The 68348-nt window shown below is 50.0% G+C and overlaps 4 protein-coding genes and 1 long non-coding RNA gene across 9 annotated transcripts in view; 3 read left to right on the forward strand and 2 right to left on the reverse strand.

Moving 5' to 3' along the window:
- Window positions 1-10382, forward strand: part of ARF1 (ADP ribosylation factor 1) — a 15177-nt gene extending 4795 nt beyond the window's left edge. Inside the window, exons 2-5 of one of the 3 annotated variants that reach the window (XM_008494442.2) lie at window positions 5923-6102; window positions 6760-6870; window positions 7534-7658; window positions 8685-10382. In XM_008494442.2, coding sequence (XP_008492664.1) covers window positions 5955-6102; window positions 6760-6870; window positions 7534-7658; window positions 8685-8846 — 546 coding nt within the window. In that variant the 5' untranslated portion in view covers window positions 5923-5954 and the 3' untranslated portion in view covers window positions 8847-10382. The remainder of the gene's footprint in view (window positions 1-5922; window positions 6103-6759; window positions 6871-7533; window positions 7659-8684) is intronic. The other 2 variants (XR_003987290.1, XM_030446377.1) reach the window with 2 other exon arrangements.
- A 5542-nt stretch (window positions 10383-15924) lies between these two features.
- Window positions 15925-23364, reverse strand: C2H1orf35 (chromosome 2 C1orf35 homolog). The gene is made up of 9 exons (XM_030445368.1): window positions 23314-23364; window positions 21625-21766; window positions 21331-21484; window positions 19706-19751; window positions 19506-19588; window positions 19294-19366; window positions 18064-18143; window positions 17630-17770; window positions 15925-16790 (listed from the first exon to the last, which is right to left on the reverse strand). The coding sequence occupies exons 2-9, from the start codon at window positions 21716-21718 to the stop codon at window positions 16526-16528; spliced, it is 936 nt and encodes a 311-aa protein (XP_030301228.1). The 5' UTR covers window positions 21719-21766; window positions 23314-23364; the 3' UTR covers window positions 15925-16525.
- An 846-nt stretch (window positions 23365-24210) lies between these two features.
- Window positions 24211-27347, reverse strand: MRPL55 (mitochondrial ribosomal protein L55). Of its 3 annotated transcripts, none has more exons than XM_030445550.1 (4): window positions 27256-27347; window positions 25527-25626; window positions 25242-25404; window positions 24211-24391 (listed from the first exon to the last, which is right to left on the reverse strand). In XM_030445550.1, the coding sequence occupies exons 2-4, from the start codon at window positions 25550-25552 to the stop codon at window positions 24248-24250; spliced, it is 333 nt and encodes a 110-aa protein (XP_030301410.1). In that variant the 5' UTR covers window positions 25553-25626; window positions 27256-27347; the 3' UTR covers window positions 24211-24247. The 3 variants fall into 3 exon arrangements, with proteins under 3 accessions (XP_030301410.1, XP_030301412.1, XP_030301411.1); XM_030445552.1 differs by having other exon boundaries at window positions 25527-25595; window positions 27256-27345; XM_030445551.1 differs by having other exon boundaries at window positions 25527-25606; window positions 27256-27345.
- Window positions 27348-27452: 105 nt separating this feature from the next.
- On the forward strand, window positions 27453-45079 carry LOC115597961 (guanylate kinase-like). Its single transcript, XM_030446495.1, is given in 6 exon segments — window positions 27453-27562; window positions 36509-36626; window positions 38621-38659; window positions 39780-39856; window positions 39859-39877; window positions 44935-45079. Coding segments are annotated over 6 exon segments (441 nt in total). The 5' UTR covers window positions 27453-27519.
- A 1078-nt stretch (window positions 45080-46157) lies between these two features.
- LOC115597883 lies at window positions 46158-60124 on the forward strand. The gene is made up of 3 exons (XR_003987229.1): window positions 46158-46182; window positions 46954-47039; window positions 60113-60124. It is a non-coding gene; the product is annotated as an uncharacterized LOC115597883 (long non-coding RNA).
- The last annotated feature ends 8224 nt before the right edge of the window (window positions 60125-68348 follow it).

The raw sequence follows: 68348 nt of genomic DNA on the forward strand, positions 1-68348 counted from the left end.
ATGGTATATGATCTAAAGCCCTAGGTAACTTAAATCAGAATTATTAAAGCTAAATTCCACTGTCCTGAAGTCAAAAGGCCTGAGAGGATACCCAGTCATCTTAGCTTATCAGACACAGAAAGCCAGTAAACAACTTCCAAAAATAGGAATATAGCTCTACTGGAATACATAGGTATTGGGCCACCCTGGCTATCTATAAAGAAGAGCTTGGAGCAAGAGTATTTTTCAAAATTTGCTGTAAGAGAACACTCCAATCTGTAGATAAATCAGTTCAAGTTTGAAGGAACACAGCTTTTTTGTTTATACCTGCTGAGTGGTGGTGTGAAATACAGTGGCCCTAGATTACTCCTAAATTTTAGCAGTGTTCTATTCTTGTTGGATGACTTCTCACATTCTCTTAAGTCACATTTTATATTGTAAAGAACAAGCTGCCAAGTTTGGTTTGCACTTTAAATTATTTGCCAGTTGTTCTTGCATGTAGCACCAGGAGCAGCTGTTTCACTTTTTTTTTAAGGTTTCCCACCTCCTGTTTACAGATGGATTGGTTGTTTTTAATTAATATTTTGCTTCTCTTGCCATTTTAATTTGAAACCTTCTAGAAGGCTATATAGTAGAAATGTAATACAAGGTAGTTATTGATAACTGGACTTCAAATTAATATTTCTGTTGAGTAACAAAGAGATCAATTTTTATTCTCCTGTGGCTGATGTTAATACCTGGGTAGAAGTTGCAGGTTTGGGCTTTCCCTGTCTGTATAAAAAGTGGAGTTAATGCTTGGACCAATTTCAAGTAAGCTCTCCTTTAAATTAAAATGTGCTTGTGGTAGTAAATCAGTTGTCTTGATTTTACACCAGTTTTGCTTGCTGTAGGTGCCTAAGCCAATAAAACAAGGTACAGAAAGCTACTAAGAAAACAAGATCTGAAAGGCTTAGGAAGATACAATAGATTCCAGAAACAACAAACGTCCTCTGTGCCTCTATCTTGGTGTGATGGGCAGAGAATTACACTTTACTTGACTGATCCTGGTATTTTTCAGCTCTAGAGAACAGTTTGCCAAAATAATTCTTTGTGCCTGGCAACTTTTGTTATTGATCACTGTTGTTGTTTTTCACTATGGAAGCCGTGTGTGTGGCAAGTGCTGATACATCAGAGTGAGGGAAGTGTATTTCTGTAGTACAGGCATGATTTCACTGGTTAAATAATGCATCTGACTCCTCCTGTCCTAGCTTCTGATTTCATCTGCTGTGGTGTGTTTAAAAAATTGGCATAAACCTGAAAGAAATGGTGGCATTTGCCATGACACCTGGCATGAAGTTTAATTTCTGTATGTACAAAAAGGACTTTCCTAGAGATTCAGAATTAAGGTTATGAAGAGATTCCAAGATGTTGCTACATTTTCTTTAATGTACTTCATATCCTTCTGGCCACACTTCTGTGGGATGGCTTGATAACTAACAACTCATCCGAGCAGTTTGGAGGTCAAGAAGCATATTTGATTTCTTAAGCAGCCTGAATGAAATGACATTAAAACACATTAATGTACAGCTAAGTGCACAGTGCTGCAGAAGATTAAGTGTTGAATGATCTTTGGCTTTGAGATGCTCCCCAGAGCTTTTATTCTAACCACCTACAATTAATAAAAGCAAATTTTATTTCCTACTCAGGGGCCACATCACTTTAACAGACCCCAGCCTGCCTGATTATTGCAGACACTCATTCATTTTTAACTCATTATTCTGAGTCTTTAAATTAGACTGTTCTAATTGCTTCTCTGGAAGTACCACTAGAAAACAGACTGCTGAAAATACCTTGTTTCCTGAAACACCACTGCAGTCTTAACCCATCTTTCTCTCTGTTTACCAATGGTACATTAAACCTTACCTGAACCTGCCCAACAGGTTTTTTACTCCTGTGAGGATCTTGAGGTGGAGTTGACTCTAGGGTAAGGTGTGCTCCAGAGCTCCCAAGGGCAAGGGGGAACCAGAGTTGTACAGAGAGTTGGGTTTTGGGGTGATCTGGGTTTGGTGAGAGGTTGTGAGCTGCTGTTCCTAGAAGCTGAAGTCTGGTTGAGGGTAAAGGGTTTCACAGAGCCTGCAAAAAGATTCTGTGCTTCTTATTCATATTGTTCCTATTCATACATGACTCTTCCTACTTAGCCTGCTAGATACTTCTTTTGAAGATGTGCTCAAATACTATAAGTAGCTTGCAAGCCATGGTCTTTTATGTTTTCAAGGCATTTGATTGAACTCGGGCTTCTGAAATAATGGGTGTAGGAACTACTGACACCACTTGCAGGGAGGGAAAGACAAAGTTAAACTTCAGAACAGACAGCAGACAAAATACTGGCAAGCCTTGATAGACTGCAAATGTTAAAAATGTCTGAAAGGCAACAGGATTGTTTGTTTAACCTAAAAAGGTCTTAAACGTCCTCATATTTTCAGGCTGAATGTGTTGTTTTTCATGGGTTTCAACTAGGGGACTGAAATGAGAATGAAAGCAGCTTCACCTCTGAAGCACAGCAGCAGAAATCTCGTGACCCCTCAGCTGAGCTGTATTAAGGGGAAGCAGCCCTGAACTGTGGTGGCAGCTTCTGCTGTGGTCCTGTTTAAAAAAGCAGAGACCTGGGGGCTGCTCAGGGTTGTGATAAGGATTTGGTTGAGGATTTTAATGACATGGAAAGGGGTGGAACTCGAGGTGCTTTTGCTTAATAATAAAGTAATTAAATACTGGCAGGAACAGTGTAGGGAGGGGAGTGTGACACAGAGAAACGTGGGAGTGTGATTTCCTTTTTTGTGGCAATAGATGAGCATAATTGGAGCTGCTGATCAGAGGATGATCCCACTGACAGTGGAATCTTTTTTTGCTCTCTCTTTTGCTCCAGCAACATCTAACAAGTAACTGGGGGAGCCCACAGTGGTTTGTGGGAGTTCTGACGTCGGTTTCTCCTAATATTTTTCTTTTAGACAGCAAAGATATTGCTGCTTTCTAAAGGTGCTTGTCTTGCAGGGATGGGCTGTAAACTGCACTTCTCTGCCTGTAAAAAGGAATGGGACTTTCTGCAATGTCACCTACCTTGAAGTACCAAATAAATTCTAGAAATTGTTTGGATAGTAGGAATGTGGAAGAAACCAAATACTTAAATGTATTCTTTACTCTTCACAGAAAGAGTGGAATGGAATGGTATAAAAGCAGTGGAGGACAGACTTGACCTGGAAATAGATCCCAGGAAAACAAGGAGAGGAGAGGCTGAGGGAGCTGGGGGTGTTGAGGCTGGAGAAGAGGAGGCTCAGGGGAGACCTCATCACTCTCTCCAACTCCCTGAAAGGAGGTTGGAGCCAGGGGGGGGTTGGGCTCTTTTCCCAGGCAACTCTCAGCAAGACAAGAGGGCAGGGTCTCAAGTTGTGCCAGGGGAGGTTTAGGTTGGAGATTAGAAAGAATTTCTTTCTGGAGAGGGTGATCAGCCATTGGAATGGGCTGCCCAGGGAAGTAGTGGATTCTCTGTGTCTGGAGATATTTCAAAAGAGCCTGGATGTGGCACTCAGTGCCATGGGCTGGGAACTCCAGCAGTAGTGGATCAAGGATTGGACTTGATGATCTCTGAGGTCCCTTCCAACCCAGCCAATTCTATGATTCTATGATAAGGATCTAACGGGGTTCACTACTGTTAGTGCCACGTGTAAGCAGCTTGTTGAGCTGATTGTGACTTCCCCGGGGTGTGGTATGATGTCATGGTTGTAAACGCTCAGGTTTTGCTGTGTTACATGATTGCTGCCAGTAATTCAAGCACTAATAACACAGAATGCTTTTTAACATGCAGAAACAAAATAAATGCATTGTTTGGGAAGGCTTGCCTTGTTGCCAGAGTTCTTGGTCTCATTTTGGAGGGTTGTGTGAGCTCTGGTGAAAGGTAACAGTTCAACACTGACTATCACTTTTCAGATGAAGTGGAAGATACAGGTAGCAGGAGACCAAAGGAAAGTTTTACAGCCACAGAGCTGCTGTGGTGGGGTGGGGAGTGAGACTTCCTGCTGAGATGAGTGCTCTGGATAAATAAGAACTCCAGCAAAACTGTTTTCTCTACTTCTGAAATTAACTTTCCTGTTTATACAGCTTTCATATGTTGAAGTGGAAGCAGAATTTTTGTGATCGTGCTTCAGAAATAGAAGGAAAGTGGTGGCATAATAAAACTTCCAACCCTTCCATTTGGTTTTAATCCACAGGTTTCCTTGTTTGGCTTACAAGGGGGGGGTTTAGCTATAAAGTTTCAATTGCACTCAGCTTCAGTCATGGAAAATAAGTGAATCTTTGACTCCCAGTCAGTAGTTGAAGTGGTGATGTCATTCAGGAACTCTGGACTCTTGAGTTCCACTGTGGAGCTGCTTGTCTGGAGACACCTGACTTAAATATTACAGTGCTTAACTTTGGGGTTCAAAATTGAATCCAGAAGAGCTTCCTGAGAGGATCAGGACTGCCCAGACCCTTCCAGTGCTGGTAAGGAAGCTGGAGTCTGTACTCTCCTAGCCTAGAGCTCAAGAGAGGGAAGGACTTTGGCTCTTTGGTGCAGTTTTCAGTTCAGAGCTTGTTTGAATTGTCTGAAATAGACTTTACAGTGTCTGTTTCCAGTGAGAATTTGGCTTCAAGGACACAGCTTCATCATGAGTCTCTTCAAGAGATGATTCAGACTTCATGTAGTGCTTTCAATTGTGGCTTGGCTTACAGGAAGATCATCCTTTGAGTGTTACTTGTTCTGCCTGTATGTGCTCCTCTTGTTTTAAGCTTGTTTTTTGAGTTGGGCTCCATCTCTTCTTCTCAAACTGACATCTGAGAGCTTCTGGACACAGCAGCAGTAGAGGTGTGAGCTGTCATTGTGTAACAGCCTTGTCTACAGCCTGCTGGAAAGATTTCAGGCTGTTTTGGTTTCTTTTTTTTTTTTTTTAGTGTCTTATATGAGCAGAAGAGTAGTTCTGGTGATTTCAAACTCACTGTGTAGTAAAAAGTTGGGAAAGAGAGGGGAAATCTGTGGAAGAAAGGAAGAAGCAGAGATGTGGGTGCCATGGATTCCATCTCAAGGGCACAGAGAGTGTCTGTGAGGGTTGGAGAGGAGGAGGAGGGGCAGTTTGTGGAGAGGCAGTTCCTCCAGTTCCTGAGCAGGAAGCTCCTGGTGTTGTTAATCCCTTCAGAGTGTCCAAGCAGAAGTGTTTGCTCTGAAGGAAGAAATGTTCATTTCTAAACCCTCCTCTTTTAACCTGGTTCTTAATTTTCAAGATTTAAGTTTTAGTTAATGTGGGTTTGTTTCCTAGAGAAGGTTTCCTCTGATGTTAATGTAATAACTGCTTTGTGTTTACTCTTTTTTCACAGTCCATTTCCTCAGGGTTTCAGAGGAAGGAAACTCCTTTGAGTAGGAGAGAGTCTGAGCTGTGTTCTGAGTTTCCTTTGCAAAGGAAGGATCAGCACACTGAGCAACAAAGAGATGAGCACACATTTAGCACTTTTTTTTTACCTCCAGGTCAAGTAGAAAAAATGTGGTTTATTTTTTTATGGTGACATTTCAAGCTGCAGATAAATTATCCCAAAACAATGGGAGGACAGAGCACCTGGAATGGTCAGTTGAGTTGAAGGCAAACCATGAATTTTGCAAAGAAAACTCTGAGAACAGCATTTAATAGTTAAAAAAAATCTCTGAAATAATATTGGAAAGATACAAAGCACTCAGAGGAGTGTTTGTAACCGGCTTTGGTGTCTGTGCTGATCTTTGTGTTGCTTCAGTATGGAAAAAAATAATGTTCAGTGGTAGCTTGGGGGTATCTAAAGAATTCAGATTATCTGATAGTTTCTTTTTTTGTGTGTTTGTGGCTGTTTCCAGCCTGGTCTGACCACAGCTATTGGTAACTCATGAGTGATACTGTGATCTTTTTCCTCTAGACTTCACTGGCCAGTGAGAATAAATCTCAAGCATGGGAAATATTTTTGCTAACCTCTTCAAAGGCCTTTTTGGCAAAAAAGAAATGCGGATTCTAATGGTTGGTCTGGATGCTGCAGGAAAGACAACTATTTTGTACAAACTTAAACTTGGTGAAATAGTAACTACTATTCCTACTATAGGTAAGATTTTTTTTTTTTTTTTAATTTATAAAACTGCTGGCTTGGAGGTTTGGTTCTTATTGTTTGCAGCAGGATCTTATCTCAGCTGCCACTCTGGATTTAAATGACTTAGTGCTGCACCCTGACTTGACTGTCAGAACAAACACTTGCTAAATCCAGGGTATGAAGTTGGCACAGCTGAACTTTCCAGCATGGGGAGGAAATGACATGGCTGGTTTTTTTTACTTCATTCCCTCTCTTTAGTCACTTGTGGAACAACCCTTTATGGGCCACAGCAGAGCAGTCTGCCCTGCTGAGCAGCACCAAATAGATTAGGCTGAGGAACTGAGGGGTTTTTTTGGAGGGAGACAGTGAGAACTGTAGGATCAGAGATGTGCCTTGTTTGCTGTCCTTAAAGCCCTGCATTTATTTGATACAAAATAGTTTGCTCTGCATTTTCTACCTGCTTAGGTACCAATTAGAACTGTTTCTAATTTAAAGAGGGAGTTTGGGAAAACCCAGGTTTGTCTGAGGGCTTCAGTGTCAGATTCTTCTTCTTTTAACTAGTTGTAAATTTAATGTTTTTTGGTGATGCCATTCTGAGTGTCACTTGGTACATACAGTAGGCTCAGGGCTGACTACTTTTCACTGAGATTTTTGCCACAATTTCTGTTTTAGGTTTCAATGTGGAAACAGTAGAATACAAGAACATCAGCTTCACAGTCTGGGATGTAGGTGGTCAGGATAAGATCAGACCCCTCTGGCGCCATTATTTCCAGAACACACAAGGTGAGTCTTAACACTTCTGTTGGAGGTTTCTAAAATCTAAAGGTATTTTTTCTTTTTTTTAAATATCCTTACTGTGATAATCTTGCAAATTTCTTGAGGGGGGATCTTTATTATTATGAAAGGGTGTGTTTTGTGTGCTGCTCTGGCTCCTCTATTAAGTGCAATTTGAAAGGGGTGGGAGGAAACATAGAAACCAGTCCTCCTTGTCCATCTGACTCACAGTGAGTTCAGAATTTTGCTGTTGTTTGCTGTGTCACAGCTCTCTGCCTTCACTTCAAAGCAGAGTCTTTCCTACAAGCTCTAACAGCCCCACCAGCTGAGAGTTTGTCACCTTTTTCACTGTTGCTCCTTTGTAATTATAGAATCCTAGAGTGGTTTGGGTAGGAAAGGACCTTAAAGATCATTTAGTTGAAATGTGCATGGATTTGAGTTCTGTCACAGGGTTTCCAGGGTTGCACAAGTTCCAAAACCAAAAATGCAAACTGCTTCTCAGCAAGAACAAACTTTATGAGATGACAGTGATAGGAAAGCTGTGTTTTTCTGATTATACACTGAATTGTTTCACATTATTTCCTCTTCAGAGCAGGATTCTGACCTCTAGGTATGTATCCTTTGAAAGTAACTTCTGCTGTCTGCTTATTCTGATTGTTTGCTTATTTCTAGGGCTGATTTTTGTGGTTGACAGTAATGACAGAGAACGAGTGAACGAGGCCAGAGAAGAGCTTATGAGAATGTTGGCAGAAGATGAGCTTAGAGATGCTGTTTTATTAGTGTTTGCTAACAAACAGGTATGCCCAAGGAAGGGTTTTGGGTTTTTTTTTGTAAGAACTGAAAGCATCCAACACATTTCTGAGTGCTAGATCTTGAATTTGACATCCTCACTTGCTGTGTAAAACTCAATAAGCTCTCAGTCAATGTCCATTCAGTTTTGCTGAAGACATCAAACCCATAGATTCAGTTACCCTGCTGTCATCTGAAAGGGAGGGACATCCTTCTAAACAGCCTCAGCTAATGGGAATGCTGTTTTAGGGAATTCTACCAGTTGGATTGAGCACCAGGTTCCTCCAAACAGAGAGGAAAGCCAAAATGCAACCACTTCCCTGAATTCTTTGGGTGTTGAGTGCTCGGTGACAGTGATGTCAGTGGAAGCACTGGGCTGAGCTTTTAGGGTAGCTGTGGTTTTCCAGGCCACAAAGTGAGCTGGAAGTTCTTCCTTTTAATGCTTGTAAAGACCTTGGTGGCTTAAACCCAAATGTCAAGGGTCTTAAATACGATTAGTAAATGTACAAAAGGAGTAAATTGATTGAACAGGCTCCTTGTGAAGGGTAAAGAAGCCTTTGGTCTTGGGTAGGAGGAGGAAAGGTGAACTATAAGCAGAATTGGTTTTAATTTCAATTTCATGAGAGAAGTTGAGCTTAAATCATAACCACAGCCCACAAAACTTTCCTTGAGTGGAAAACTGACCTGGAATTTGTAAGTTTGGGTCAACACTTAGGGGTTTGATGACTTGCTCCACACATCAGTTCTCTCACTTCTGTTTTCTGAAGAAAATCCTGAAGAAATGGTGCAGAGTTTGTGCTTTTGGTCGTGGTGTCAAACCTTTTGAGAGACTTGGGTCAGTCTGGGGGAAATAGCTTGGACAGAGAAATAATCTAGGAGAAATAGCTTGGACAGAGAAGTAATCTGCTGCCAGAGAAACTGAAAGAGCTCTTAACTTACTAATTAACCAGAACTGCTCCCAGCTGGCTCAGGGAGGCAGACACCTCCTTCTCAGCAAGTAGGGGAGAAAAATTAATTCTTCTTCCTTCCCTCAGGACCTGCCGAACGCCATGAATGCAGCAGAAATCACAGACAAACTTGGACTGCATTCTCTTCGTCACAGGAACTGGTACATCCAGGCAACCTGTGCCACTAGTGGGGATGGTCTCTATGAAGGACTGGACTGGTTGTCCAATCAGCTCCGAAACCAGAAATGAAACCATAAACCTTCCTTTTTTTCCCCCCTCCTCTTTCTTTTTCCACCCCCTCCCCCTCTTATTTCCCTCCTCTTCTCCCTCTGCTTTACTCTGATGTGGCAAACTGTGCTACTTTGTGGTATTGAGTGCCGGAAGCTGTTTTCATTTCTGTTTGTTTCTTTTTTTTTTGTCACAGTATATATTGCATCATGCTGTAAATGTGGCAAATACAAGCCTGAAAACAGTTAGGTTTCTTATTTAATGTAAATAGTTTTTGTTTTCAATGAGGCAGTTTCTGGTACTCCTATGCAATATTTACTCAGCTTTTTTTTTTTTTAATTGTAAAGAATCAAATCACTGGTTAGTACTTTTGGAAGGGATTTAAGTGGGTTTAACATAAGGGTTGCCAGTGGTCCTTGTGCAGTAGAGCTGAATCCTATCCTGGCTGGGTTGTGAGATCTGTGAGGTCCTGGTTTTGGTGGTTGGTTTTTAACCTGAATCCTGTATTTTTTTAAAATAGTCAAAGAAAAGTAAAAACACTTCAACACACAAACCTTTTGACATCACTTCTGCCATTCTCACCCCTACCAGGGGACTTTTGATTCTTTTTTTTGAAATGGTGAAGCAGTGGTTGACCCTCACTCAGCTTCATCCACTTAAAGAACAGTTGATAACTAACAGATCTCTGGCTCTTTCTGTTCTGTGCTCCTCATATTTGTTCATATTCAGTCAAAGATTTGTCAGCCCTGCTTCAGATGAGCTTGCAGACTCATGCTCAACATCTGACTTTTGGTTCAGGTTGAGATTTCTCTCTTCCATTGAACTTTTGAATCATTTCCAGAAGTCACATTTTTAGCCTGTCCTATTTGTCAAAAAAAAAAAAACCTAATTAAAATAAGTGTTTTCTACTTTTCTTGTGTGTAAACCACTCCAGAAGGCAAACCTTTCCACAGAAAGCACAGCCTCTACTAGTCCTAAGCTCTGTAGGCAGAAAGTACTGTACTTAACATCAAGAATTGCCATGAAAAAACACCAAACATCTATGTATAGCATCTAGAATTAAAAAAAAAAAAGGAAAAAGCATGAGAGTTTGGAGAGTCATTCCACTCTAGAAGTATTCAATCCCATTTTGGAACAATCCCATATCTGTATATGTGTGAAAACCCTTGGCATCCCTCATACTGCAAGGTTCAGATTTGCCATCAGTTAAAAAATAAAAAAAAAAAAAAAATGAAAAAAAAGACCTCTTTACTTTTCTTTTGTATTTTGATAAACACTGAAGAAGCTGGAGCTGTTAAAACTTTAACTTGAGGAACTATCAGAACTGGTTTATTTAGTGTTGTGGAAACCTTGATTGCTTTCAATACACAATTAGTAATCAACTGTTTTGTATACTTGTTTTCAGTTTTCATTTCGACAAACGAGCACTGTAATTAAGGCTATTAGAATAAAAATCTCTTAACTATATCATGTTTTTTATGCCTTGCTGTTCATTTGATCATCTTGGCAAGAAATCATAATGAAATACTTGTTGAATAAAAAGTTTCATGAAACTTGCACTGCTTATCATGTTGGTTTGTAGCATTGATTCTATGTCCAGGGAAGGGATTCTGCCCCTGTGCTCAGCCCTGGGGAGGCCACAGCTTGAGTCCTGTGTCCGGTTCTGGGCCCCTCAGCTCAGGAAGGAGATTGAGGTGCTGGAGCAGGTCCAGAGAAGAGCAAGGAGGCTGTGAAGGGATCCAGCAGAATTCCTGTGAGGAAGGGCTGAGGGAGCTGGGGGTGTTGAGGCTGGAGAAGAGGAGGCTCAGGGGAGACCTCATCACTCTCTCCAACTCCCTGAAAGGAGGTTGGAGCCAGGGGGGGGTTGGGCTCTTTTCCCAGGCAACTCTCAGCAAGACAAGAGGGCAGGGTCTCAAGTTGTGCCAGGGGAGGTTTAGGTTGGAGATGAGAAAGAATTTCTTTCTGGAGAGGGTGATCAGGCATTGGAATGGGCTGCCCAGGGAAGTAGTGGATTCTCCGTGTCTGGAGATATTTCAAAAGAGACTGGATGTGGCACTCAGTGCCATGGGCTGGGAACTGCAGCAGTAGTGGATCAAGGGTTGGACTTGATGATCTCTGAGGTCCCTTCCAACCCAGCCAATTCTATGATTCTATCTTTATGCAGCTGCTGTCTGTTGGATTAATGCAAACCCAGGAAAGGGTTTTGTTCCATCACAATTTGCATGGAAATTCCAGGATTTCTTCTGCTCTTTTCCAAATGAGTAAGTGAAGAGGTGGGCAGCAGTTCTTTGGTCCTCTTCTGGAGTCCCTTCATCACCTCACGGGTGTCTGCTGAGCTTCTTCAGCACTCCCATCCTTCTCACAACAATTTGTTGCTCCCTCTTAATAACAGAACCTCTGAATTAAGGCAAAATTATGAACTCTGTCTTCCTAAACACTTCATATTTATTTTTTCCATTCCACAGCCCCCTCTGGAGCTCCTCCCAGCTGATTGTCCTGCTTTTAGCTGGAGTTCCAGCAGATTCCAGGCTGGGAAGCTGAAGGAAGCTGCAAGGTGTAGAGCTGTGCAGGTTGGAGAGAGCAGACTCTCAGGTGGGGAAACCTCCATCCTCAGATGGGTTTTGGGGGATCACAGCTGTGCTGGGAGGAGACCTGAGGGGGGGTTGTTGTTCCACCCTGCCAAGTGGGTGCTGCCTTTTTGGCTGGTCCCAAAATCCCAGGATCTCCTGTCCAGCAGCTCAGGCATCCCCTCGTGCCCCAGGTTTTATTTCCTCTACAGAAGCTTCCAGAACAGCCCTCACTCCCAGCACAGCTTCATCCTGGGATTGTCCCCTCTCTTGCTGAGGCTCACCCAGGGAAGTGGGTGTCTTCTCTGCCCTGTCTTCAGCTGGGAGCTCAGGTTTAGTCAGGTTTTCCTGTTCCTTGTCAGGGCAGTTAAAGGGCAGATAGTGCTGGGCAAACAGGAGGATTGCAGAACTCCTGTAAATCAGGTTGTTCCTCTCAAGCTGTTCCCCTCACCTGGGATTTCAAGCTCTGAATCAGGATCTTTGCTCACCTGATGGGGCTGGCAGGACATTTTGTTTGTTTATTCTGGGAGGGGACTGAAGGGTCAGCTCTTCTGCTGGCCTCACTGCCCTGGCTGAAATAAACAGAGACCCCCACTCCTCTTATCCCCCCCCTAACTCTTCTCATCCCCCCCCAACTCTTCTTATCCCCCCCCTAACTCTTCTCATCCCCCCCCCCAACTCTTCTTATCCCCCCCAACTCTCCTTATCCCCCTCCAACTCTCCTTATCCCCCCCCTTCTCTTATCCTCCCCCTCCTCTTATCCCCCCAACTCTTCTCATCCCCCCAACTCTTCTCATCTCCCCAAACTCTTCTCACCCCCCCAACTCTTCTCATCCCCCCCCAACTCTTCTCATCGCCCCCCAACTCTTCTCATCCCCTCCAACTCCTCTTATCCCCCCCTCCTCTTTCCCCCCCTTCCTCTTTTCCCCTCCCCCTCTTCCCCCCCCACTCCTCTTATTCCCCCCCCAACTCTCCTTATCCCCCCCCTCCTCTTATCCCCCCCAGCTCTTCTCATCCCCCCCAACTCTTCTCATCCCCCCCCAACTCTTCTCATCCCCCCCAACTCTTCTTATCCCCCCCAACTCTTCTCATCCCCCCCAACTCTTCTCATCCCCCTCCCACTCCTCTTATCCCCCCCCAACTCTCCTTATCCCCAACTCTCCGTATCACCCCCAACTCTTCTCATCCCCCTCCCCCCACTCCTCTTATTCCCCCCAACTCTTCTCATCCCCCCCAACTCTTCTCATCCCCATCTCTTCTCATCCCCCCAACTCTTCTTATCCCCCCCTCCTCTTTTCCCCCCCTCCTCTTATTCCCCCCCAACTCTCCTTATCCCCCCCAACTCTCATCCCCCCCCTCCCTTTATCCCCCCCAACTCTTCTCATCCCCCCCCCCAGCTCTTCTCATCCCCCCCCAACTCTTCTCATCTCCCCCCAACTCTTCTCACCCCCCCCCAACTCTTCTCATCCCCCCCAACTCTTCTCATCCCCCCAACTCTTCTCATCCCCCCCCAGCTCTTCTCATCCCCCCCCAACTCCTCTCATCCCCCCTCTACTCCCCTAATCCTCCCCCTACTCCCCTCATCCCCCCACTCCTCTTGTTTTCTGGGATCAGGTAGCTCTGTCCTGTGCAGGGAGGCAGAGGGGATGAGCAGCCCTGGGGTGGGGATGGGCTCTTTCATCCCCCTAATTTTTCTCGTTTCCTGTTTTCCAAACCTATTTTTGAGGGCAGAAAAGGCACAGGAGGCTTCAGACTGTGTGAGGGTTGAGAGGAGGAGAGGCTGAGCTGAGAATTCACCCAGCCAAGAAGCATCAGGTTCCTGGGAAGGGAGGGAGAAGTTTGGAGCCCATGGAGGGGGATTCTGGTTTGTTTTGGTTTTTTCTCCAGTTTTTTTTCCAATGTGGTGGTTCAGGTCTCCAGTATCTCCTTTAGCTCCTGCCACTCACTTCCCACCAAGCCCAACTCCTACTCCACCATCCCCACCACTGCCCTGGGGCTTTCCCAGCAAGGACAACTCAAAACCTGAACCCACCCCCCAAAAAAAAACCTAGAGGGGTGATGATCCCCACCTTGGTCAGTGGGACAGAACCTCCAGCCAGAGAGCACGTGGTGGGTCCCTGGGGTGGATCTGGAGGTCAGACCAAGCAAGAAGAGCCCCATGACCCTTCCAAGAGGTCAAAACCTCCTCAAAAAAGAAAAAAAACAACCAAAACCTGAAAGATCTTGGAGTGGCTGAGGGTGAAACTCAGCCTGTGGTGGTGGGGTTAAGGCTGTGCTAGCAGGCAGGGCTGGGGAGGGGGGCAGTGGGACAGAAGGGCTTTATTCCAGCTCCTGATCCTGCTCTCTGGGTGTCCCCCAGCCCTGGATGAATGCTGTCCTTGTCCCACACTCCTGGTCCCACCCTGCACGGGCAGCTCTGCCCCCCATCAAACAACTGATGGCAACAGGCACTGAGATCATAGAAACACAGAATGGGCCAAGTTGGGGCTCTCTGTCTTCACGGTATGAAGTCTTCCTCTTGAGGTTTAAAAAACAAAAAAAGATGGAAAAAAAGGAAAATTTCATAGAAAAATAAAATGGGTTGGGTTGGAAGGGACCTTAAATATCATCCAGTTCCAACCCCCTGCATAGGCAGGGACACCTCCCACCAGCCCTGGTTGCTCCAAGCCCCATCCAACCTGGCCTTGAACATTTCCAGGGATGGAGCAGCCACAGATTCCTTGGGCAACCAGTTCCAGGGTCTCACCACCCTCAAATTAAAGAATTTCCTCCTAATGTCCAACCTCAATCTCCCCTTTCTCTCCAAGTTTTAACCCATTTCCCTTCTCCTCTCCCTACCCCCCTGTGTCCAAAGCCCTCCCCCAGCTTTCTTGGAGCCCCTTCAGATATTGGAAGGTTGCTCTGAGCTCACCTGGGAGCCTCCTCTTCTCCAGGCTGAACAACCCCAATCCCTCAGCCTGGCTTCCCAGGGAGGTGCTCAGCCCTCTGAGCATTTCAGTGGCTCTGCTCTGGACACCTTCCAGGAGCTCTGTGTCCTTCTGATGTTGGGGACTCCAGAACTGGACCCAGCACTGCAGGGGGGGCTCAGCAGAGCAGAGCAGAGGGGGAGAATCCCCTCCCTGTGCTGCTGTCTGTGCTTCTGCTGATGCCCCCAGGACCTGGTTGGTTTCTGGGCTCCAAGCACACACTGAGGGCTCAGGTTGAGCTTCTGCTCCACCCCCACCTCCAAGTCCTTCTCCTCAGGGCTGCCCTCAGCCTTTACTCCTCCAAATTTAGTTAAAATCTTTAGCTAAAAGCAAAGGCAGTGGTTGTAGCCCAGAGAGCAGAGGGGGAGAATCCCCTCCCTGGACCCTCTTTGCTTTTTTTGCTGCATCCCAGGACCTCGTTGTGCAAATGACAGAAGAAAGATGCAGTGACAGTGACAGATGCAAAGCCTCCCCCCACACACACCCCACCACCCAAAACACTGCCAGAAAATACAAACTGAGGCCAATTGCCAGCCTGGGGTTTTTGTCTGCCAAGAGACACAAACCCGCCCTGTCCTGAGCACAGAAATTGCATCATTAGTGACACAAACGAGGTCCTCGTGCTTGGCACGACCACACTGGCAGCTGGAGGAGAACTCTGGGGCTGCTCAGGGCAATCCTCCTCCTGTTGGGTTGATATTTTTTATTTTTCTGTGTAAAATCCAACCCCACCCCTCTGTAAATCATTCCTGTTTTTTATATTTTGAGGTTTCCAATCCTGGAATGTGATTCCCAATCCTGGATCCCTGCCCTGCTCCAGGGGGGGATGTGACCAGGGCAAATATCCATGGGAGACATCCCAGCCCCATCCATCTCCTTCCCATCAGCTGAGGAATTACTTCAGGGGTTTGGCTTAAAAAAGCCAGTTTGTTGGTTTGTTTTTTGGTTTTTTAACCCAAAAAGGCCATTTCTCAACCCAAAGGAACACCCACCACCCTCAGCCACAGCTGCTTGAGCCATGAACACCCCTCCCTCTGATTTTTTCCTCAAATTTGGGCTAGGAATGCACTCATCCCTGGGAAATGAGCTGCTCCATCTTCATGCAGGGGACACGTGGGGACACTTCCCAGTCACCCCATGGCATGGACATCCCTGTGGTGATTTATTCCACCCCCATGGAGTTTGGGGGGATGATGGAACCACCTCTGCTTCGTGTCCCAGCAAGGATACAGCAGCTCCTGCATGAGACTCCCTGAAAATAAAAAGTTTTTTAGGGTCAATGTCACCTGGAGGCAGATCAGGCCCTCTCCTGAGGGTCCCAAGGGGTTGTGCAGTGGGGTTTGGGGTTTGGGATGCCCCATGGGGAGCACCTGGCACCCCCTCACCCTATGGAGAGCACCCATCACCCTTTGGAGAAAACCTGTGGTCCTTGGAAAGCAGCCACAGCCTCATGAAGAGCACCATGGATTTAACCATCACCCCCCAGAGAGCAGAGAACTGTGGAGAAAGAACTTGATAAAAGCATCACAGAAACATCAGGTCCAAAATGCAAAACCCTCCCAGCAATGTGAAAACTCCAGGTTTTATTTTGCAGCTGATGAAAGTCAGGGAAGGTTTAAGGAAAACTGTGGCTGCCCCATCCCTGGAAGTGTTTAAATCCAGGTTGGATGGGGCTTGGAGCAACCTGGGCTGGTGGGAGGTGTCCCTGCTCATGCAGGGGTTGGAATGAGATGATCTTTAAGGTCCCTTCCAACCCAAACCAGTGTGAAGTCATTTTAACAAAGAACCTCTCCTCCAGCTAAAGAAATAAAAGTTCCTAACAAAGAAACTCAGCTGGCAGTTGCTTGAGAGCACTGAAAAAAGGTATTAAAAACCCCATTATAATAACACTCTTAATAAGAACTGCATCCAAAGTCTCTTGACACAAACCCCAGGCAGCTGCAGCATCCCCAGCATCCACCCCACTGTCTCCTCTGAGCTCAATCCAGGCTGAGATCCCTGTGGGCAGGGAAGGGACAACCAAGCACGGCCCTTCCCCAGCCCCTGGCAACTCTGGCTTTTCAGTTAATTTAATAAAAAATAGATCTATAACCTCTGTGAGATCTCTCTGAAAACAAAAAAAAAACAAAACAAAACTCCCCAAAAAACCCCCACCCCAGGCTTTTTCTCAGTCCTCCGAATCCGTGTCGTGGCGTTGCCTGACCCCACGGGATGGAGGGGATCGACTCCTACTCCTACTCCTCCTCCTCCCCTTGTGCCGACCCCGACCGTCCCGGCTCCGGCTCTGGTTCCGGTTCCGGCTGCGGCTCCGCCTCCGGGCTGGACGTGGTGTTGGGCTCCTGCCCGAATCCCGGCTGCTGGCAGAGGAATCCGTGTGGTGCCGACGCCGAGCAGAGGTGTCCGAGCGCTGTTGGGTTTTCCTGCGGTGGTGCCTGCACAGGGATGGAGGGGAAAGTGAGGTCGGGAGACACTGGGGAGGCCACCGAGCTGATTTTGGGGATGAAAAAAGGGATTTAGGCAAGGCAGGGGCATATTGACAGGAAGCTGAACAGGAGCCAGCAGTGTGCCCAGGTGGCCAAGAAGGCCAATGGCATCCTGGGCTGGATCAGGAACAGCGTGGCCAGCAGGTCCAGGGAAGGGATTCTGCCCCTGTGCTCAGCTCTGGTGAGGCCACAGCTTGAGTCCTGTGTCCAGTTCTGGGCCCCTCAGCTCCAGAAGGAGATTGAGGTGCTGGAGCAGGTCCAGAGAAGAGCAAGGAGGCTGTGAAGGGATCCAGCAGAATTCCTGTGAGGAAGGGCTGAGGGAGCTGGGGGTGTTGAGGCTGGAGAAGAGGAGGCTCAGGGGAGACCTCATCACTCTCTACAACTCCCTGAAAGGAGGTTGGAGCCAGGGGGGGGGTTGGGCTCTTTTCCCAGGCAACTCTCAGCAAGACAAGAGGGCAGGGTCTCAAGTTGTGCCAGGGGAGGTTTAGGTTGGACATTAGAAAGAATTTCTTTCTGGAGAGGGTGATCAGGCATTGGAATGGGCTGCCCAGGGAAGTAGTGGATTCTCCATGTCTGGAGATATTTCAAAAGAGACTGGATGTGGCACTCAGTGCCATGGGCTGGGAACTGCAGCAGTAGTGGATCAAGGGTTGGACTTGATGATCTCTGAGGTCCCTTCCAACCCAGCCAGTTCTATGATTCTGTGATTCTTGATGCCAGCCATGAGCACGTGGTTCTCCTAAATCCTTCCATGATGTCCCCACCTCCTTCATCCCAACCCATCCCACCTCTCGTCCCGGTCTGGAGATGAATCAGAGGATGATGGAGAAGCATCCCTCTTGTGATGCTTGTCCTTCCTCTTCTCTTTCTTATGTTTCTTCTTTTTCTTCTTTTTTTTCTCCTTTTTGGATTTCTTGCTGGTCTCTGGTCTGCAAGGAAGAGATCAAGCAGTGAGGATCCCTGCTCCCTGCATCCCAACAGCTCCTCAGAAAACTCATCCCCATCCTTCCCTCCATGTGCATCCCACAAGACAAGGAGCAGCCTCCAGCAAAACAAAAAAACCTACAAAGTTTTGAGGACAAAGCAGAGGTTTTGGGGGTGATTCAGGCAGATGCAGAACAAGCTTGATGCCAAATGGAGCCAGAGAAGCATTTTGCACAACATTCCTCCCCTCAAAAAAGGCCATTTCTGGAGGTTTCCCACCAAAACTTCCTGTCCTCACCTTTTCTCCTCCACCTTCTCCTCCTTCTCCTGCTTTTTCTTGGAGCCAGACATATCAGGACTGCTGGAGACTTTCTGGTGCTAGGGAAGAGGAGGAAAAACATGGAGTGAGTCTGTGAGCCCAGAGGTCACAGAAGAAAAAGGGATTTTCTCACTTTAAAAAGTAAATTTAACTTGGAAATCAAAGTTAAAATTAAATTTAATTTGAAAATGAATTACAAAGAAGCACAAATTAAATTAGATTGGGGGAAAAAAACCCTAAAATTAAGTAAAAACCAAATTTCATTTGGAGAAAAATTTCAAACTAAATTGAAATTAAATTTGGAAATCAAATTAAAATACCCCCAAGAGCTCCTTCCAAATTAAAACCCCACAAATTAACACTGGGCAAACAGGGCACTTGGGAGCTCCTGCAGATCTCGGGGCTACAACCACTGCTTTTGCTTTTAGCTAAAGATTTTAACTAAATTTGGAGGAGTAAAGGCTGAGGGCAGCCCTGAGGAGAAGGACTTGGAGGTGGGGGTGGAGCAGAAGCTCAACCTGAGCCCTCAGTGTGTGCTTGGAGCCCAGAAACCAACCAGGTCCTGGGGGCATCAGCAGAAGCACAGACAGCAGCACAGGGAGGGGATTCTCCCCCTCTGCTCTGCTCTGCTGAGCCCCCCCCTGCAGTGCTGGGTCCAGTTCTGGAGTCCCCAACACCAGAAGGACACAGAGCTCCTGGAAGGTGTCCAGAGCAGAGCCACTGAAATGCTCAGAGGGCTGAGCACCTCCCTGGGAAGCCAGGCTGAGGGATTGGGGTTGTTCAGCCTGGAGAAGAGGAGGCTCCCAGGTGAGCTCAGAGCAACCTTCCAATATCTGAAGGGGCTCCAAAGAAAGCTGGGGGAGGGCTTTGGACACAGGGAGAGGAGAAGGGAAATGGGTTAAAACTTGGAGAGAAAGGGGAGATTGAGGTTGGACATTTGGGAGAAATTCTTTAATTTAAGGGTGGTGAGACCCTGGAACAGGTTGTCCAGGGAAGCTGTGGCTGCCCCATCCCTGGAAATGTTGAAGATGAGGTTGGATGGGGCTTGGAGCAATCTGGTCTTGTAGGAGGTGTCCCTGCCCATGCAGGGGGTTGGAACTGGATGATATTTAAGGTCCCTTCCAACCCAACCCATTTTATTTTTCTATGAAATTTTCCTTTTTTTCCATCTTTTTTTGTTTTTTAAACCTCAAGAGGAAGACTTCATACCGTGAAGACAGAGAGCCCCAACTTGGCCACCTCCTTGTCCTCCTTGGAGAGGATCACCCGCCCGGCACTGCCACTGGGGAGAGACACAGCCACGAGTCAGGTAATTAAATAAAACCACCAAAAAAAATTTTAAAAAGGTAAAAGAATAATTAAAAAAGATCTAATTGCCCTGAAATGGGGTGCTGAGGTGTGGGACACCCCATCTGCAGTACCTGGAGCTGCCCAACCCCACCACTCGATCCACGTCCTTCTCATCCCGCTCGGTGCCGTCGCGCTTGCACACCTCAGCCAGGTCCTGGGAGGGGACAAGGAGCATCCTGCCTGTGTGTCCCCAAAAAACAGAGGGGACACACCCCACACACACACATCTGCGTGGGTCAGTGGCGTGGGGACACGTGGTGCCCCCTCTTACCTCCTTGCTGAGGACTGTGGGCTGCCTCTTCACGTTCTTGTAGCCACTATAAAGAGAGAAGCAGCCGCTCGGTCAGTTTGCAGGTGACACCAAGTTGGGTGGGAATGGGTCTGCAGAGGGACCTGGAGAGTTTGGAATGATGGGATGAGGCTAAAGAGGGATTTGGACAGGTTGGATTAATGGGATGAGGCTCTACAGAGGGATCTGGACAGGTTGGAGTGATGGGATAAAGATCTACAGAGAGACCTGGAGAGGTTGGATTCTTGGGGTGAGGATCTAGAGAGGGATCTGGACAGGTTGGAGGGATGGGATGAGGATCTACAGAAGGATCTGGACAGGCTGGAGTGATGGGATGAGGCTGAAGAGGGACCTGGACAGGTTGGAGGGATGGGATGAGGATCTACAGAGAGACCTGGAGAGGTTGGATTCTTGGGGTGAGGATCTAGAGAGGGATCTGGACAGGTTGGAGGGATGGGATGAGGATCTACAGAAGGATCTGGACAGGCTGGAGTGATGGGATGAGGCTGAAGAGGGACCTGGACAGGTTGGAGGGATGGGATGAGGATCTACAGAAGGATCTGGACAGGTTAGAGGGATGGGATGAGGCTCTACAGGATCTGGACAGGGTAGAGGGATGGGATGAGGCTCTACAGAGAGATCTGGACAGGTCGGATTCATGGGATGAGGATCTAGAGAGGGATCTGGAGAGGTTGGAGGGATGGGATGAGGATAAAGAGGCATCTGGACAGGCTGGAGGGATGGGATGAGGATCTAGAGAAGGATCTGGACAGGCTGGAGGGATGGGATGAAGCCAACTGTATGACATTCAACAAAGTCAATTATTGGGATCCTGCACTTGGGTCACACCAACCCCAGGCAATGCTCCAGGATTGGGACAGAGCAGCTGGGAAGTGTCCCATGGGAAAGGACCCATGGGGGTGTTGGCCAACAGCAGCTGAACATCAGACAGGGTGTGCCCAGGTGGCCAAGAAGGCCACCAGCATCCTGGCTTGTGTCAGCACTGCTGTGGCCAGCAGGAGCAGGGCAGGGACTGTCCCCTTGTGCTGCACCTCAAATCCTGGGGTCAGTTCTGGGTCCCTGAGGAGCAGAAGGACATTGAGGGGCTGGAGAGTGTCCAGAGAAGGGAATGGAGCTGGGGAAGGGTCTGGAGCAGAAATCAGGAGCAGCTGAGGGAGCTGGGGGTGTTGATCCTGGAGCAGAGGAGGCTGAGGGGAGACCTTCTGGCTCTCTGCAACCCCCTGAGAGGAGGTTGGAGCCAGGGGGGGTTTGGGCTCTGCTCCCAAGGAAGAAGTGATGGGACAAGAGGAACTTTTGGCCTCAAGTTGTGCCAGGGGAGGTTTAGGTTGGAGCTGGGGAACAACTTCCCTCTGGAAAGGGTTCTCAGGGCCTGAGATGGACTCATCCCTGGAGGGGTTTCCAAGCCCTGGAGATGTGGTGCTGAGGGACACGGGGCAGCAGTGTCCTTGTCTGGGTGCACAGTTGGATTCCATCATCCTAAAACTTCTTCCCCAGCCAAGAGGATTTCACAGATCTGTGATTTGGGGGTTGATGTTTTATAACCCACCCCCCCTTCCTCTTTCCTGTGCTGGGGGGTGCAGACTCACAGTGCTGCCATCATGGCCTCCTGCTCGGCCAGCCGGACAGCAGCCAACTCCTCCTCACGGGACAAATTTGGGGCCATCTCCTTCTTGCCCTTGGCATACCAGGTCAGGTCCTTCCCCTTCTGCCACCGTCCCACTGGTGCCATCAAGGAGTTCCCTGGAGGAAGCCAGAAAAACACCCCCACCCCCCCGAAAAAAACCCTAAAATGTAATCCTCGCACCCCAAAAAAACTCCATTTTCACCCCAAAACGGGGACAGGGAGGAAGGAGGTGAGGGGGGGGGGTGTCAGCTCTTACCCAGGTAGTTCTCACGTTGTTTGTCTGTCTTGACATCCTCCCAGTTGAACTGGTCCTGCCCCCCACGGACCCCCCCTCGGGATGACCCAAACATGGTGCTGAACCCCAGGGTGGTGTTGAGGGGAGGGGGGGTTGGTACCACCTGCAAAGGGATCAGACGTTGGGATAACTGCACCATCATCATCACCAATATCACCATCATCATCACCATCACCAATACCAGTATCACCACCACCACCATCACTACCATCATCACCACCACCATCACTACCATCATTACCATCACCAATATCACCACCATCACCACTATCACCATCACTACCATCATCATCATCATCATTACTATCACTACCACCATCACCACTATCACCACCACCATCATCATCACCATCACCAATGTCACCACCACCATCACCAATATCACCACCATCACAACCATCACCACCACCTTCATCACCATCACCAATATCACCACCATTTCACCATCACCACCATCATCACCACCATCATCACCATCACCAATATCACCACCATCCCGCCATCACCATCATCACCACTGTCATCACTACCACCATCACCAATATCACCACCACCATCATCATCACCATCACCAATGTCACCACCACCATCACCAATATCACCACCATCACAACCATCACCACCACCTTCATCACCATCACCAATATCACCACCATTTCACCATCACCACCATCATTATCACCATCATCATCACCATCACCAATATCACCACCATCCCGCCATCACCATCATCACCACTGTCATCATCACTACCACCATCACCAATATCACCACCACCACCATCCCATCACCATCACCATCATCATCATCACCAATATCACCACCATCATGATCACCACTATCACCATCACCACCATCACCACCATCACCATCACCACCAGGCAGCTCCTCTGTGAAGGGTGGAGGAGACCCTGGAGGTGTGGGGTAACCAAATGCAGACCCCTCCCAGTGCTGGCGGGGTGTCCCCCAAAATCTGGGCAGGGTGTGGGGATGTGAACAGGGGAATAGTGATGTCTGGGGGGGGGGGGGGGTGCAAAGCCTGAGAAGGGGGGTACAGTCTTGGGAGGGGGGTTGCACAATTTGGGGGGTGTGTGGCAGAGTTTGGGGGGGGATGAACAGTTTGGGGAGGGGGTGGCGGAGTTTTCAGGGTGGGGTTGAATATCTTGGGGGGGTGGCAAAGTTGGGGGGGGGGGTAGCAGAGTTTGGGGGCACTGAACAAATTCTTTTGAGGGGAGGGGGTAGCACAGTGGGGGGGGTGAAGAGTTTGGGGGGGTAACAGAGTAGGGGTTAGGGTTAGGGGTAGCAGAGTAAGGGGGGGAATAGCACATTAGGGGGGTTGAACAACTTGGGGAGGGGTGGTGGTGCACGGCCTGGATTGGGGGGGGGATCAAAGAGGGGTTGCAAAGGTTTAGGGGGGCCTGGAAGAGGAACTGAAGTACCTTGGGGGGGGGGGGCTGAGGTTGAGAGGGGTGACAGAGCCCGGGGGGGAGGGTGACAGGGCCCAGGGGGGGTTGCAGGGATCAGGGGGGGTGGATGAAGCTGTGTGAGGGGGTTTCAGAGCCCTGAGGGGAGGAGGAAGCGGCTGCAAAGCTGGGGGGACACACAGAGACCCGCACCCCCCCCCCCCCCCCCCAATGTCCCTTCACGCACCTCCCGCACCGCTCCGGGCCCCGCGCTCACTCCCGGGCGCTACCACTGCGGAGGGAATGGGGGGGGGGTGGCTGAGGCGGGCGGTACCACCGCGAAGTGAGGAAAAGGGGAGAGGAAAGAAAGGGAATGTAAAATTTGGGATAGTTGGGAAAAAGGTTGAAGATGATGGAGTCCGGCTGTGCGCACAGCCAAGGACACCGCTGCCCCGTGTCCCTCAGCACCACATCTCCAGGGCTTGGAAACCCCTCCAGGGATGAGTCCATCTCAGGCCCTGAGAACCCTTTTCTGGGAGAAATTGTTCCCCAGCTCCAACCTAAACCTCCCCTGGCACAACTTGAGGCCAAAAGTTCCTCTTGTCCCATCACTTCTTCCTTGGGAGCAGAGCCCAAACCCCCCCTGGCTCCAACCTCCTCTCAGGGGGTTGCAGAGAGCCAGAAGGTCTCCCCTGAGCCTCCTCTGCTCCAGGATCAACACCCCCAGCTCCCTCAGCTGCTCCTGATTTCTGCTCCAGACCCTTCCCCAGCTCCATTCCCTTCTCTGGACACTCTCCAGCCCCTCAATGTCCTTCTGCTCCTCAGGGACCCAGAACTGACCCCAGGATTTGAGGTGCAGCACAAAGGGACAGTCCCTGCCCTGCTCCTGCTGGCCACAGCAGTGCTGACACAAGCCAGGATGCTGGTGGCCTTCTTGGCCACCTGGGCACACCCTGACTGATGTTCAGCTGCTGTTGGCCAACACTCCCCATGGGTCCTTTCCCATGGGGCACTTCGCAGCTGCTCTGTCCCAGTCCTGGAGCATTGCCTGGGGTTGGTGTGACCCAAGTGCAAAGCTCCCAGCATTGCCACCTCAGCCACACACACAAAAAAAAAACCCAAACCACAAAAGACCCAGCACAGCGGGTGGACAAACTCGGTAATTTTTTTATTTCAGGCCTTCACTTCTTCCAGAACTTCTTGTAGGTGCCCATGTCGATGCTGTCGAAGGTCTCCTCCTCCTCAGCCTTTATCTTGCTGGGGAAGTGCCTCCTCAGCCGTGCTTTGCGCTCCTCCTCAGGCAGAGTGCTGCTGTCCAGGGGCAGCTGGAACACAGGAGCATCCGGGTTGGAAAGGAGCTCTGGGATCACCAAGTCCAACCCCTGATCCACTCCCCCCGTGGTTCCCAACCCACGGCACTCAGTGCCACATCCAGTCTCTTTTTAAATGTCTCCAGGGATGGAGAATCCACCCCCTCCCTGGGCAGCCCATTCCAATGTCTGATCACCCTCTCTGCAAAGAATTTCTTCCTCATCTCCAACCTAAACCTCCCCTGGCACAACTTGAGACCCTGCCCTCTTGTCTTGCTGAGAGTTGCCTGGGAAAAGAGCCCAACCCCCCCCTGGCTCCAACCTCCTTTCAGGGAGTTGTAGAGAGTGATGAGGTCTCCCCTGAGCCTCCTCTTCTCCAGCCTCAACACCCACAGCTCCCTCAGCCCTTCCTCACAGGAATTCTGCTGGATCCCTTCACAGCCTCCTTGCTCTTCTCTGGACCTGCTCCAGGACCTCAATCTCCTTCCTGAGCTGAGGGGCCCAGAACTGGACACAGGACTCAAGCTGTGGCCTCACCAGAGCTGAGCACAGGGGCAGAATCCCTTCCCTGGACCTGCTGGCCACGCTGTTCCTGAGCCAGCCCAGGATGCCCTTTTTGGCCACCTGGGCACACTGCTGGCTCACGTTCACCTTCCTCTCCACCCAAATTCCCAGCTCCATTCCTGCCTGGATGCTCTCCAGCACCAGAATCCCATCACCACTTCACTGCCCTTCTCTGGGTCTGCTCCAGCACCTCAAGATCCTTCACAGAACTGAGGAGCCCTGAAGGGACTCAGGGTGAGGAAAATCCTCGAGGAAGCCCCCCAATCCTCGAGGAAACCCTCCCGAAGCTGCTCCTCCTCACCATCAGGATCCTCTTGGGCTCTTTGTAGCGCAGGTGGACGGTGGAGCCGTCGGTTTTCACCAGGAGGACAGGGTAGAGGCGGCCGTAGAGCTGCCGGTGGAGGTGGGAGATGGCGGCGCGGTTGGAGTTGTGGCGGGAGGAGGTGGTGAAAGGCGGCAGCAGCCTGGGCATGAGGGAAGAGGGAAAGGGAAGGGATCTGCCATGCCAAAGAACCTCATGGTGGGTAAAATAAACCCTCAACCATTCTTTCAGGGGGTGAACACAGCCTCCCCCCCACACGCTCACCTCAGCGCCCGCCTTGCGGCCGCCATCTTAGGGCAGCTAAAGGATGGATCCTCCTCAAGAGGTAAATTCCTGGGGACAGCCCAAGGGAGAAGGGCTTCTTCTGAGATGGATTGATGGATGGATGGATGGATGGAGAAGGGGGTGACAGCCCCCACCACAGCATGGCTTTGCAGGGCACCTCCCCAGCATGGATCAGCTCCATGAGGCATCCTTCAGTACCATGATGCCTCCCCCCACCCTCTAATGGTTCAGCCCCACCATGGCATCCCCCACACACATACACCCCCCACACACAACCCCTTCCCCCCACTCATGACATGGTTCAGCCCCATAATGTCCCCCCCCAACCTATGGCTCCCCCCACCCATGACATGGTTCAGCCCCATAATGTCCCCCCCCCAACCTATGGCTCCCCCCACTCATGACATGGTTCAGCCCTATAATGTCCCCCCACACACACACCTATGGCTCCCCCCACCCATGACATGGTTCAGCCCCATAATGTCCCCCCCCCAACCTATGGCTCCCCCCACCCATGACATGGTTCAGCCCCATCATGTCCACTCCCCCACCCATGACATGGTACCGCCCTACCCTGGTGTCCCCCCCCACCTATGACATGGTTCAGCCCCATCACGTCCATTTCCCTCCCCCCGCAGTGCTATGGTTCAACCCTAAGGTGGCTCCCCCCTTGCCCATGCCATGGTTCAGCCCCACCATGGTGTGGGTGTGTCCCCCCCACTCATGACATGGTTCAGCCCTACCATGGTGTGGGTCCCCCCCACCCATGACATGGTTCAGGCCCATCATGTCCACCCCCCCACCCATGACATGGTACAGCCCTACCATGTTGTGTCCCCCCCCACACCCGTGCCATGGTACAGCCCTACATTGGCTCCCCCCACCCATGACATGGTACAGTCCCACCATGGTGTGTCCTCCCCCTCCCATGACATGGTTCATCCCCATCATGTCCACCCCCCCACAATCCCATGGTTCAACCCTAAGGTGGCTCCCCCCCTTGCTCATGCCATGGTTCAGCCCTACCATGGTGTGGGTACCCCCCACTCGTGACATGGTGCAGCCCTACCATGGTGTCCCCCCCCACCCAAGCCATGGTACAGCCCTACCATGTTGTTTCCCCCCCCCCCGTGCCATGGTTCATCCCTACATTGGCTCCCCCCACCCATGACATGGTACAGTCCCACCATGGTGTGTCCCCCCCCACCCATGACATGGTTCATCCCCATCATGTCCACCCCCCCACAATCCCATGGTTCAACCCTAAGGTGGCTCCCCCCCTTGCTCATGCCATGGTTCAGCCCTACCATGGTGTCCCCCCCCCCAAGCCATGGTACAGTCCTACCATGTTGTTCCCCCCCCCCCTGTGCCATGGTTCATCCCCTTGCTGTCTCCCCCCTCTCCCCCACCATGGTTCAGCCCCCTCCTCACTCCATGCCTCTCCCCCTCCCCTCCATCATGGTCTGACCCACCACATCCCCCCCCAGCCCCGCAATGGTTCACCCCCTCCCTTCACGGGGGTTTTGCTCCCTCCTCCATCATGGCGCTGAGTCCGCCCCCCCCCCTCAACCTCCACCACGACCCTCAGCACCCCCATATCCCTTCCCCCTCAGCACCCCCATATCCCCCAGCACCCCAATATCCCTCAGCACCCCCATATCCCTCCCCATCCCCCCTCACTGCTCAGCGCTGCCGCCCCCTCACTGACCGCTCCCCCCCCTCCTCCCTTCTGCTGTGGTTGAGTCCGCCGCCCTCCGCTCACGTGACCACGCCCTCTTCGCTCCGCCCCCTCCCCGTGACGTCACGGCGCGCGGCGGCGGCGGGAGCGCGGGGGCTGCTGGGAACGATCCCCCCTTCCCCACCTCCCCTCCCCTCATCCCCTCAGACCCCCCCTGTCCCAAACAACCCCCAAATCCCCCCAAAATAACCCCAAATCCCCCCCCCAAACCCCCGCCCCTATTCCCCCCTCCCCATGAGCGGGCGGCGGCTGCGCGGAGCCATCGCTTGGGCGGCGGGTGAGCGGGGGGGGATGGGGTCCCTCCTCACTGAGGGGGCAGGTACGGATGGGGGGGGCGAGACCCTCACAGGGACCCTCGGCTGACGGGCACCAGGTGGCCTCAAGGGGCTGAGTCCCTCACAGGAATCCTCGGATGGGAGGGGGAGGCCCAGGTGACCCCGGGGGTGCTGAGCCCCTCACAGGGATCCTTGGCTGGGGGGGCCCAGGTGGCCTCAGGGGTCTGAGCACCTCACAGGGATCCTTGGCTGGGGAGGGGCCCAGGTGACCCCAGGGGTCTGAGCCCCTCACAGGGATCCTTGGCTGGGGGGGGCCCAGGTGGCTTTAGGGGTCTGAGCCTCTCACAAGGACCCTCAGCAGGGGGGGGGCTGGGGTGCTGGGCCCCTCACAGGGATCCTTGGCTGGGGGGGCCCAGGTGGCCTCAGGGGTCTGAGCCTCTCACAGGGATGTTTGGCTGGGGAGGGGAGGGTAAGGGGGGCCCAGGTGACCCCAGGAGCTTGAGCCCCTCACAGGGATTTTTGGCTGGGGGTGGGAGGCCCAAGTGGCCTCAGGGGTCTGAACCCCTCACAGGGACCCTCAGCAGAGGGGGGACTTGGGTGCTGAGCCCCTCACAGGGATCCTTGGCTGGGGGGGCCCAGGTGGCCTCAGGGGTCTGAACCCCTCACAGGGATTTTTGGCTGGGGGGGGGGGGTGGTGGGTCTGAACCCCTCACAAAGACCTTCAGCCGGGGGTCCCAGGTGACCCCAGGGGTCTGAACCCCTCACAGGGGTTTTTGGCTGGTGGGGGGGTCCAGGTGACCCCAGGACCCTGAGCCCCTCAGAGGGATTTTTGGCTGGGGGGGCCCAGGTGGCCTCAGGGGTCTGAGCTCCTCAGGGATTTTTGGCTGGGGGAGGGCTGGGGTGCTGAGCCCCTCACAGGGGTTTTTGGCTGGGGGGGCTCAGCTGACCCCTGGGGTCTGAGCCCCTCACAAGGATCCTTGGCTGGGGGGGCCCAGGTGGCTTTAAGGGTCTGAGCACTTCACAGAGGTTCTTGGCTGGGGCTGGGGCAGGTGACCCCAGGGGTTTAAGCCCCTCATTGGGATTTTTGGCTGGGGGGGGGCTGTGGTGCTGAGCCCCTCACAGGGATCCTTGGATGGGGGGGGGGAAGGAGAGGCAGGTGGCCCCAGGGGTTTAAGCCTCTCACAGGGATTTTTGGCTGGGGGTGGGAGGCCCAGGTGGCCTCAGGGGTCTGAACCCCTTACAAGGACCCTAAGAAGGGGGGGGTCTGGGGTCTGGGCCCCTCACAGGGATTTTTGGCTGGTGGGTCTGAACCCCTCACAAAGACCTTCAGCTGGGGGTCCCAGGTGACCTCAGGGGTCTGAGCCCCTCACAGGGGTTTTTGGCTGGGGGGGGGCAGGTGGTCCCAGGGGTCTGAACCCCTCACAAGGACCTTCGGTGGGGGGTCCCAGGTGACCCCAGGAGCCTGAGCCCCTCAGAGGGATTTTTGGCTGGGGGGGCCCAGCTGGCTTCAGGTGTCTGAGTCCCTCACAAGGACCCTCAGTGAAGGGTGGGAGGTGGGCAGGGGGCAGCCAGCTCTGGGTGCTGAGCCCCTCACAGGGATTTTTGGCTGGGGGGGGGGATGGGGAGGAAGAAGGGGGGACCCAGGTGACCCCAGGGGTCTGAACCCCTCACAGGGATTTTTGGCTGTTGGGGGGGGTGGGTCTGAACCCCTCACAAAGACCTTCAGCTGGGGGTCCGAGGTGACCCCAGGGGTCTGAGCCCCTCACAGGGATTTTCGGCCGGAGGGGGGATGGGAAGGAAGAAGGGGGGACCCAGGTGACCCCAGGAGCCTGAGCCCCTCACACCGACCCCCAGTTAGGGTGGGAGGCATCCAGCTTGGGGTGCTGAGCCCCTCACAGGGATTTTAGTTGGGAGGGGGGGTCTCTGCCAGCCCCAGGGTGTGCAGCCCCTCATAGGGACCCCTCTTGAGGGGTGCTGAGCTGGTGGGTGGGGGGTCCTGGTCCCACCACTGGGTTTCCTGCCCCCCACAACCACTCTGAGGATGCTGAGTTCCCCATCACCCCTCCCAGCCCCTCCATATCCCCATCACTGCTTGGGGAGGGGGCTCTGAGGTGTCCCCCCCTCCTTGGTTATATCAGCATTTTAAGGGGGGGTTTGGGGGGGGGGTGTTCTGGTTGAATTTATTGGGTTTTTTTGGGTACCCTGTGAGATGATGAGGGTAAAAGCAGAGGTTTGGGGTAACCACCCTTCAGGTATCCATAAATAAATAAAGCTCTTGTGTGGTGAAATGCAAAGCACGTGGGGGGGGGGAGGCAAAACCACACCTGCCTGAGCTTCAGTTCTGGAGAAATTCCCCCCAGGTGGGTAAAAGGGGGCTCAGACCAATTGCCTAACTGGTTAAACTGGTCCAGTTTTGCAGTGGGACACAACTCTTGGAGTGACTCCTGACCTCCTGGACCTCGGTTTTCTGCAGTGACCTTGAGCAAGTGGTTCTGCCCTGCAAGGAGAGCAACACCAATCAGTGCAAGCAGCTAATTAGTGCTGTGTAGCTAATTTGTTTCCAGGAGAAAAGTGGCTGAGTGGTCCCGACAGCTCTGGGTACTGTGCTGGGGGTGCTCTGCTCCTGTTTTTGGTATTACAAATAATAATTAATTTCTTTTTTTTTAATTTAAGCAACCTTCTGGCTCTTGGGGCAGAATCTCTGCTGGTGCAAGACCTGGGGCTTTGAGATCCTGGGGGTTTTTCCTGATTAAAATGTGTTGCTGGAGCTGCCTGGGGATTTCAGGAAGTGACCTGAAACTCTGTAACAAACCTCCTAAAAATAGGGAATGGGATTAATCATCCTAATTCAGGAGTCTTGGGGTTCCAGGGAAACTGTCCTTTAAGCTGCTTTTCTGCTTTGCTGAGGCCTCCTCTCTAAAGCCTCTCTGCTAATCAGCATTAATTATGTTTTAACCCTTTCCATGTCTCTCCTTTGAGTTGGTTCCTCCCAGTTAAACCCCCAGGTGAGTTGAGCAGGGCAGAGCAGACCCAAAAATGTTCCTCACCCTTGGTGACCAAACCTTTTTTTGGTGACCACCTCCTCTTCCCACAGCCCTGCCTGGTTTGTCCCCAGCCTCAGGTGTGGCACCTCCCCAGACACAGGGGTCTTTATGATATAACTGTGCCGGGTGACTCCAGCCCCCTGGGATTTTGGTGCTCATGGAGCCAAAACCATTTTAGGTGTAACCCAGGAGACCCTCTCTGTCCAGAGTGCCTGCTCTGGAAATGCCAAAATCTGAGCAAATGACACCAAATTCCTGAAGAGTTCCATGTTTTTTAAAATTGCTGAACAGGGCTGATCCAGTTGGCTGCCAGTCACCTGTGGTGTCCCCCAGGGATCAGTGTTGGGCCCAGTTCTGTTCAATATCTTCATTGATGATTTAGATGAGGGGATTGAGTCCATCATCAGCAAATTTGCAGATGACACTAAGCTGGGGGGGAGTGTGGATCAGCTGGAAGGCAGGAGGGCTCTGCAGAGGGACCTGGACAGACTGGAGAGTTGGAATGATCCCAAGGGGATGAGGTTCAACATTCCAAGTGCCGGGTCCTGCACTTTGGCCACAACAACCCCATGGGGAGCTCCAGGCTGGGCACAGAGTGGCAGAAAGGGACCTGGGAGTCTGGTTTGCCAGGAAGCTGAACAGGAGCCAGCAGTGTGCCCAGGTGGCCAAGAAGGCCAATGGCATCCTGGGCTGGCTCAGGAACAGCGTGGCCAGCAGGTCCAGGGAAGGGATTCTGCCCCTGTGCTCAGCCCTGGTGAGGCCACAGCTTGAGTCCTGTGTCCAGTTCTGGGCCCCTCAGCTCAGGAAGGAGATTGAGGTGCTGGAGCAGGTCCAGAGAAGAGCAAGGAGGCTGTGAAGGGATCCAGCAGAATTGCTGTGAGGAAGGGCTGAGGGAGCTGGGGGTGTTGAGGCTGGAGAAGAGGAGGCTCAGGGGAGACCTCATCACTCTCTCCAACTCCCTGAAAGGAGGTTGGAGCCAGGGGGGGGTTGGGCTCTTTTCCCAGGCAACTCTCAGCAAGGCAAGAGGGCAGGGTCTCAAGTTGTGCCAGGGGAGGTTTAGGTTGGAGATTAGAAAGAATTTCTTTCTGGAGAGGGTGATCAGGCATTGGAATGGGCTGCCCAGGGAAGTAGTGGATTCTCCGTGTCTGGAGATATTTCCAAAGAGCCTGGATGTGGCACTGAGTGCCATGGGCTGGGAACTGCAGCAGTAGTGGATCAAGGGTTGGACTTGATGATCTCTGAGGTCCCTTCCAACCCAGCCAATTCTATGATTCTAAATGAGGCAATAAATTGGAATTTCTGCTTAACATACAGAAGTGATTGGAAGGCTACTGCTGCAGACAGCTTGGAAATGGGATGTGCAGGTGCCTTGTGGGCCGGGAACCAAAGAGGAGAATTTAACAGTTTCCACCAGTATCCCTGTATCCACCAGATCTCTTCCTTTGGGCTTTTTTTGGTACTTGTGGTTTTTGAGGAAAAAGGTTTTTACTTTGAGGTTTTTGGGTTGCTGGAGGGCATTTGACAGGGATGAGGAGGCAGAGGAGGGCAGTGGTGATTGGGGTGCAGCCCAGCCCATCATTTGGAGCCATTCCTTGAGGTCAGGTTAACCAAATCTCACCCACTCCCAGCACCCATCAGCTCTTCACCCCCTCAGGACATTTTTATCCTTCACCTCTCCTGCAGAGCTGCTCCCAAAATCCCACAGTCTGCTGGGCACCTTCAGATGCCCCATGGGAGATGTTTTTGCTCTGTTACAGATTCCCAGTTTTCCATCCCTTTCATCAGTCATTGGAAACTGAATTTTTTTTTCTTCTCCCCTTTTTTCTTCTCCCCTTTTTTTCTTCTCCCCTTTTTTCTTCTCCCCTTTTTTCTTCTCCCCTTTTTTCTTCTCTCCCTTTTTCTTCTCCCCTTTTTCTTCTCCCCTTTTTTCTTCTCCCCTTTTTTCTTCTCCCCTTTTTTCTTCTCCCCTTTTTTTCTTCCCTTTTTTTTCTTTTTTTTTCCCTCCCTCCTAACTTCCATCTGGTTTTCCTCTGCAGATCTCCAGAAGAAGAGAAGGGGGGATACTTCTGGAGGGAGGCAAGAGGAAACACCTTTGAGTCTCCTGGCCCATTTTTAGCCTGTTTTCCAAAGAAGTGGGACCTGTGATCACAACTCCTGTGTCTTTTCTCACTTGAGCTCTCAATATTTTTAGGAAAAAAAAAAAAAAAAAAAAAAAAGGGGGGGGGGGGGGGGGAGGAAGGAAAAGGAGATGACCCCTGCAGGGTCCCACCTGGTGGCTTTTGTGGCATCACCTAAAAATGAGGTTAAGTGGTGGCTGGAGGCAACAACCACACAGGTTACAGTCTGAAAGGAGAGGAGTGTTGTCTGTGGGAGGTGAAATCCAGGGTAAAACCCAAACTGAGGGGTGTTCTGGAAGAGTTTTTGTCCAGCACCCAACTGCTGGGTGTCTGATGGGGGTGTAGCAGCTTTAGAGCCTGAGTTTTCTGCCATCTGAGAGTCCACCCACCCTTGGGGGCTGTGGGCACCACTGGTCTGACCACCACCAGAGGAGGTGGTACATTTGAGAGGGTGTTCTGGACACCCCCTGAGCACCTTAGCAACCTGTAGGACTGTTGGGGACACACCAGACCTGCATGTACACCCTTAGCTGCATTTTGTCTCTTGTCTTTCCCAGGCAGGAGAGCAGAGGAGTGGAGGAAAAAAAAACCCCAAGAGGAGATTAAAGGGCAGGGAGCACTTTTCCATTGGCCATCTTCAAACTGCAGCTGGGTAATTAAAGCTTTAGGCAGCTCACAAATAGCCCAGCTTCCTGCTGCCTGGCTCAGGGGTGCTGCTAGGAGCTGCATTTCATTCCTTGCCTCTAAGGGAAGAAAAGCAAAAGGTAAGGAGAGGATGGAACCTTCTCCTCCCAGTGAGGGGTTTTGCCCCTTTCCCAGTTTGTTTGGGTGAAATGGTTGTAAATGATTTGGGCAGCTTTAACATTTTGTTGTTGTTGTTGAGGGGAAGGTGGGAGAGAAAAGCTCTTTAGTGGGGCTGGGATTTGGGCATCTGGAGCTGCTCTTGTTGGCAGAACCAGATGGTGGTGGAGGGAAAGAAGCCAAACCCCCAGCCAGGACCCAAATGTCACCTGCAGGGAGTTTGAGTGGTGTTTGAGGAAGCTGGAGCAGGATGGAGGGACTTGGTTGAGGAGGAGCCAGGTGCTGGGGTGGCTGCAGGGTGACAGAATTTTCTGCAGCTCTTCTGGAGGAAGGGTCAGGGCTCACCAGAGTTCTGCCACTTAATTTGTATCAATGAGAGGAGTTGGCAGAGAGGAAAATGGTTTGGAGAGCTCAGCAGGAGCCTCTCTGCTTCCTGGCTGCAAGTTCTGAGAAGATTTGCTGGTGAGGAGGTCCAGGAGGGTTGTGCTCTCCTCTCCAGGTGTGGAACATTTAGGGAAAAACTTGGGCTCCCTGGAAATTCTCAAAGGCTGAGGGAAAGGTAGGACAGGTCCTTACCTCAAAGGGTTTCAGCCTTGTGGGGTTTTGGATGATGAAGCCCAATTGTGGCTGTGCATGGACCATGGGATCAGTTGTCTCAGGACCCTGGAGAATCATGGAATGGTTTAGGTTGGAAAGGACCTTGGAGATCATCTCCAAGCTCCTGCCATGGGCAGGGACACCTCTCATCCAGCCCAGGTTGCTCCAAGCCTCATCCAACCTGGCCTTGAACACCTCCAGGGAGGGGGCAGCCACAGCTTCTCTGGGCAATCTGTTCCAGAGTCTCAGCACCCTCCTGCTGAAGAACTTCTTCCTCAGCTCCAGCCTGAACCTCTTCTCCTGCACTTTCAATCCATTTCCCCTGGTCCTAGGGCTGGACACTCTGAGGAAAAGTCCCTCTGCAGCCTTCCTGGAGGTTCCCTTCAGGGATTGGGGGGCAGCTCTAAGGTCCCCCTGGAGTCTTCTCCAGGCTGAACAATCCCAGCTCCTCAGCCTCTCCTGGGAGCAGAAGTTCTCCAGCCTCTGGATCATCTTTTTGGCCTCCCCTGGACTGGTTCCAACAGACTGAAGCTGTTCAGTCTCTGGAGCTGCAGCACCCAGGGGACATTAACAGCAAAAAACCCCAAAAAGAAGACACTTTTCTTTTGGAAGGTGATTGAAATGTGGGGTTTTTACTCTGCTGCTGGCACCTCCTTAGACTTTTTGTGTTAATACCCTCTCCTTTTTTGCAGACTTTAAACTCTGGTCAGACAAAGCACCCTGGGGGACAGGAAAGAAGGGAAAACTCAGAGAATTTATATAATTTGCAGCTGAATTTGCCTGTTTTGCAGCTGTGCTGCCTGACCCAGGGCTGCGTGATGGCAGAGCTGTGCAGGAAGGAGGGATTTAGGGATAAGGAGGTATCCAGCTCCTTGAAAGCTGGGGTTCAGGCAGCTGGGTTGGATTAGGCTGCTGGAGGATCCCCAACCCAGTTTGTAAGACGTGGCATTTGGCTTAAGGCTGTTTAAAGAAAGTGATTGGTAAGCTCAGGGTGACATTGCTGATGAGCTCATTTAAAATGGAAAGGTCTGCTGAGGCCACACCCAAGGCCCTGTGGTTCAAGAAATGAATTTCCAAGGGATTTTCTGCTTCCAGAGTGTGATGGGTTTTAAAGAGCAAAGGAGCAGCTTGTTTGGTTTGTCCTGCTCTTCTCACCACCTCTGCTTTAGAAGCTGCTGAGTTGCTGTTGATGGATGAGGGTCCCCAGTGGAACCCCCTGAGCTGTCCTACAGGATTTGCTTCTTTATTCACAGGTTAATAATTAATTTTTCTTCCACCCTAGAGAGGCAGGAGTGCAAAACCACCCAGTTGCTTGCTTTCTGGCTGAAGTAGCAACTGCAGGAAAACTCTGTGTGGCCCCAAGCTGCCTTCATTTTTTTCTTTTTTTCCTGTACCAGGAACCAAACACTTCTCCCTGGCCAGGAGAGCTGGAGTTGGTGCTCCAGGAAAGGTGGAAATAAACCCCAAATAAACCCCTTTGCATCCCAGATCCCACCCGTGTTGGGGACATTGTTGCAGTTTTGGGGTTTAGTGGTGGGGGGCAGTGGGTCTGAGCTTCAGGCAGCTTATGGAAAAGCTTTTGCCTAGGGATATTTATCCTGGGAATGCCAGGAAACATTCAGGTGTCCCTCACAGGCTGGTGGTTTGTACTTGTTGGGATGTGAGCAAGCAGCAGAAGAGGTGTGATGGTCTCAAAGACATCCCAACCCTTCACTTGAAGATGTGTAGCTGATTTCTGCCCTTTTATTTTTATTTTTTTTTTTTCTTACCAGCTTCTCCTGGAGGCCTCTGCCCATCTGAGGGAGGTGGCTGTGACCCCACAAGTGTTAACCTGGGATTTCCCTGCAGATCCTGTGGTGTTTCCAGGCAATTATCTCCTCCTGGAGAAAAACTTCCCTGGGATTTGGGTCTCAGAGGGACCCAACCCTGGTGGCAGAGCTCCTTTAGTGGCACCTGGAACCCAGTGTCCTCCTTTTTTGGGTTTAACCTCAGTCCTTCAGAACCACCCTGCAGTGACACAGGTGCTTCAAAGCCTGAGAGATTTGTTCCCTGCTAAGAACTGGGCACAGCAAGGGGAAGCTTTCCTGCTGCACTGCTGTTTTCTGCTCTCCAAAATGTTATCCAAGTCCTTTAGGGCTCCCAACCTGGTTATTTCACAGAACCTAATTCCCTAATTTAGGGAATTAATTAACCCATGCTCCCTAATTTAAGAGTTCTTTGAATTTCCCTGGAATTTCCCACCCTCTGTTCCTTCCTATCAGCTCCAGGTTTGCCTTTTCTCATCATTTCAGACTTCCCTGCAGAAACTGCAATCCAAGGGCAAAGCTTAGGTGCTCTTGTAGGTTCAGGCACACCTCCATATGGGGTTTTTTTTTCTCTTTTTTTCCAGCCATGCAGGGACCAAGACCCGTGGTTCTGAGCGGCCCCTCGGGTGCAGGGAAGAGCACTTTGTTAAAGAAATTACTTAAAGATTATGAGAATGTCTTTGGCTTCAGTGTCTCCCGTGAGTATCTTGAGTGTCTCTGGGGTGAGGACAAGGTAAGAGGAGGAGGAGTTCCCTGGGATGGTTCCCTCTGAGGTGAAAATAACCCTGGCAATGCTGGAATTCTCCAGCATCCACAGCAGCATCAGGGCAAGGAATTTTTTGGCAGCTTGCCTGCTGGAATGTTTATTTTGTTGATTTTTTCTTGAGTGACACCTTAAAGGTTTCCCTCAGAGTGTGGGCAGTGCCCATGGCTCATTTGCCTGATCTTTCCCTGGAGTTCTGCAAGGTGTTTTAAGTACATTACCAAAAATATTTGGTTTGTTTTTTTTTTTGCTGTCCTAACACTTTGGATCCTGCAAGTGAAATCCTTTGAGATCTGTGAGATCCAGATCTGTTCTGCTAGGAAAGGGCAAATACTGCCTGTTTAAAAATTGAATATTACTGGAGAGGAAAATAAATTATCTTTCCTTTTGTGTCTATGAACCCATGCTCCTCACATCAAATTAAATCTGTCCCTTTTCCCCAAAGTTGCCTCTTGGTAGATATTTTTCTTCCTAATTCTCCAGTGTCCTTTTAGACTTTGGCAGGTGCAGCTTTATGAAAACTTGAAGGTGATCAGAACCTTCTTGCCTTAAAATAACTCCCCCCAGTCCTAAATGAAATAACAATCAGTGTTGCTTGCTGTGCTGAGCAGCAGCTTCTTTCTGGTTGTCAGGGTTTAACACTGCCCTGGCAATTAACCCAAGTAACAGCTGCTCTCTATTAATCTCTCTCTCCTCCTTAATAAAGAAAGGAGAGAGAATAAGGGAGAGAGAATGATGGGTTGGAAACTAAACTACACAGCTTGAATGAAACAGGAATGATAAATAGGAAAAATGACTAAATCTATACAAATATACAGGAAAATTGATCCCAGGTTCCTCCCCCCTTTCCCCCAATAACTCTCAGGTCACCCCCGAGGCTGCAGGGCAGCCCTGGGAAAGTCCAGGCTGGAATCCTGGGGTCAGCAGCAGTTGGGAGCTGGAGGCAGGAACACACAGATTCAGGCTGGGATGGATCAGGAGCACAGGCAGAGGAAGGGATGGAATCCTCCCAGGATGCTGGGTGAAGGAAGGGAAGCAGGAAAGGCAGGCAGCTGGAAGCAGGAAATCAGGAAATCATGGCTTGGCCCTCGTGATGCCTCAAATTTATCCTGAGTATGAGGTGTATGGGATGGAATACTCTGTTTGGTCAATTCTGGCATCTCTCTTGTCTGTTCCTCCCCAAAGGAGGCTGCAGGTGGGACCTCTTTATTCCTTCTGGAGGGTAAAAGTTTTCCTCAGAGCTGAGCAGTGTCCTTGGCTCTGCACACCAGTCTCTAGCAGTAACTATAAACACCTAGGGTTATCAGTCCTAGAAGCACACACTGTCTGAGAAACTTGCTGTTAATTTCAGCAAGTACAACTACTTACAAGAGACTGAGCTAAAAGCAAAAGTACAAGACAGAAAATCACCTTTATCCTGGCCCAAACCATGACACTGGTTTGTAGAGCTTTGGCTTGAAGTAAATCAGTTTGAACAACTTCCAGCCAGTTTCAAAGTCTGGATAGTTTATTGACACCTCCCTGCATTCATCTTAATCCTGGCTGCTTTAGCACCCATGTAAGTGGCTGCTTGAGCTTTTTTAAATGAAGATAACTCGGGGCAGGTGCTAATTCCCTGAAGGGAGGCAGAGGGCCTGAGTAATGTGCTGGGGTTACACATCACAGAGCTGAACACAAAGTCCCACTCTGACTCCTCAGGCCACCAGCACTCTGAATCAGTTGTTTGTAGATTATCTGGAATTCCTGGATTAAAGCCAATCCTGCATGCTGCTGGGTTGCCACACTGATTCCAGAAAGCTTGGATCATTTTAAAGAGAGGATCCATCTTAGTTGATCTGTGTTTGGTTTTGTTTCTTTGATACTCTTGCTTCCTACAATATTTACAAGGCTGTTTTGGGGGGTTTTTATTGTTGTTTGGTTTTTTTGCTTACAGATACACGAGGCAGCCAAGGCCTGGAGAAGTAAATTGTAAGAGGTGAGTGTGTTGCAGGTGGGGCCTCTCTTGGACTCAGCAAACAATTCCTCGTGAAAAAAAATCAAGTTTTATAGGTGAAGTGCATGCACAAAACCTCCCTGGCAGAATAACTGAGTGATGTTTAGAGGAGCAGACATTCCCATAATGTTGTAAATATGCACACAGACACCCACTTGAGTTCTTTATCTCCATGGCAATGAGACCATAACCATTTACTCCTGCTCCATGAGCTGGAAGAGAAGATATCAGAGGGGGGATGGACTTGGGCAGAACAAACCCAAAATGTAATTAAATGATGAAATTAAATCATGAAATGGAAGCACATGCTGCCAGTTCTCTTTTCTGGACTCTCTGTGACTCACTGGTCAAGGTTTTATGCACCCTGCTCCATAGTGAGTGGATTGACTGGTTTTCCAAAGGGACAGATAGAGAGCCCTTAAACACACCCTGCTCTGGGAATTGCAGCCTTATGAGGTGTCTCTGGATGCAGAGCTTGTGTTCAGGCTGCTTTTCTCTTCTCTGCTTTGTTTGCATACTTTCAGAAAAAATCAAATGAGCTTTTCTGCTTTCATTTCCAATGGCAGTTTTCCCCCTGAAGTGAAAGGGAGGAATTTTAACAGAAGAGAAACATTCCTTTTTAGTTCCTTTTTGTTTTGATGTTCCCTTTTATCTCTCCACTCCATTCTAGGCTTTAATCATAAAATGCTTTCAAATTAAGGGCCTCTTTGGTCCTGCTGTAATGGGGAGGAAGTTTCTCCCTGCACCAGGAAGAGGAAAAGGGATAGAAAAGGGGGATGCAGGAGCATTTTTGGCCATATAGAAAGCTCCAAAACACTTTAAGCAGGTGCCTGGGCAATTGGCATTGGGGATGCTGTAATTAGGGAGCAGTTACCTGCATTCTGAAATTACTCTGGGATGATTATTTTATTATTTATTATTTAATTATGGTTATTTTGACCATGAACTTTCCCTTCAAAGCTATTAATTTCTGGCTCTTTTTTTTTTTTTTTTTTTTATTTTTTTTTTCCTTTTTTTTTTTCTTTTGGTTGGTTGGTTTGTTGGGTTTTTTTTGGTTTGGTTTGGTTGTTTCTTTCTTTCTTTTATTTTTTCCCTCTCCAGATTACCCACTTGTGACCAGAGAGGAAATGAAGAAAGAAATTGATGCGTTGAAATTCATTGAGCATGCAGAATTCTCTGGAATATGTATGGGACAAGGTATGCAGCTCAGGCACCCTCACTGCTCAGCCCAGGTTGGTGCTGGGAGCTGGACAAGGTGCAAAGGCAAAAAATACTTGAGCTTAACAACATTTTTCCCCCCAGACACACAGATTCTTGCCCCCAAGGCAGAACTTTTCATTGATAGCAGGGTCAATGTCAGCTTTATTGAGATGAAAAAATTAACTCCTGCAGAGAGTCAGCTCATTGTAATTGAGTCATCACTGAGTTCTGAGATCTCTGTAGCCTCTAGTGTTTGAGGCTGCTGAAGGTGTTCAAATCCTCTCAGCTGTTCTTGCACAGGGGTGATTTGTGCTCCTTAATATCTTAGAATCACAGAATCACAGAATTGGCTGGGTTGGAAGGGACCTCAGAGATCATCAAGTCCAACCCTTGATCCACTACTGCTGCAGTTCCCAGCCCATGGCACTCAGTGCCACATCCAGTCTCTTCTGAAATATCTCCAGACACGGAGAATCCACTACTTCCCTGGGCAGCCCATTCCAATGCCTGATCACCCTCTCCAGAAAGAAATTCTTTCTGATCTCCAACCTAAACCTCCCCTGGCACAACTTGAGACCCTGCCCTCTTGTCTTGCTGAGAGTTGCCTGGGAAAAGAGCCCAACCCCCCCTGGCTCCAACCTCCTTTCAGGGAGTTGTAGAGAGTGATGAGGTCTCCCCTGAGCCTCCTCTTCTCCAGCCTCAACACCCCCAGCTCCCTCAGCCCTTCCTCACAGGAATTCTGCTGGATCCCTTCACCAGCCTGGTTGCCCTCCTTTGGACCTGCTCCAGCACCTCAATCTCCTTCCTGAGCTGAGGGGCCCAGAACTGGACACAGGACTCAAGCTGTGGCCTCACCAGAGCTGAGTACAGGGGCAAGTGCTTGCAGGGAGCAGTATGGAGACTTCTGCTCATTATCCCTTTGTCAACCCAATGGTCTGGATACAATAGATTTTAGGAGCAGAAGTGGTGATCAGAGGGCTGGAGCTATGAGAATAGGCTGAGAGGGTTGGGGTTGTTCAGCCTGGGAGAGAGAAAATCTCCAGGGAGACCTTAGAGCATCTTCCAGGGGCTCCAGGAAAGCTGGGGATGGAGTTTTTACAAGGGATGGAGGGATGGGATGAAGGGAAATAGGTTAAAACTTGAAGAGGGGAGATTTAGGTTGGACATTAGGAAGAAATTCTTTCCTGTGAGGGTGCTGAGCCCCTGGCCCAGGTTTCCCAGAGGAGCTGTGGCTGCCCCATCCCTGGAAGTGTTTAAATCCAGGTTGGATGGGGCTTGGAGCAACCTGGGCTGGTGGGAGGTGTCCCTGACTATTCCAGGGGGTTTGGAATGAGATGATCTTTAAGGTCCCTTCCAACCCAAACACTTCCATGATCCTGTGGTGTCTGCAGTGGCTGTTATGAAACAAGGGTTCTGTGCTCTGGTAAAGTGGCTGCTTATGAGCAGATCAATTGCACAGCACCCCTGGCTGGGGTTAAAGAGTTGAGGTGGATTTTAAAATAGCATTGCCCTCAGCTCTGGGGCTGATAATCAATAGAACAAGCTGCAGTGTTAATTAAAAGGCTGTTATCTTACACAATTATTGTGAGGAAATGATGGCACTGTAGTAAAGGATCTGCTAAGCAGGAAAAGTAAATGTTCCTTGAGGTATTAGTTGGAATTAGTTAGAAATTTGCCTGGAATGCCTTTCAGGAAGATTTAGGTTGTTGAGAAGAGCTGAGTGTGCCTTTCTGAAGACGTTTTGGAGGTGGCCAAGTTTTCTTGTGAGGAGGGTTTCCTTTTGGGGAGGTTTTCCTTTTGGGGAGGTTTTCCTTTTGGGGAGGGTTTCTTTTTGGAAAGGGGTTCCTTTTGGGGAGGGTTTCCTTTTGGGGAGGGTTTCCTTTTGGGGAGGGTTTCCTTTTGGGGAGGGTTTCCTTTTGGAGAGGTTTTCCTTTTCCTTTTGAGGAGGTTTTCCTTTTCCTTTTGAGGAGGTTTTCCTTTTCCTTCTGAGGAGTTTTTCCTTTTCCTTCTGAGGAGTTTTTGCTTTTCCTTCTGAGGAGGTTTTCCTTTTCCTTTTGAGGAGGGTTTCCTGGTGAGGAGGGTTTCCTTCTGGGAGGTGCCAACATAAAGTCCCTAAACTGAACATGCTGTACAGCTCTGAAGGACCAGTTGGTGATTTTTGCACTTCAGTACAGTGGCTGTTCCAGTTGTGACATTGCAGAGGTGTCACTGCTGTCACCACAGCTCAGGGCAGCCCTCTCAGGGATCTGGTTTTGCTGGCAGGACAATCCTCTGCCCTGGCCTTGATACTTCCAGTGTCAAGAAGAGAAACCTGATGGCTCATTCTTCCAAATCCCCAGCACCAAGGAGAAGCTGAGTTCAAGCTCCTTAATCCCTGGCTTCATTCCTCCACGTGTCCTCCTTAATCCAGGCAGCCACAGGGTGGAGGTGTCTGCCTTCTGAGGCCTGATCCATAGGTGGAGTTGAGTTTAGTGCCTTTTTCTCAGGGTGGGGGCTGAGAAGACATTCCAGCTCAGACAATTTTCTTGAAAAATCTGCAGGAATTCAGTACTTTAACCAAATTATATACTTGAGTTTGCTTCTGAGGTGCTTTTTCTCCCTGGCCCTCACTTTCACCTGGATTCCCCTCTGCATCTTCACCCTGCCTGTGGTGGTGAGAGGCTGAAACTAACCCAGACCCTCTGAACAATAAATATCTCTTTGCAAGGAAAAGAAATACAGAAACTCCAAGCTCAGGTTTCCTCTACTAAGGATGTTTCTAATCAAAATGTCTGACAAAATGGAGACTCCTTCATGCCTCTCAGAATAAGTGAAGTTTTCTCCAATCCTTTTTGTCCCCTAATTCTCACCAGCTAATAAGAATGAGGAACTATAAATTAATTGCTTAATGTAAGAGCCCTTTCAGGGCACTGTCTGTGTCCTGCCCAGAGAAACCAGAATTTCTTTGAAGCCACCTAAAATTGGAGACTGAAATCAGAGTGCAGCCATGGAGTCTTTTTCCAAGGGTTGTGAAAGCTGCTGGCTTGTTAGAGGTGAGTTGTAGCTGGAGTTGGCTGATGCCTGGTGGTACCTGATGAAACCTGCAGCTTTCACATGGCAAACCAAAGCACTCTGAGGAGTTTTTGGGGTATTTCTGATGGATGAGGCTCAGATCTGTATATGTACAGGGCACAGTTGCTGGTCTTGGAGCTTGCTGATTCCTTTTGGGTTTGTAATCTGTGTTTTGAGACTCCCAGGTCAGGAAGAAGGTCACCAACCACCTCAAGATTCTCCTCTAAAATCTCCTCTGCCACTGTCTAACAGGAGGAAACAGCCTCAGGGTGTGCCAGGGGAGGTTTAGGGTTTGATAACAGCAAAAATGTATTGATGGAAAGGGTTGTGAAGCCTGGGAAAAGGCTGTCTGGGTGGTGGTGGTGGAAGTCACCATTGCTGAAGGGATTTCAAAGCCCTGGAGATGTGGGTGCTGAGGGACATGGTGGCCTTAGCAGTGCTGGGGGTAATGCTTGGACTTGGTAATTTTGGTCTTTTCCAACTAAAATCATGACCTGGTTCTGTGAGCCTCCTGATTTCACCCCCCTCAAAAACTGCAGTGCCACCTCTGAGCTCCTTGGCAGAGCTTTCCCTCTGCTCTCTTGTGCCATGGAGCCCTGGTTTGAAGGAGAAACCTGTGCTCAGCACTTTGCAGGTGCCAACAAAAAAATTCCCTGAGAGGATTGCTTCCCAGTAACCACTCCAGGGTACCTCCAGTACACCAGGAGAGAGTTGGAACTGGCTGCTCCTCCGGGATAATTGTGTTCAGGAGCAACCTCCAGGCAATTCCCCTGTGCTGGGGAAGAGTCTTCAACACCATAAAAGGAACAACCACACTAAAAATGCCTTTTTTAATTGTGCATCTTCTGGCCCAGGGCAGGAAGCCTCTCCATCAGGCAGCCTTCAGAGAGTGTGTGGATGCAGGAATTGGTGGATCTCTGGAGAAGGGAAATTTCTCAGTGGTTTTGGTGAAGGTTTGTCAGGGTTTAACACTGGCCAGGCAATTAAACCGAAATAGACTCTCTCTATTAATCTCTCTCTCCTTGATAAAGAAAGGAGAGAGAATAAGGGAGAGAGACTTATAGGTTGGAGACTAAACTACAGAACTTTAATGAAACAGTAATGATAGGGACAATTAGTAAGATTATAGAGATACACAGGAAAATGAGAACCACATTCCTCCCCCCAATAACTCTCACGCACCCCCGAGGCTGCAGGGCAGCCCTGGGAAAGTCCAGGTGGAATCCTGGGGTCAGCAGCAGTTGGGAGCTGGAGGCAGGAACACACAGATTCAGGCTGGGATGGATCAGGAGCACAGGCAGAGGAAGGGATGGAAGCCTTCCAGGATGTGGGTGAAGGAAGAGAGTGGGAGGCAGGCAGCTAGAGAGCAGGAAGAGAAGCAGGAAGAGGGGAAATCAGGAAAATCCCTCAAATTATTACTGAGTGTGAATGTATATGGGACGGATACTCTGGTCAATTCTGCATCTGTTCTTGTCTGTTCCTCCCCAAAGGAGGGCTCCTGGGGTGGTAAAATGTTTTCCTCAGAGCTGAGCAGTGCCTGGCTCTGGCAAACCAGTCCCTGCATTAACTATAAACATTCAAGTGTTATCAGTTCTAAAAGCAGACACTGTCTGAGGGGACTTGCTGTTTAATTTCAGCAACTACTTAAAGAGGCTCAGCTGAAAGCAGAAAGTACAAGGCAGAGAATCACCTTTATCCTGGCCCAAACCAGGACAAGGTTGCTCGGGTTTGGTGCTTTCCAGGCTGGACTTGAGCCACGCTGCACGTTTCCAACCTTCCATCATGGTTTTTGATGACCTCTTTTAGGAGACAGCCAAGTCCTGCTCTGCCCAGAGGACATTGGGGAAAGAGAAACTTCAGCAAAAGCAGAGGCAGGATCTCCCTTCTCTCCTGCACATTTTGGCACAGGGGGGACGCCCTGTGGGTGCAGACCCTGCTTGGAGGGGGAACACACTGCAGTGCCTGGATGCCCTGACCCCTTCCCTCTTTGCTTTGTCCTTCAGTAAGGTGCAGTGGCAGGCTGTCCCAGGGCCCAGAACCAGATCTGTGTCCTTGACATTGACATCAGGGTGTGAAGAACATCAAGAGACAGACCTGAACCCCATCTACATCTCTGTGCAGCCCCCCATCTTTGGACATCCTGGGTGAGCGACCGCCTTCCTTTGCCGTTAGGCACTTAGAGGTATTCAGGCACTTGCTGGGGTTCTTCCTCCCCTTCATTCACCTCCAGGTTTCTAAGGGTGGGGAGGATGTTTCTGAGCATCCCTCTGCCCAGTCTTAAACTCCCCATCCTCTTTTCCCAGGGATCAGTCTGCCCTGTTTTTCAGATTCCTTCCTGTCCAGTTTCCACAACTGGGCTCCCAGCCCCCTTGCTGCACTTGCTCAGCCTTTAAATGCTTATTTTATGCTTAACACTGGGGAGAGAAGGAGGTTTTTTTGTGTTAAGACTTGCCTCATATCTTAAAAGTTAAACTCAAGTTCTCTGCAGCACCCCAGATCCTATACCCCTCTTATGGAGCCCTGTATAATTAATGATCTTCCATGTGCCTCTGGGAGAAAGTGAAATCCCTGCAGGATTCAGAGAAGGGATGTGGATTAATTGGTGGTATGGGACTCCCAAAAAGCCATGCAAGAAATCCTGGCTCTCTCCCCTCATGCTCTCAGTAGATCAGGCAAGCCTGTTCTCATCTAGAGGAGGAAGCCAACAGCACCAGAACCCAGCAGAGAAATTTCATCTCCCAGATTACCTGCAAAAAACCTACAAATTAAAAAAAAAAAAACAGGGAGTGCAAAAGCAACTGGGAAGCTGAGCCTGGGTAGAAGATCTTCAAGGCCAGGTGGGATGAGCCTTGAGTAACCTTTTCTAGATGAGAGGCATCCCTGCCCATGGGCAGGGGGGTTGGAGCAGATGATTTCTTCCTGGAAGGTCCCTTCCAACCTAAGCAGATGATCTTCACCCCAAGCCCCTGCTTGGGACACTGGTTTGCTCTGGGCTGTGGATGAAGCTCCTGACCTTTTGCAGAGTCTTCTCTGATGTGCACGTGGTCACCAACAGTAGGAAATGGTGAACCAGGGGGGGACTTCTGGGTGGTTTCCTGCCTGTAGGTTTGGGACAGATGTTCCTTCAATGTGTTTTTGTTTGGTTTTTTTTTTGTTGGGTTTAGGAAAAAACGACTCGTGACAGGAAGACTGAGACAGAAGAAAGTTTAACGAAAGCGTTTGAATGCAGCCACGGGTAGATTTGGAACTTAGTGAGTACCAGGGGCCTTCAAGTGCTGTGCCAAGGGGGGCTGGGGGTGCTTTGGGGATTTAGAGATGGTTTCTGCGCGTGGGAAGTTCTCCTTTCTCTCTACACTGCCCTGGTGAGGCCCCATCTGCAGTGCTGTGTCCAGCTCTGGGCTTCTTGGCTCAGGAGGGGCAGGGAACTGCTGGAGAAGGGCAGCAAAGGGCTGTGAGGTGTTTGGGGGACTTCATCTTATGAGAGAAGGCTGAGGGACTTGGGTCTTCTTACTCTGGAGAAGAGAAGGCTGAGGGAGGGTCTTATCATCCCCCATAAATACTTAGAGGGGGGTGGAGGAGGTCTGGTCTTTTTTCAGTGGTGCCCAGGGACAGGAGATGGGGACAAACTTGATCTATAGGAAGTTCCATCTCAACATGAGGAGGAACTTGGTTACTTTGAGGGTGGCAGAACACTGGAACTGCCCAGAGAGGTGGTGGGGTTTCAGTCTCTGGGGATATTCAAATCCCACCTGGACACCATCCTGTGCAACCTGCTCTGGGTCAGCCCGCTCTGGACAAGGTGGTCTCCAGAGCTCCCTCCCAAGCCCTCACATTCTCTGGTTCTGTGGTTCACCAAGAAATGTTGTCATGGCCTGGACATGGGCACCTGCAGAGAAGCCACCTTATCAGTGTGTCTGAAATAACCTTAAAATACCACAGGAACTTGGGTCATTGATGTGAGAGATGAACACAGGAAGGAACATGCCCTCCTCTTAACTCCTCTTGTCCTCTTCTCTTCCTAGGTAAAGAGCCTGGCCTCTTTGACTTGGTCATTATTAATGATGATTTAGAAAAAGCATATTCTGAACTGAAGGAGGTGCTGCTGGAGGTGAGTATTTTGGGGGTTCTCCTCAGGCAGGGGGTGACCTTCAGCCTGAGCAGATGAGGGTCTGTCTCCAGGCAGCCAAAAAGTGTGACCTCCTGGCCACATTTGATGTGTTTTGAGCTGCTGAGTGACATAGTTGAGAACAGAGCCTGTACAGTGGGAATGGCCTCAGATGGATCAGTGGCCTCAGAGTGGGAAATGGAGCCAGCACTGTCCTGGATTAAGGACAAAATGAAAAAAACCAGCCTTGGATAGTGTGGGAGAGCTGAATTTTGAAGAGACTCAAAGTCAATCCTTGTGGTGTTTGGGTCTGTGAAAGGGTGTGGAGCTGTTCAGAAGGAGACAGCTGTGGTCTCCAGAGCTGTGAAACTCTTGAGTTGTTCTCTTGAAGCCAGGATGGGAAAGTTGGGAGTGTTCAGCCTGGAGAAGAGAAGGCTCCAGGGAGACCTCAGAGCACCTTCCAGTGCCTGGAAGGGCTCCAGGAAAGCTGGGAAGGGATTTTGGAGAAGGGAATGAGATGACAGGAGGGGAGAGGTTTCAAACTGTAAGAGGGGAAATTGAGATGAGTATCAGGAAGAAATGTTTCCCTGTGAGGGTGGTGAGACACTGACCTAGGTTGTCCAGAGGAGCTGTGGCTGCCCCATCCCTGGAAGTGTTCCAGGCCAGGTTGGATGGGGCTTGGAGCAGCCTGGGCTGGTGGGAGGTGTCCCTGCCCATGGCAGAGGGTTGGAACAGATGATCTTTGAGGTCCCTTCAAATTCCAACCATTTTATGATTCTGTGACTTCTCCAGCTTGGTCTGGTGGGAAATGTCTCTGCCTATGGGAGTGGGGTTAGAACCAGGTGAGCTTTAAGGTCCCTTCCAACCCAAACCAGTCTATAATTCCATGATTCTGTGATTTCTTGGTCTCCTTGCAGGAAACCTCAGAGAGAGCCAAGAAGTCCTGAGCTACCTCCCAGGCCCTTTTAACTTTGCACATCATTCCCGAAGCACGTCGCACCGGTTTATTCCAAGAGACATTCCCTTTAGGCTGCTCCTCTTCCCCACTTTGCTCTAGGATGTTTCTATTAAAAGGAAAGAAAATGAAACTTGGTCACACTCGTGTTTCTGTTCTCCATGGGCTTTGTACCTCAGTGGCTGCTTCAGAAGCCATGGAAGAGCTCCTGTGGGTTTGTGAGGCTGCAGAGAGCAGCCCCAAGGATGGGAGTTGGGATCCCATTTGGAGTATTTCTGGAGTAACTCCACTCACTAGAGGGTGTCACTTCACTTGTGTGACCCCCACCACCTCCAGGGGGTTCCCACCTGAGTGTTGGCTTCACCTTGATTCCACTTCCTTTTGGCAGATCTGGCAACAGCTCCAGGTTGTCCCACCCTCTGTTGCCTGCTCTCGTGGCATCTTGTGTGTCCCTGAGGGGACCTCAGTCCTTGTCAGCAGATGGGTTTGGTTCATCAGCCAAGAGAATGGAATGGCTGGAGGATGGGAGCCAAAAAATGAGGTTGGAAAAACGTGATCCAATCCACTGCCTTTTTTTTTCTGGGGGAGGAAAGTGCTGTGAGCTTTTCCTTCTCTCTGATACCCTTGCAGCCATCTTGTAACTCACGTTGTTCCACTTGATTTAGGTGCAGGTAGATTATTTTTTTCTGTTTTGATGCTCTTATATCTACAAATTGAGGGAGAAATCATTTCCCTCCCAATCCATGCAGTCTTTCTGGATAATGTGCTTGAGGGCAGCAATAAATCCCTTTTCCTCAGAAGGATCCATTCCATCCAGCCACTCTCCCACGTCCCAGTCTCTTTCTTTAGGCATGGAGAGCTTTGCTGGGAAGGTGCTTTGCATTTTGCTCCTTTACCCTTAATCTTGATGCTTTCAGCTGATTTCTGAGCCTTTTGCTCCCTCCAGCAAGTTGTATTCTCAGCCTCCTCAGGGAGGGGTTTGTTTCTCAGCAGCACCCCAAACTTCACCAGAAGGGAAGTACAGGAGAGAGACCAGCAACTTGCATCTGCGTACCTTCCAGGTGGTTCACCTGGTCTGGGCTCCAAGGGAAAAGAAAAATTGACTAGCAACAGCATTGTACGGCATAACCAAAGGACGGTTTGCTGATCACCAGAGCATTTGGTCTGGCAGGATGAACATAGGAATCATAGAATTGGCTTGGGTTGGAAGGGACCCCTCAGAGATCATCAAGTCCAACGCCTTGATCCCACTACTGCTGCAGTTCCCAAGCCCCATGGCACCTGAGTGTCCACCATCCAGGCTCTTTTGGAAATATCTCCAAGAACGGAGAAATTCCACTATGGTGCCCTGGGCAGTCCCCATTCCAATTGGGCCTTGATCACCCCTCTCCTCAGGAACGAAATTCCCTTTCTCAATCTCCAACCTAAAACCTCCCCTGGCACAACTCTGAACCCTGCCCTCTTGTCTGCTGTAGAGTTTGCACTGGGAACAAAAGCACCAAACCCCCCCTGGCTGGCAACCCTCCTTTCAGGGAGTTGGAGAGAGGTGATGAGGTCTCCCCTGAGCCTCCTCTTCTCCAGCCTCAACACCCACAGCTCCCTCAGCCCTTCCTCACAGGACTTGTGCTGGATCCCTTCACAGCCTCCTTGCTCTTCTCTGGACCTGCTCCAGCACCTCAATCTCCTTCCTGAGGGGCTGAGGGGCCCAGAACTGGACACAGGACTCAAGCTGTGGCCTCACCAGGGCTGAGCACAGGGGCAGAATCCCTTCCCTGGACCTGCTGGCCACGCTGTTCCTGATCCAGCCCAGGATGCCATTGGCCTTCTTGGCCACCTGGGCACACTGCTGGCTCCTGTTCAGCTTCCTGGCAATCCAGACTCCCAGGTCCCTTTCTGCCACTCTGTGCCCAGCCTGGAGCTCCCCATGGGGTTGTTGTGGCCAAAGTGCAGGACCCGGCACTTGGCCGTGTTGAACCTCATCCCGTTGGAATCATCCCAACTCTCCAGTCTGTCCGGGTCCCTCTGCAAAGCAAAGGGATCCACATCACATGGGATTCACATGGATTCTGATTGATCTTAAGAAATGAGGAATTCAGGAGAGCTGCCCCCCCACTTCCAACTCAACTTTTGGGTTCCCTCCTCTTCATATCCCATCTCCCCACTTTACCCACCAGCTCCAGTCCCTCTCCACACCCCCCCAGTCCATCTCCACCCTCATTTTCCAAGCTCCCTCTTCCACTTTGTAGACACCAGTGGGCATAACCAGACCTTGGGAAACTCTTTGACCACCTGGCTTGCATTTAGGGTTATTTGGTTGGAACAGGTTGCCCAGAAGGGTGGGAGATTCCCCATCCCTGGAGACATTTAGGACCAGGTTGGATGCAGCTCTCAGCAACCTGCTCACTGCAGGGGGTTGGACCAGATGACCTTTAGTGACCCAAACTATTCTGTGTTTTTAGGGTTATTTTGATCCTTTGGATGTTTAAATCCATCTCTCCTAGCTGATCCTAAGTGAAATCCTCCTCCCTGGTCTTCTACATTTGTTTAAACCACCAGGAAAACGCTTCCCAAGGATTTTTTTCCAGGGGGGATACATTTGCTTCACCCCCTCCTCGATGGTGTTGGGATTTTGTGGCCAGGAGGCTCTTCCTGGGGCAGTGAGAGGTGATGTTTTAGGATCTTTTTATTATTTCGAGAGGCGACGTCTGCAATGGGGAAACGTCCCCTCTAGATGGCAGGAATGACACCAGGAAAACTCCGGGATTGCCTGGGAACCGAGGAGGTGGAAAGGACACGGTGCTGGGCTTCAGCCACCCCCGTGAGAAGAGGGGACCTGCGGTGCTGTCACCACCCCCAGATGGACATTCCCAACCCTGCCACAACCTCCGGAGCTTCCCAACCATCCTCCAACCCAACCTCCGGGAAAGGTGAGTGTTCCTTGGGAATGGGAAGGGATGATGCTGCAGCTCATCCTGCTTGGAAAAACGGGATGGAGAGGGTCGGGGGGGGACTGGGGGGGAATAATTAAGATCCCTCTTGTCCCCTTTCCCTGGGGGTGACGAGAGAGGTGACAACACCCCCACCCCACCAGGGGTGACCTCTTTTTGGTTGGCTCCTCTCAGAAGGGACCAAAGCAGGGAATGCTTGGATGCCCGGAAGGCTAAGGGGAGGTGACAGGGGTGGCCCAAGCATAGGTGTAGGGACGGAAGGAGTAGGGACTGGGATTTGGTTTCTGGAGCCAGGTTGGTCACCCAGCTCTGGAGCATCTCTCCAAGAGTTGTTTGGGTGCTCTTGGCAGTTGTCCTCCCCCTCTGGGGTTGGTGTTTTGGGGGGAGGGGGGTGCACATCGAGTGGGAAGGGGTGGGTGAAGGCACCTGTTGAAAATGGGGTTCTGGGGTTCATGTCTCTCTCCTCAGGAATGGCTGATTTATTAATTTTATTTGTAAATAGAAAGACCTGCCTGGATCCAGGGTTTCAGTACCAGCTCCTTGGGGATGCACCCATCCTTGGAGGGGACCACCCTATCACCTCACCTAGGAGATTTTTCCCAGGCAGGAAGGTGCTGAAACACACAAACAGGATTTAGGGTGTTTTTGGGGTGAAAGTGGACAAGGTTGAAAGGATGAGAGGAGTTAATACTGTCAAATGGTGGTTTCTTTTATTTTCTTTTTCAAAACTCCTCACCTGGCCCCAAGGCACCACAGGGATGGATTTCACCCCCTGAGCAGGGCTGGGGGCTCCCACTGAGATGTTGGTTGCTCCATCTTGAGGTGCACCCAAATGATAACATGGACTTGCTCCTGGCTTGCTTTGCAGAAATGTCAGAAAAAGGGCATTTTTATATAAAATATTTTTCCACTGTTCCATCAGACTGGAATAAAATTGGGTGGATTTCAGCTATTTTCAGCTCTCCACGATGCTTTGGGCTGATCTCTTTTCCCATCTCCTCTTCATTTCAAGGTCTTTGCCACTAGAAACAACCCTTCCAGGGGTGAACACGAGGGTGGTGGCTTTAGATGACTTCTGCTTCATGACCCAACAGCACCAAGATGCTTCCTGGGGAAAGATGTCATGCAGGGACATGTGGGGACAGGCAGTCCCCTAAAGCAGTGCCCAGGATCATGCCTGGGGGATGAAGCCATGAAAGGCTGGAGCCACACTCCAGGATGGCTTCAAACAGCCCAAATTAAACCCCAAACCACCAATCCACCCGTGGCTCCTTCCAGCATCTTATGTCCTCAATGATCCCAGAATCCGAGGATTTATTCTTGCCATGGCTTTTCTTGACATCTCAGTGCTTTTTGGAGGCAGCCCTGATTTTTCAAGCTTCCTTCCATGTGACTGCAAAAAGGTGCCTGAGGGCAGAGCTGGCCTGGGAAATAATTGGGTGGCTGGAGTATGAAAGAAGCAATGAGGAGTAAATGCTGCAGGAATATCCTGCTTTCCTGCTCTCTCCCTGTCAGTTGTCCTGCTCACGACTGCTTCCCAACTTCTGATGGGAGTTTTAGCATCCTGGCTTCCCAGGTGTTGATGGGACACTTCTCACCTGCGCTGCCAGCGGATTGGTGTGGGATGGGTAGGGCTGTGGTGGCTGCCAAAGCATGTTATCAATGGGGTGGGGGGGAGAAAAACCTTGTTGCAAACCACCCCGAGCTCCTCACAATGTGGATTTAGGGACCTTCTGGTGGAGGTTGTTCAGGGCAGATCAGCGGCAGTGCTGGCTGGCTCCTGGTGTGGTCTGATTTAGCAGTTTTTGTGCCTAAGACCCCAATTTTGGGGGGTATTTTTCCTGCTCTCTTCAGTGCCTGCCTTCCATGGGTGTGCAGCAAACCTTTCCTAGGAAATCCCCTGGGCAGCCTGGGTGGCTCAACCAGGAGCTGAGAGCCTTGCTGTGAGGGTTTTGGGGGTGTCAGCCCTCTCCTTGGGGTTACCCTTCCACAGCAGTGCTGTAGGGGGGACCTGCCCAGTCCCTGGAAATGGTTGAAGGGCCAGGCTGGGTAACTCTCCACCATCCCAAATGTGACTTTGTGTTGGGGCAGATGAAGGAGGAGGGCTTGGTGGGTTGGGGATGGATTTTCCCTGGCCCAGGAATGTCAATGCTGGGGCTGTGGGCTTTTTATTTTTGAGGGAGCTGCTGCTGAGATTGGTTTTTTAATGCCAGATGGTTCTGGTCCCTGCCCTTGGGATGCTGATCGCCCTCTTTGTGCTCTCCCCCTAGGATGCTGAGGTGACCACCACAGCCAGCTGCTGCTGCCACACCTGGGGGCACCCACCAACACTGACAACAGGTAGGTCCCAAAAAACCCCACAGTGGCTCCTAACCCTTTGTTGGGGTTCTTTGACCCCAGAGGGACCTGACCCACACACACCCAGCAGCCCTTTCAACAACATATTTTCTCCTCCAGGGCTCCAATTTTTCCTGGCCATGCGCTGTCTGCTGGGAAAGAAGTCCCAGGTCCCTCAGGAATATTGAGGTGCTGGAGCCTGTTCAGAGAAGGGCAACAGAGACTGGGAGAGGGGGCTGGAGCACAGATCTTTATGAGGAGCGGACTGAGAGATCTGGGGGTGTTCAGGCTGGAGAAAAAGTCGACTGAGGAAGAGACCTTCTGAGAGCAGCCAGACAGAACGGGACCTGGGAGTTCTGGATTGCCAGGAAGCTGAACATGAGCCAGCAGTGGTGCCCAGGGTAGCCAAGAAGGCCAATGGCATCCTGGGCTGGCTCAGGAAGCAGCGTGGCCAGCAGGTCCAGGGAAGGGATTCTGCCCCTGTGCTCAGCTCTGGTGAGGCCACAGCTTGAGTCCTGTGTCCAGTTCTGGGCCCCTCAGCTCAGGAAGGAGATTGAGGTGCTGGAGCAGGTCCAGAGAAGAGCAAGGGAGGCTGTGAAGGGATCCAGCAGAATTCCTGTGAGGAAGGGCTGAGGGAGCTGGGGGTGTTGAGGCTGGAGAAGAGGAGGCTCAGAGGAGACCTCATCACTCTCTCCAACTCCCTGAAAGGAGGTTGGAGCCAGGGGGGTTGGGCTCTTTTCCCAGGCAACTCTCAGCAAAGACAAGAGGGCAGGGTCTCAAGTTGTGCCAGGGGAGGTTTAGGTTAGATATTAGAAAAGAATTTCTATTGTGGAGAGGGTGATCAGGCATTGGAATGGGCTGCCCAGGGAAGTAGTGGATTCTCCGTGTCTGGAGATTATTTCAAAAGAGACTGGATGTTGGCACTGAGTGCCCATGGGGCTGGGAACTGCAGTGGGAGTGGATCAAGGGTTGGACTTGATGATCTCTGAGGTCCCTTCCAACCCAGCCAATTCTATGACTCTATGAAAAGGCAGGTTGAAGTGGGGTGGGCATTGGTCTCTTCTCCCAGGAATAAATGATGGAACAAAAACAAACCACCTCAGCATGTGCCAGAACAGACAATACTATTTCCAGCCTTCCATCTGGAGGTTAAGATTGGATATTAGGAAAATGTCTTTACTTTAGAAGAAGTGGTCAAGCATTGCAAGAGGCTGCCCAGGGCAGTGGTGATGCAGTCACCATCCCTGGAGGTGTTTAGAGAATGTGTGGACGTGGCACTTGAAGGCATGCGTGGTAGTTGGTATGGTGGTGTTGGGTTTACAGTTTGGGACTTGGTGATCCATGGAGATGTTTCCCAACCATCCCCAGGGTGAGGATCAAGGTTTTTTTTCTAACCCAGGCAATTGGGGAGCATCCCCACCCATACGTTGATGCTCCAAGTTGCTGATAGGAGTCACATTGTCAGAGAAATATGGGATGGCTGAGGTTGGAAAGGAACTTGGAGATCATCTCCTCCAAGCTCCTGCCATGCCCAGGGACACCTCTCATCCAGCCCAGGTTTGCTCCAAGCCTCATCCAACCTGGCCTTGGAACACCTCCAGGGAGGGGCAGCCACAGCTTCTCTGGGCAATCTGTTCGCTAGAGTCTCAGCACCCTCCTGGCTGAACAACTTCTTCCTCAGCTCCAGCCTGAACCTCTTCTCCTGCACTTTCCAATCCATTTCCCCTGGTCCTAGGGCTGGACCACTCTGAGGAAAAGTCCTCTTGCAGCCTTCCTGGAGGTTCCCTTCAGGGATTGGGGGGCAGCTCTAACGGTCCCCCTGGAGTCTTCTCTTCTCCAGGCTGAACAATCCCAGCTTCTCCCCATAGCAAGAGGTTCTCCAGCCTCTGGGATCCTTTTTATTGGCCCTCCTCTGGACTCATTCCAAGGGATCCATGTCCTTCTTTTGGGGTGGGGACACCAGAACCAGACACATTATTTGAGGTGGGATGGTCTGACCCGTGCAGAGGGGAATTTTGTCCTCAGCTCCTTTGGCTCTTGGCAGAAAGAACCAGCCAGGCAGCCAGACAGGGGGAGCAGGGCTGTGCCTGCCCTTGCTGGGTGTTTTATTTGGGTCAGCCTCATCGATTGGATGTGCAACTGTGTCATCCCTGGAGAGCATGGGGGGGACAATCCATAAACCTGACCAGCTCCGAGTGGGATTGGCACGCAGCTCCAGGAGCCCTGCCTGAGACCAAACACCACCTCTTTCCCTCTTTTTTCCAGCTCAGACCAAGCTCCAAAAATGAGCAAAAAACCCCAGTTCAGGCGCAGCTTTTTTTTTTTTCCTCACAATAGGAGCTGTGATTCTGCTTGCCCAGGATGTGGCTCCAGAAACCCATCTGCAATTCAGATTGCCCGGGTCAGCAACTGGTACAGCCTGAGGCTTTGTGAAGTGGGGGATGCATCCTCCTCCTGCCACCTGACTCCTCTCTTTCCAGGGCATTAAAAAGAAGGAGGAACAGGGCTTTTACTTTCCCCTTTACCTTCCCAGCTTTTACTTTCCCATCTGGGCTGCCCAGGGATGCGAGGAGATAACAGAAGGAAAGGAGGCAGAAAAAGCAAAAATGCCAGTGCCCAGGTCAAGCTAAAAAAAAACCAAAACAACCCTGAAAAACTGTATTTTATCTCACTGACCCACAATTTTAGCATTATTTTAGTGAACCCACACTTTGGGGACATTTCTAGGAGCAGGGACCAACGTAGGGAAAGCCAGGGTGACCTCACCATCATCCCTGCAGTAGCCAGGTCCTCAGTCCAGCATTAAATTGCAGATATTCCCTTGAAGCATTGGGATTTCTGCTCCTCTTTGCTCTCAAGCAAATCCTGCTGATGGGAAGCAAAGTGCCTACATGGGGGGCATCCATCCAGCCCCAGGAGTCTCCTTGGTTTCTGATCAAAGCCAGAGCACAGAGGTGATGGGGACTGAGCCCTGCTGGGAAAACTCACCCAAAACACAAGTGCAATGCTCCCACCCCCCTCTTACAACCAGCAGTGTGCTGAGCTGGATAGACAGGGAATAGCATGAGAAAAAAGGGGAGACTTGGAAGTTTTTCTAGTTGGAAGTGCAGGATAATCAAGCTGCACCCCTTTTGTCCTTTGCTTTTGAACATGGTGATGGTCCCAGGGGTGTCTCTTGGACATGGTGGAGAGGTACAGGTGAAGAGGGGACACTGGTGTCACTGGTGGGGTATTACCCTCCCCAGTGAGCCATGGACAATGTCTGTGAGGTGAGAGAGCCTGACAGGTTGAGAGGGTTGGGGGTGTTCAGCCTGGAGAAGAGAAGCTTCCAGGGACACCTTAGAGAACCTCCCAGTGCCTGGAGGGGCTCCAGGAAAGCTGGGGAGGGAATTTAGGCAAGGATATGGAGTGATGGGGTGAGGGGGAAGGGTTTCAAACTAAAAGAGGAGAGATTTAGATGAAATTAGGAAGAAATTCTTCACTATAAGGGTGACACTGGCTTGGGTTTCCCAGAGAAGCTGTGGCTGCCCCATCCCTGGAAGTGTTCCAGGCCAGGTTGGATGGGGCTTGGAGCAACCTGGGCTGGTGGGAGGTGTCCCTGCCCATGCAGGAGGGTTGGAACAAGATGATTTTAAGGTTTTTTTCCAACCTAAACCAATCTGTGATTCTGTTGCTGAAATCCAACCTGCTCCTCCTTGTCTTATCCATCGTTGTAACAGGGAAGAAATTTCCCTTTTCTTCTTGCAGCAGCTCCTGGTTTTTCTAAGGACAGGCAGGATCTTCCTTCATGCTTTGTCATCTCTGGTCCCTGGATGCCTCTGAGAAGAGTTAGGCTTCATCTCCTCACCACCTTTCCATTTAACAGTTGCATTTATCAATAAAGTTTCCCCTGCTCTTCCCAGCACCTGACCAGACCAACTCACCCATCCTCCAGCCCTGCCCACCTTGCTGGCCACCACTGGGCCATCTCCAGCTCCTAACTGGAAGGATGCCTACAAAAACACCACCCTCCATTTTTATCAGTGAGCTTTTAACACCCTCAATCTTTGATCACCTCTGTGGTTTTATCCAAGATCCCATTTTCTTCTTTTATTCTATAGGAACCTCACACCAGGCAGCAACACAAACAACATCAGCAAAGCAAAACTCAGCTCTCTCCTGTCCCCCAGGTCCTGGTCAGGAGGCAAACAAAGCCTCTTGGTGCTCTCCAGTGAAGGGATGAAGCCTTGGGGAGCTCACAGAGGAGCAGAAGCTTCACCCTGTGCCACCACACACAGGTGAGGGACAATAAGAGCATTGAGCAAGGGTGCTGAAACGGCTGCCCTATTGTGGCCTGGCAGAGAGATGCCCCGGGAATAATCGCCTCCTCCTTGGCTTTGTTGCAGGGTTGTGCCTGGGTCGTGCTCTTGCAGGGCTTTTCCTCCCTCCCCTGAAGGTCTCTGGTGATGTGGTGAAGAGCTGCTGCTCCAGACCAAACCTCTTTTTTCTCCAGCTGTGAAAGTAGGGCTCATCCCATCACCTCCCTGCAGAGGGGAGATGCTGGGGGTGGCACTGGAGGGGGAGATAAACATGGGGGTTGGGGACAAAAGGAGGCTCTGTCCCTCTTGCCAGGGGCAGCATCACTCCTTCATTGATCCTTGTAGTGTATATAGTGTATTTTTTGGACATATCAATGGCTGGATATAAAGTCAGCATGGGGAGCCATCAACATTTTTCTCATTCTTTTATACTTCTAAAATATTTAATATTAAAACATGTTCTTAAGCTGCAGAAATCCAACCCCACTCAGGGGCTGGGCTGTCCTTTAAAATTTGGATCCAGGTTTTTTGCTTGAAAATGGTTTAAACGTGGCTGAAAACTGAGGCTTTGCTCCAAAACAGAGCGAGGCTGAGATATTTGTGTTGGTTTGTTTTAATTATTTTATTTTAAGAAGCATATTAAAGGTTATTTTTCAAGCTGGGCGCCTACAAAAGGATTTCCTGAAACAGTTTCTGCTGAGGGCGTTTTCCTCACCCAAAATCTGCTTGAAAACTGTAATCTGGGCTGAAGTATCAGCTTGGACTGTGTCAAGGGCAGCAGCAGCTGCAGGATCAAGTGCTGGGGGTTTCATCTCTTCTCCTCCTCCTCCTCCTCCTTCCCTGGCGCATCCTCTGAGTTAATTTCCTCCTATAAAAACCCTTTCTGGGAACATTTCCCCCCATCCTGCACAGTTCAGCCAGGCTGTTTCCCAGCTCTTTTCTCCCTGAAAAGCAGCTGGAGAGAAGAAATGCACTTGAAAAATTAAATGGGGGGGATGAAAACTTGGCAGCCACATCCCAGCTGTGCCGGCGAGGAGCAAGGACATCCCTTCTCCTTAAAACTGGGGAAAAAAAAACCCCAAAACAAGTTACTTTTGAGTAACTTTGAGGTGGGTGCTGCTAAAGAAACACCGTGGGACGTGCACTGGGTCCTGGGAGGATTAAGAGACTGAAGAACCAGCAGATTTTTACAGGTTTAGAGCTCCCTTCCTGTTGGGATTTGCGAAGTTTTGGGGAGGTTTCTTTAAATTTCAGCCAGTGAAACCTCAGTGATTTTTGGACCTCTGGAAACCAAAGCTCACCCTGCAGCACGGGGGCCTTTAAGGAAAACATCAATTATTGTGAGATCAGCCAGAAAATCAGGCGAGCTGGCAAAGCAAAGGAGCAGATAATGCACCAAAGGTCACAGCCTGGGTTGGTGGCAATTATTTAATCCCTGCTCCTTGTGTTCAGGGCAAACATCACCCCCACCTCCCCCTTCCCCCTTCATCTGGAGACCTGCACGGGGGCAAAACCCTTTGGCTGAGAGCAGGGAAGGGCTGGAGGAGGAGGAAAATGTCCCCTCTGTCCCCTTCCAGCTGTTTTCCAGCTGTTTTTCCAGCCCTTCTCCTCCCCTAGCAAAAAACGGGTGGGAAGAGGAGCAGAGGGATGAAGAGGGATGGGGATGGGGATTGGGATGGGATGGGGATGGGGATGGGGATGGGGATGGGGCTGGCAGGGAGCCCCCAGCTACCAGAAAATACTAAAAATGCAGAGTTTGAGCAATGAGGGCAGCTTGGGGGTGGTCATTTAGACATGAAAATTAAGGTGGGGAAAGAGGGTTTGGATGCTGCTGTAGCTGTGAGGGCAGGACAAGTTGCAGCTGTCTTCCCTTTCTGTTGGAATAGAAAAAATTAAAAATAAAAAAAGGAAATCCAGCTCTGCTTCCCACCTCTCCTGCTCCAAGGATCTCTCTCTCTCTTGGCTATTATTAGCTCTAAGCCCTTAGACAATTTAATTAATTTTTTTTTTTCCCTTTGCATTGCTCATGGTTCCTGAAACCATCACAAACTCCTTGATTTTTTTTTTCCTAGACTTTTTTTGGTGGGTGCTTTTAAGGAAATAAAAAAGAAAAAAGAAATCCAGCTCTGCTTCCCACCTCTCCTGCTCCAAGAACCTCTCTTGGCTATCATTAGCTCTAAACCCTTAGACAATTTAAATTATTTGATTTTTTTCCCTTTGGATTGTTCATGGTTCCTAAAACCATCACAATCTTCTCAATTTTTTTTCCTTGGACTCTTTTTGGTGGTTCTATAAAGGAAATAAATTTTAAAAAGAAAAAGGAAAATCCAGCTCTGCTTCCCAACCTCTCCTGCTCCAAGAACCTCTCTCTCTTGGCTATTATTAGCTCTAAGCCCTTAGACAATTTAATTAATTTTTTTTTTTCGCTTTGCATTGCTCGTGGTTCCTAAAACCATCACAAACTCCTTGATTTTTTTTTTCCTGGACTCTTTTTGGTGGGTGCTTTTAAGGAAATAAAAAAATAAATAAAAAAAAAAGGAAATCCAGTTCTGCTTCCCACCTCTCCTGCTCCAAGGATCTCTCTCTCTCTTGGCTATTATTAGCTCTAAACCTTTAGACAATTTGAATTATATTATTTTTGACTCCCTTTGCATTGCTCGTGGCTCCTGAAACCATCACAACCTCCTTGATTTTTTTTTCCTGGACTTTTTTTAGTGGGTGCTTTTAAGGAAATAAAAAAGAAAAAAAGAAAAAAGAAATCCAGCTCTGCTTCCCACCTCTCCTGCTCCAAGAACCTCTCTCTCTCTTGGCTGTTATTATCTCTAAACCTTTAGACAATTTGAATTATTTGATTTTTTTCCCTTTGCATTGCTCGTGGTTCCTAAAACCATCACTGTCTTCCTTGGTTGTTTTTCTGGGTTGTTTTTCCTGGGTTCTTATAAGAAATAAATTTAAAAAAAAAAAGGAAAAATCCAGCTCTGCTTCCCACCTCTCCTGCTCCAAGAACCTCTCTCTCTTGGCTATCATTAGCTCTTAACCCTTAGACAATTTAAATTATTTGATTTTTTTCCCTTTGGATTGTTCATGGTTCCTAAAACCATCACAATCTTCTCAATTTTTTGTCCTGGACTCTTTTTGGTGGGTTCTTATAAGGAAATAAATTTTAAAAAGAAAAAGGAAAAATCCAGCTCTGCTTCCCACCTCTCCTGCTCCAAGGATCTCTCTCTTGGCTATCATTAGCTCTAAACCTTTAGACAATTTGATTTATATTATTTTTGTTTCCCTTTGCATTGCTCGTGGCTCCTAAAACCATCACAAACTCCTTGATTTTTTTTTTCCTGGACTCTTTTTGGTGGGTGCTTTTAAGGAAATAAAAAAGAAAAAAAGAAAAAAGAAATCCAGCTCTGCTTCCCACCTCTCCTGCTCCAAGAACCTCTCTCTCTCTTGGCTATTATTAGCTCTAAACCCTTAGACAATTTAATTAATTTTTTTTTTCCCTTTGCATTGCTCGTGGTTCCTAAAACCATCACAACCTCCTCGATTTCTTTTTTCCTGGACTCTTTTTGGTGGGTGATTATAAGGAAATAAAAAAATAAATAAAAAAAAAAGGAAATCCAGTTCTGCTTCCCACCTCTCCTGCTCCAAGGATCTCTCTTGGCTATTATTAGCTCTAAACTCTTAGACAATTTGAATTATTTTATTTTTCCCCCTTTGCATTGCTCATGGCTCCTAAGACCATCACTGCCTTCTTGGTTGTTTTTCTGGGTTCTTATAAGGAAATAAATTTAAAAAAAAAAAGGACAAATCCAGCTCTGCTTCCCACCTCTCCTGCTCCAAGAACCTCTCTCTCTCTTGGCTATCATTAGCTCTAAACCTTTAGACAATTTGATTTATATTATTTTTGTTTCCCTTTGCATTGCTCGTGGTTCCTAAAACCATCACAACCTCCTCGATTTCTTTTTTCCTGGACTCTTTTTGGTGGGTGATTATAAGGAAATAAAAAAATAAATAAATAAAAAAGGAAATCCAGTTCTGCTTCCCACCTCTCCTGCTCCAAGGATCTCTCTTGGCTATTATTAGCTCTAAACTCTTAGACAATTTGGATTATTTGATTTTTTTTTTCCCCCTTTGCATTGCTCATGGCTCCTAAGACCATCACTGCCTTCTTGGTTGTTTTTCTGGGTTCTTATAAGGAAATAAATTTAAAAAAAAAAAGGACAAATCCAGCTCTTCTTCCCACCTCTCCTGCTCCAAGAACCTCTCTCTCTCTTGGCTATCATTAGCTCTAAACCCTTAGACAATTTTAATTATTTGATTTTTTTCCCTTTGCATTGCTCGTGGCACAACCTCCTCGATTTCTTTTTTCCTGGACTCTTTTTGGTGGGTGATTATAAGGAAATAAAAAAATAAATAAATAAAAAAGGAAAAATCCAGCTCTGCTTCCCACCTCTCCTGCTCCAAGGATCTCTTTCTTGGCTATCATTAGCTCTAAGCCCTTAGACAATTTGATTTATATTATTTTTGTTTCCCTTTGCATTGCTCGTGGCTCCTGAAACCATCACTGCCTACTCGGATTTTTTTTTTTTTTTTTTTTTTTTTTTGTGGGTGCTTATAAGGAAATAAAAAAAAAAAAAAAAAAAAAAAAAAGAGGGGAAAAAGAAAAAAAAAAAAAAAAAAAAAAAAAAAAGGAAAAAAACCCAAACTCAACAAACTAAATAAACCAAAGGCAAAGAACGAAGCCCTGGGTTCCCGGGGCTGAGGATTCCAGCCTTGGAGGAGCTTCTCCCGGTGGAGGTCTCCACGTCACCGTCTCCAGCCGGGAGCAGCGGGAAGGGAGCGGAGTCCGGAGGGGTGGGAAGGGAGGAAAAGGTTTTCCAGGAGCCTTCAGGGGCTGCACCACGGCGGGGAAGGATGGGACGATTCTGCACAGGACTGAGCCCACCCAGAGCTTCTCCGTATGTTACTTTTATTATTTATTTTTTTCCTGCTGGTTTGTCGGGAGCTTTTGCGTTGTGGGGTTGAGGTTTTTTTTCCCCCTCTGTTTTATTTTGCCGAGTGGCTGAATCCCGGTGCTTTGCAGACCCCTTCCCTCTGCTCCCCCCCTTCTTCCCTGCTCTTAATTTTCTGCTTTTTTTCCCCATCTCTTGGGTGGGGAAAGGTTTTATTTTATTTTTTTATTTTTTTTTCTGCTGGTGGCAGGAGTCACAACCTCCCTATTTGGAGTCAGTTGGGTGCACACTTTGTGAGGGCATAAATCATCCCCCGTGGTGCCAGGCAGGGCAGATCCAGCTCCAGGGAGTTTGGGATTAAACTCTCAGTGTCTGAGGTTTCTCCTGGTGGAAAATCCCTCAGTGCTCTGGGACTTTCTGACCCAGCTCCATCCCTAATCCTCCATCCCTCCCATCTCAGAGATGGGCAGAGGAAGATGCTTCAGGGTCTGGTTTTCCCTGGTCCTTTGGGTTATGTTTCTGAGATTTCTGCTGGCAGAGAAAATTTAGAATCATAGAATTGGCTGGGTTGGAAGGGACCTCAGAGATCATCAAGTCCAACCCTTGATCCACTCCCCCCGTGGTTCCCAGCCCATGGCACTGAGTGCCACATCCAGGCTCTTTGGAAATATCTCCAGACACGGAGAATCCACTACTTCCCTGGGCAGCCCATTCCAATGCCTGATCACCCTCTCCAGAAAGAAATTCTTTCTCATCTCCAACCTAAACCTCCCCTGGCACAACTTGAGACCCTGCCCTCTTGTCTTGCTGAGAGTTGCCTGGGAAAAGAGCCCAACCCCCCCCTGGCTCCAACCTCCTTTCAGGGAGTTGGAGAGAGTGATGAGGTCTCCCTGAGCCTCCTCTTCTCCAGCCCTCAACACCCCCAGCTCCCTCAGCCCTTCCTCACGGGACTTGTGCTGGATCCCTTCACAGCCTCCTTGCTCTTCTCTGGACCTGCTCCAGCACCTCAATCTCCTTCCTAAACTGAGAGGCCCAGAACTGGACACAGGACTCAAGCTGTGTCCTCACCAGCACTGAGCACAGGGGCAGAATCCCTTCCCTGGACCTGCTGGCCACGCTGTTCCTGATCCAGGCCAGGATGCCATTGGCCTTCTTGGCCACCTGGGCACACTGCTGGCTCCTGTTCAGCTTCCTGGCAATCCATCTGGGGCTCTGCAATGTGTTGGCTTTCAAAGCATGAGCTGAGGTGCCACCCATGGATCACAAACGGGTCTGGGAAGGCCGGACCAGCACCCATGGGAGCTCATCCCAGCAGAAAATGTGGTTTTGTGTCTCCAACCCCTGGACAAAAGGTCCATTGATCAGTTTATGTTCTCTGGAAGGTGCTTTTGTGTTGCTTTTAAAAACAACACCCAAGGATGTCAGCAAACTCCTCATCCTTGCATCTCCAAAGGGTTTCTTCCCTCCTGCTTTGGAAACTGAGGCACGGGGAGGGCAGTGGCTCAACAGCAGCAGCATCACCAGCAAGGATCATGAGGATGCTGAGCAGCACGAAGCTTTCCTTGGGAGAAATCTCTCCTGTTGGCTTCCAAACTCTTCTGGAGTGAGATCTCCTTCTCCAACTTGTGTCCCCCATCCAGCTTCTTCAAGTCCCTTAGCTGAATTTTCTTTAGATCTGCTGCAGCTGCTGCATTTCTGTGGCCTTTATTAGTTCCATCCTCATTAAAATCCTGATTATCCTTGTGGTTGGGGCATGACCCTTAGCTACACCCACCCCACCTCCAGGTTTTTGGTATAATCACAGTAAATTTGGTTGCACCCAGCATTTATCCAGACATCCCTTGAGAGTGGGGGCTCCCAAGAGGGACCTCCTGACCCCTTCTGCTCCAGGCTGTGCCTCTTGTACACCCTGGGGGCTCCAGCTCCCATCCCAAAATGTTTCCATCTATTCCCAGCACTCAGTGGGAAGCAGAGTCCCCTGAGCCTTAGGAACCCACGGGCACCTCCTTCTTTCACTCAAATTACCTTCAAAAACCACAGCAGGGCAACTTCTCCTCTGCCAGGAGCCTCCTGAGGAAGCTGGAGGAAGGAAATCCCCAGCTCCAATGTGTCACAGGAATGTGGGAATGGGGGGAAAGGGACCCAGGGCTGGGGGGGAAGCTGGGTTTTGTGCTCCTGCAAGCTGTTTCTGAGACAATCCTTGGGGCTTGGCCAAGACTGAAATACCAGAAGAATTTATTATTATTTTTTTTTTTTTGGGTGTGCGTCATAAGGAAACCCCTCCATCCCCTGTAAGGCAGGACCACAGCAACATTCCCTGGATTTCTGCAGGTCCAAACACTGCAGAGGACTCTCTCCTAATTTATGGCTTGTTTGGAGCTCTTCCACCCAAAGTTTATCCAACCAGCCCAAGGGTCATTTCTGAGGTTGTGCAGCTCCCTTTGACCCACTCTGTTTCTTGGAGATCTTGGTCAGTGGCCACAGAAACTGCCTTGATTTCTGCTCCTGGCTGCCAGGAAAAGAATAAAAAAAAAAAAAAAAAAAGGAGTTTGTGCAGGGTTGCTGCATGAAACCCAGGGCCAGAGCTGTAGGGGAGAGGGGAAATGGGTGGAAAACAAGGTGCCCCCTCCTATAAATTCATGAAGGTGCAGGAGGTTAATTGGTGTTTCACTTCTAACTCAACTCTTTCACCTCTAACTTTGCTAAAGCAATTTTTTCCTCTCTTATTTTTGTCTCTGTAGAAGGGCCTGGTGGTGTTTTTGGGTGCTGTGGGATGTCCCAGCTGCCTTCCCAAAAGGTGGGGGGACCCTGGGGCTGCCTGCCAGGTGCCCTGGGATGTCCCTGAGGGGTGAGGTGGTTCTGTACAGGGGGCTTGGAAATCCCAGGAGATCTTCACAGCCTCTTCTGTGCTCACCCAGGGGTCAGAGCAGTCTCCTGGGGAGGATCCCAACCTCCCCAGGTCACTGGTGGGTGCAGGGATGAAGGGGATGCTGAGGAAGGGGGGGACTGATGGGAATCTTGAGGTTGAGTTGTGCAACTGGAGGGCAACAGAGGCTGAAAGTATCTCAGAAGGTCATGGAGCAGAGCCAAGTTTGATGTTGGATGAAGCTGCCAGGGCCCTGTCTAGTCGAGTTATCTCCAAAGGTGGAGATCCCACAAGCTCCTGTGCCAGTGTTTGTCATGGGGACCTGGATTTCATATCCACTTGGGAGTTTTTCTGGCTGCAGCTTGGCCCTTCAGTGTGCACTTTGGAGAAGCATCTGCACCACCTTCTCTGCACCCTCCCACCAGGCAGCTCTATGATCAGGTCACTCAGAAACTTGGCCAGTTGAGTTTTGAGATCCCACCACCTCCTCTCTGGGCAGTTTTTTCTCATATCTGACAGTTTAGGTCTGGTTTGGTTTGTTTCTTAAAACAAGGTATTGAAAATAATCTGGACCACATCCTCTCACACACCCACAAGGTCCCTTTCTCATCTCCAGGCTGATCAGACCCAGCTCTTTCTGCCTCTTTCTTGGGCATCCCATTCTCCAAGAAAAACTTTGGAAGTCTCTGCAGGACTCTCTCCAGTGCCCTTCTTGTACTGGGGAGCCCCAGACTGGGCACAGATCTGGTTGGGGTCTTACAGGAGCAGAACAGAGAGGATCAGAGCAGCCCTCACACCACAGCTCAGTGTAGGGGTGGCCTTGGTGATGATTGACATCCAGCCTGAGCACCAGGACTCTTGTTCCTTGTCTTCAGAGCTGTGTCCTCTGTCCTGTGTCCTCTCCCTCCACCATTCTGCTTTTGCCTCTGTAGGATTTCACCTGGCTCCCACCAGCCCATTTATCCATCCTACTGAGGTCCCCCAACTCAGCAGTGCTGCCCCATCCCCCCTATCTCCTGCTTCCCCCACAACTTGGGGGGCTGTCCCCAGGCTCAGTCCCATCACCTGGATCATTAATGACACTCAGCAGCCTTGGCCATCATCCCTGGGAGATGCCACCACCATGGAAAGATGTCCCCATGGAAGGAAGGTGGAGGGAACCCAGCAGCATCATCAGTTCCATGGAGACCAGGATGGTGCTGGTGGTCAGGGGACCCTCCTTTCTGAGGGATTTTACATCCAGCATCCCCATTTCAGCCAAATTCAGACCCATTTGGACCCAGCAAGGGCTGAGGGGTCTCGGTGCCTCCCGAGGCTGCGTTTCTCCTTTGCTTCCTTCTTCCTGACCACAACTTTTCCAACCTTTCTTAAACACACTCTGGGCCAAGAGCTTTACAGGTGTGTTCAGAGCACCTTTCAAACACGAGGTGGAGGCCAGCAAGCTGCAGGTGGCACCAGTAAGATGTAAATGGCCCAAACCACTGGAAACCAGCCCAGAAATGCTGCCAGGAGCCACCACGCTGAAGCATCCCTGCCAGCTCCTGCCTGGCCCTGAGGACCTCTGGGTGCAGAGTTAATCCACCCCACCACCCCCAGTGACATTCCCTAGGGATTTCAGCCCTGGAGAACACCTTTCTGTCCATCCCAGAAGCTTCTGCTCTGGAAATCCTGATGCTGATTCAAACATGAGCCTGAGCCAAATTCCTCCAGGCACGTTTTTATCATCTTTTTTTTTTTCCTCTTTTTTTTTCTTTTGTTGTTAGCTTTTTATTTTCCTGCTTGGGGGGGACAATGACATTCCTCTGCCCAACCCTTTCCTCCCTGCTCCCAGACAGAAATAGTTAAGCAGCATCACTGGGAGATGAAACGTCCTCCAGATGAATGTCCTCTGTTTCCTTTCCAGGCCAGGCAGCTCCCCCCTTGCCAAGCCCTGGGGAGTAGTAGCTATCTAGTGACATGATGTCCCTCCCTTCCAGTGACCTGGTGGCCTCTGCAAGTGCTGCCAATGTCCCTTGGGGGCTTTCTGCAGCAGGAGAGCAGCCTTTTGCTCTCCTCTTTGTGATGGGTGGGGTGGAAGATGTGAAGCAGGTCAAGCTCTGGAGAGCATCAAATCAAACCAGATCAAGGTAATCAAAAAGAAGTGATGCTGGAGGAGAGGAAGGAAAGAAGGGAAAAAGAAGCTGTGGAAGAACCTCATTTGATAATTTGGTTTCTCCTGGGATCCTTCAGGAAAGGGGAAACCACCCCAAGCACCCAAACTCCAGGGGATGCAGCTGAGCCACCCTGGGCTGGTTTTGGTTGCCCATGTTTGGGTCATTGGAGATGCTCCAACACATTGAAGGGATCCAGCACAAATCCTGTGAGGAAGGGCTGAGGGAGCTGGGGGTGTTGAGGCTGAAGAAGAGGAGGCTCAGGGGAGACCTCATCACTCTCTACAACTCCCTGAAAGGAGGTTGGAGCCAGGGGGGGTTGGGCTCTATCAGTCAGACAAGAGGCCAGGGGCTTCAGCTCTGCCAGGGGAGGGTGAGGTTGGAGATGAGGAAGAAATTCTTTGCAGAGAGGGTGCTCAGACATTGGAATGGGCTGCCCAGGGAGGGGGTGGATTCTCCATCCCTGGAGGTTTTTAAGAAGAGCCTGGATGTGGCACTGAGTGCCATGGGCTGGGAACCACGGGGGGAGTGGATCAAGGGTTGGACTTGATCCCAGAGCTCCTTTCCAACCCGGATGATGCTGTGTTTAGTTATGCCTGGGGTGTGCTGCTGGTTTGTGAGGTGTTCCAGCTGCTGGAGCAGCAATGGGGAGGTCAGGAGGAGCTGCTTGGAGCTCCTGGAGCCACTTGTCCAAGGACACCCCAGGGAATGCTGCCTTGGTCGTGTTCTTGGCTTCTTTTCACAGGAGGTGGCTGCTCTCAGACTGCAAACTGCCCAGAAAAAGCACATTTTAAAGTGGCAGGGCTGGA

Source organism: Calypte anna, chromosome 2 (genome assembly GCF_003957555.1).
Source record: "Calypte anna isolate BGI_N300 chromosome 2, bCalAnn1_v1.p, whole genome shotgun sequence".
Lineage (NCBI taxonomy): Eukaryota > Metazoa > Chordata > Aves > Apodiformes > Trochilidae > Calypte > Calypte anna.

What these genes read in the sequence shown, in the direction of transcription:
- C2H1orf35 (XM_030445368.1), bottom strand. Translation starts at nt 21,718, where the DNA reads ATGTTTGGGTCATCCCGAGGGGGGGTCCGTGGGGGGCAGGACCAGTTC. An exon ending in ACAACGTGAGAACTACCTGG is followed by an intron (nt 21,485 to 21,624) that starts GTAAGAGCTGAC and finishes GGCTTCCTCCAG; the next exon opens with GGAACTCCTTGATGGCACCA. An exon ending in GAGAAGGTGGAGGAGAAAAG is followed by an intron (nt 17,771 to 18,063) that starts GTGAGGACAGGA and finishes TCTTCCTTGCAG; the next exon opens with ACCAGAGACCAGCAAGAAAT.
- MRPL55 (XM_030445550.1), bottom strand. Translation starts at nt 25,552, where the DNA reads ATGGCGGCCGCAAGGCGGGCGCTGAG. An exon ending in GCCGCAAGGCGGGCGCTGAG is followed by an intron (nt 25,405 to 25,526) that starts GTGAGCGTGTGG and finishes CCTCATGCCCAG; the next exon opens with GCTGCTGCCGCCTTTCACCA. An exon ending in AGCCCAAGAGGATCCTGATG is followed by an intron (nt 24,392 to 25,241) that starts GTGAGGAGGAGC and finishes CCTGTGTTCCAG; the next exon opens with CTGCCCCTGGACAGCAGCAC.